General features: G+C 45.1%; 2 protein-coding genes across 5 annotated transcripts; both read left to right on the top strand.

Moving 5' to 3' along the window:
- The first annotated feature begins 16,798 nt into the window (after nt 1–16,798).
- LOC115129413 (phosphatidylinositol 3,4,5-trisphosphate 5-phosphatase 2B-like) lies at nt 16,799–48,005 on the top strand. Of its 2 annotated transcripts, XM_029659725.2 has the most exons (27): nt 16,799–18,094; nt 18,208–18,388; nt 23,247–23,310; nt 29,383–29,663; nt 29,817–29,957; nt 30,081–30,168; nt 31,176–31,265; nt 31,534–31,728; nt 31,917–32,031; nt 32,116–32,216; nt 32,712–32,814; nt 33,032–33,228; nt 34,798–34,915; nt 35,102–35,198; nt 35,388–35,526; nt 35,682–35,781; nt 36,348–36,436; nt 36,869–36,950; nt 38,746–38,829; nt 38,931–39,044; nt 39,133–39,221; nt 40,680–40,767; nt 41,242–41,394; nt 45,513–45,594; nt 45,734–46,526; nt 46,692–46,801; nt 46,893–48,005. In XM_029659725.2, the coding sequence occupies exons 2-27, from the start codon at nt 18,252–18,254 to the stop codon at nt 46,990–46,992; spliced, it is 3,750 nt and encodes a 1,249-aa protein (XP_029515585.2). In that variant the 5' UTR covers nt 16,799–18,094; nt 18,208–18,251; the 3' UTR covers nt 46,993–48,005. The 2 variants fall into 2 exon arrangements, with proteins under 2 accessions (XP_029515585.2, XP_064874675.1); XM_065018603.1 differs by having other exon boundaries at nt 16,799–18,388.
- A 13,257-nt stretch (nt 48,006–61,262) lies between these two features.
- On the top strand, nt 61,263–65,283 carry LOC115129412 (P2Y purinoceptor 4-like). Of its 3 annotated transcripts, none has more exons than XM_029659724.2 (2): nt 61,263–61,354; nt 62,705–65,283. In XM_029659724.2, the coding sequence occupies exon 2, from the start codon at nt 62,748–62,750 to the stop codon at nt 63,849–63,851; it is 1,104 nt and encodes a 367-aa protein (XP_029515584.2). In that variant the 5' UTR covers nt 61,263–61,354; nt 62,705–62,747; the 3' UTR covers nt 63,852–65,283. The 3 variants fall into 3 exon arrangements, with proteins under 3 accessions (XP_029515584.2, XP_029515581.2, XP_029515582.2); XM_029659721.2 differs by having other exon boundaries at nt 61,263–61,562; XM_029659722.2 differs by lacking the exon at nt 61,263–61,354 and adding an exon at nt 61,926–62,166.
- The last annotated feature ends 6,350 nt before the right edge of the window (nt 65,284–71,633 follow it).

Below are 71,633 nucleotides of genomic sequence, written 5' to 3'. Positions count from 1 at the left end.
GGTGAACAGGGAGTACAGGAGAGGCCTCAGAATGCACACTTGTGGGGCCCCAATGTTGAGGATCAGCGGGGTGGAGATCTTGTTACCTACCCTCACCACCTGGGGGTGGCCCGTCAGGAAGTCCAGTACCCAGTTGCACAGGGCGGGGTCGAGACCCAGGGTCTGGAGGGTACTATGGCATTAAATGCTGAGCTGTAGTCAATGAACAGCATTCTCACGTAGTAGTCTGTCTGGGAGCAAGACATCCTGGTCCGCGATGGGGCTGGTTTTCTTTATGTAATCCGTGATTACCTGTAGACCCTGCCACATACCTCTTGTGTCTGAACCGTTGAATTGCAACTCTACTTCGTCTCTATGCTGACGCTTAGCTTGCTTGATTGCCTTGCGGAGGGAATAGCTACACTGTTTGTATTCGGTTATGTTTCCGGTCACCTTGCCCTGGTTAATTAAAAGCAGTGGTTCACACTTTCAGTTTCACGCAAATGCTGCCATCAATCCACGGTTTCTGGTTTGGGAATGTTTTAATCGGTGCTGTGGGTATAACATCGCCAATGCACTTTCTAATGAACTCGCTCACTGAATCAGCGTATTCGTCAATGTTGTTGTTTTACGCAGTGCGGAACATACCCCAATCCACGTGATCGAAGCAGTCTTGAAGCATGGAATCAGATTGGTTGGACCAGCGTTGAACAGGCCTGAGCGCGGGAGCTTCTTGTTTTAGTCTCTGTCTGTAGGCTGGAAGCAACTAAATGGAGTCGTGGTCAGCTTTTCCGAAAGGAGGGCGGGGGAGGGACTTATATGCATCGCGGAAGTTAGAATAACAATGATCCAGGGTTTTACCAGCCCTGGTTGCGCAATCAATATGCTGATAGAATTTAGGGAGTCTTGTTTTCAGATCAGCCTTGTTAAAATCCCCAGCTACAATGAATGCAGCCTCAGGATATGTGGTTTCCAGTTTACATAGAGTCAAATAAAGTTTGTTCAGGGCCATCGATGTGTCTGCTTGGGGGGGAATATATACGGCTGTGATTATAATCGAAGAGAATTCCCTTGGTAGATAATGCGGTCGACATTTGATTGTGAGGAATTCTACGTCAGGTGAACAGAAGGACTTGAGTTCCTGTATGTTGTTATGATCACACCATGTCTCGTTAATCATAAGGCATACCCCCCCGCCCCTCTTCTTACCAGAAAGATGCTTGTTTCTGTCTGCGCGATGCGTGAAGAAACCAGTTGGCTGCACCGACTCCGTTAGCGTCTCTCGAGTGAGCCATGTTTCCGTGAAGCAAAGACCGTTACAGTCTCTGATGTCTCGCTCTGGATAAGAGCGTCTGCTAAATTACTTAAATGTAAAATGTAATGTCTCTCTGGAATGCTACCCTTGCTCGGATTTCATCAACCTTGTTGTCAAGAGACTGGACATTGGCGAGTAGTATGCTAGGGAGTGGTGCGCGATGTGCCCGTCTCCGGAGCCTGACCAGAAGACCGCTTCGCTTGTTTTGGGTCACCAGCTGGGATCCGATCCATTGTCCTGGGTGGAAGGCAAAACACAGGATCCGCTTCGGGAAAGTCATATTCCTGGTCGTAATGATGGTGAGTTGAAGTTGCTCTTATATTCAGTAGTTCCTCCCGACTGTATGTAATGAAACCTAAGATTACCTGGGGTAAGAAATAACACGTAGAATAACAAAATACTGCATAGTTTCTTAGGAACGTGAAGCGAGGCGGCCATCTCTGTCGGCGCCGGAAGTGAACTGATTTGTCAGAGGACAAACCATCCACAGAGACGAACTGATATCCTTCCATCAGATAAGATCTAAACCAGGCCAGAATTTATCCGTCTAGACCAATTAGGGTTTCCAATCTCTCCAAAAGAATGTGGTGATCAATGGTGGCAAAAGCAGCACTAAGGTCTAGGAGCACGAGGACAGATGGAGAGCCTTTGTCTGATGCCATTAAAAGGTCATTTACCACCTTTAAGAGGGCAGTCTCGGTGCTATGATGGCGTCTAAAACCAGACTGAAGCATGTTGTATACATTGTTTGTCTAAAGGAAGTTAATGAGTTGCTACGCAACAGTTGTTGTTTTATTGAGAGAAATGGGATATTCGATATAGGCCAATCTTTTTTTACATTTTCTGGGTCAAGGTTTGGCTCTTTCAAGAGAGGCTTTATTACTGCCTTTTAGTGAGTTCAGTACACATCCAGTGGATAGAGAGCCGTTTATTATGTTCAACATAGGAAGGCCAAGCACAGGAAGCAGCTCTTTCAATAGTTTAGTTGGAATAAGGTCCAGTATGCAGCTTGAAGGTTTAGAGGCCATGACTATTTTCATTAATGTGTCAAGAGGTATAGGATTACAAAACTTGATTTTCTCCATTGATCCTAGGTCCTGGCAGTGTTGTGCAGACTCAGGACAATAGAGCTTAGGACAAATACGCAGATTCAAAGAGGGGTCCGTAATTTGCTTTCTAACGATCATGATCTTTTCATTAAAGAAGTTCACGAATTCATCACTGCTGAAAGCCATCCACTCTTGGGGAATGCTGCTATTTAGTTTGCTTTGTGACAGTATCAAAAATAAATGTAGAATCGTTCTTATTCTCCTCTCTGGAAAAATAGGATGATCAAGTAGCAGAGAGGGCTCTTCAACATTACACGGTACAGTCATTCCAAGCTAGTCGGAAGACTTTCAGTTTGATGGAGTGCCATTTCCGTTCCAATTTTCTGGAAGCTTGTTTTATGGCTCGGGTATTTTCTGTATACCAGGGAGCTAGTTTCTTAGGTGTGTCGACTGAATCTAGTGGTTTTTAGGGATGAAACTGCATCTAGGGTATTACGCAAAGTTACATTTAGTTCCTCAGGTAGGTGGTTAACCAATTTATGTTCTCTGACGTCCTTGGGTAGGCGAAGGGAGTCTGGAAAGGCATCTAGCAATCTTTGGGTTGTCAAGAATTTGTAACACGGCTTTTTGATGATCCTTGGCTGGGGTCTAAGCAGATTATTTGTTGCGATTGCAAACGTAATAAGATGGTGGTTATGAGGAAAATGTTAAGATCCACAATATTTATTCCTTTGGACAAAACTAGGTCCAGGGTATGACTATGGCAGTGAGTAGAGTCATGTTGCACAAAACCCACTGAGTCGATGATGGCTCCGAAAGCCTTTTGGAGTGTGTCTGTGGACTTTTCCATGTGAATATTAAAGTCACCAAAAATGTGAATATTAACTGCCATGACTACAAGGTCCGATAGGAATTCAGGAAACTCAGTGTGGAATGCTGTATACGGCCCAGGAGACCACGTGTGCTCCCTCTAAGGCCACTAGGTCACCAGGCTGCTCGATATGGCGCACATATGTCACCATCGTTATACGCGTGTTTGCATAATGACACTCACCTGGACTCCATCACCTCCTTGACCTCCTTCCCCAGTCATCATTGTTTCTGTTCCTGGGACATGTCTGTGCATTGTTTGTGTTACATGTTTTGTTTAATTTATTTATTAAAGCACTCACTCCCTGAACTTGCGTACATCGTTACACTATATAAATTGATTGAGTAGGCTGCATAGATTTTATGACTAAAAGCTCAAAAGGTGACCTGGCCTCCACAATCACCTGACCTCAACCCAATTGAGATGGTTTGGGATGAGTTTGACCGCAAGATGCAGGAAAAGCAGGAAACAAGTGCTCAGCATATGTGGGAACTCCTTCAAGACTGTTGCAAAAGCATTCCAGGTGAAGCTGGTTGAGAGAATGCCAAGAGTGTGCAAAGCTGTCATCATGGAAGAATTTAAAATATATTTAGATTTGTTTAACACTGTTTTGCTTACTGCATGATTCCATGTGTTTTATTTCATAGTTCTGATGTCTTCACTATTATACTACAATGTAGAAAAAAGTTAAAATAAAGAAAAATCCTTGAATGAGTAGGTGTGTCCCAACTTTTGACTGGTATTGTATATATTTATTTTTTTCTAAGCAGGTAGAGCTCAAAATAGGTGGGGTCGCCACTGGTCCATCTGTAGATGCTATACAGACTATCAATAACATTTAAACTATCTACAAGCCCTAGCCTTAACCTTAACCCTTATCCGAACCCTAAACTTAACCCTTACCCGAAATAACTTCTTTGCTCGCTTTAAGGACAATACAGTGCCACCGACACAGCCCAATACCAAAACCTGCGGGCTCTCCTTCACCGCAGCCAACGTGAGCAAAACATTTAAACGTGTTAACCCTCGCAGGGCTGCCGGCCCAGACGGCATCCCTAGCCGCGTCCTCAGAATATGCGCAGACCAGCTGGATGGTGTGTTTATGGACATATTCAATCAATCCCTATCCTAGTCTGCTGTCCCCACATGCTTCAAGAGGGACACTATTGTTCCAGTTCACAAGAAAGCTAAGATAACTGAGCGAAATGACTATCACTCACGTAGCACTCACTTCCGTCATCATGAAGTGCTTTGAGAGATTTGTCAAGGATCATATCACCCCCACCCTACCTGACACCCTAGACACACTCCAATTTGCTTACCGCCACAATAGGTCCACAGACGACGCAATCTCAATCACACTGCACACTGCCCTAACCCATCTGGACAAGAGGAATACCTATGTGAGAATGCTGTTCATCGACTACAGCTCAGCATTTAACACCATAGTACCCTCCAAACTCGTGACTAAGCTCGAGACCCTGGGTCTCGACCCCGCCTTGTGCAACTGAAGTCCTGGACTTCCTGGCGTGCTGCCCCCAGGTGGTGAGGGTAGGAAACAACATCTCCACCCCACTGATCCTCAACACTGGGGCCCCACAAGGGTGCGTTCTCAGCCCTCTGCTGTACTCTCTGTTCACCCATGACTGAGTGGCCATGCACGCCTCCAACTCAATCATCAAATTTGCAGACTACACTACGGTGGTAGGCTTGATTACCAACAATGGCGAGGCAGTCTACAGGGAGGAGGTGAGGGCCCTCGGAGCGTGGTGTCAGGAAAATAACCTCTCACTCAACGTCTACAAAACAAAGGAGATGATCATGGACTTCAGGAAACAGCAGAGGGAGCACCCCCCCCAATCCACATCGACAGGACAGTAGTGGAGAAGGTGGAAAGTTTTAAGTTCCCTCGGCATATACATCACGGACAAACTGAAATGGTCCACCCACACAGACAGCCCAGTGAAGAAGGACCTCAGGAGGCTGAAGAAATTTGGCTTGTCACCAAAATCACTCACAAACTTTTACAGATGCACAACCGAGAGCATCCGGTCGGGTTGTATCACCGCCTGGTACGGCAATTGCTCCGCCCACAACCGTAAGGCTCTCCAGAGGGTAATGAGGTCTGCACAACGCATCACCGGGGGCAAACTACCTGCCCTCCAGGACACCTACACCACCCGATGTCACAGGAACGCCAAAAAGATCATCAAGGACAACAACCACCCGAGGCACTGCCTGTTCACCCTGCTATCATCCAGAAGGCGAGGTCAGTACAGGTGCATCAAAGCTGGGGCCGAGAGACTGAAAAACAGCTTCAATCTCAAGGCCATCAAACTGTTAAACAGCCATCACTAACATTGAGTGGCTGTTGCCAACATACTGACTCAAATATCGAGCCACTTTAATAATTAGAAATTGGATGTTATAAATGTATCACTAGTCACTTTAAACAATGCCACTTAATATAATGTTTACATACCCTACATTACTCATCTCATATGTACAGTGCCTTGCGAAAGTATTCGGCCCCCTTGAACTTTGCGACCTTTTGCCACATTTCAGGCTTCAAACATAAAGATATAAAACTGTATTTTTTGTGAAGAATCAACAACAAGTGGGACACAATCATGAAGTGGAACGACATTTATTGGATATTTCAAACTTTTTTAACAAATCAAAAACTGAAAAATTGGGCGTGCAAAATTATTCAGTCCCCTTAAGTTAATACTTTGTAGCGCCACCTTTTGCTGCGATTACAGCTGTAAGTCGCTTGGGGTATGTCTCTATCAGTTTTGCACATCGAGAGACTGAATTTTTTTCCCATTCGTCCTTGCAAAACAGCTCGAGCTCAGTGAGGTTGGATGGAGAGCATTTGTGAACAGCAGTTTTCAGTTCTTTCCACAGATTCTCGATTGGATTCAGGTCTGGACTTTGACTTGGCCATTCTAACACCTGGATATGTTTATTTTTGAACCATTCCATTGTAGATTTTGCTTTATGTTTTGGATCATTGTCTTGTTGGAAGACAAATCTCCGTCACAGTCTCAGGTTTTTTGCAGACTCCATCAGGTTTTCTTCCAGAATGGTCCTGTATTTGGCTCCATCCATCTTCCCATTAATTTTAACCATCTTCCCTGTCCCTGCTGAAGAAAAGCAGGCCCAAACCATGATGCTGCCACCACCATGTTTGACAGTGGGGATGGTGTGTTCAGGGTGATGAGCTGTGTTGCTTTTACGCCAAACATAACATTTTGCATTGTTGCCAAAAAGTTCAATTTTGGTTTCATCTGACCAGAGCACCTTCTTCCACATGTTTGGTGTGTCTCCCAGGTGGCTTGTGGCAAACTTTAAACGACACTTTTTATGTATATCTTTAAGAAATGGCTTTCTTCTTGCCACTCTTCCATAAAGGCCAGATTTGTGCAATATACGACTGATTGTTGTCCTATGGACAGAGTCTCCCACCTCAGCTGTAGATCTCTGCAGTTCATCCAGAGTGATCATGGGCCTCTTGGCTACATCTCTGATCAGTCTTCTCCTTGTATGAGCTGAAAGTTTAGAGTGACGGCCAGGTCTTGGTAGATTTGCAGTGGTCTGATACTCCTCCCATTTCAATATTATCGCTTGCACAGTGCTCCTTGGGATGTTTAAAGCTTGGGAAATATTTTTGTATCCAAATCCGGCTTTAAACTTCTTCACAACAGTATCTCGGACCTGCCTGGTGTGTTCCTTGTTCTTCATGATGCTCTCTGCGCTTTTAACGGACCTCTGAGACTATCACAGTGCAGGTGCATTTATACGGAGACTTGATTACACACAGGTGGATTGTATTTATCATCATTAGTCATTTAGGTCAACATTGGATCATTCAGAGATCCTCACTGAACTTCTGGAGAGAGTTTGCTGCACTGAAAGTAAAGGGGCTGAATAATTTTGCACGCCCAATTTTTCAGTTTTTGATTTGTTAAAAAAGTTTGAAATATCCAATAAATGTCGTTCCACTTTATGATTGTGTCCCACTTGTTGTTGATTCTTCACAAAAAAATACAGTTTTATATCTTTATGTTTGAAGCCTGAAATGTGGCAAAAGGTCGCAAAGTTCAAGGGGGCCGAATACTTTCGCAAGGCACTGTATATACTGTACTCTTTACCATCTACCTCATCTTGCCTATGCCGTTTGGCCATCGCTCATCCATATATTTATATGTACATATTCTTATTCATTCCTTTGCACTTGTGTGTAAAAGGTAGTTGTGAAATTGTTAGATTACTTGTTAGATATTACTGCATGGTCAGAACTAGAAGCACAAGCATTTTGCTACACTCACATTAACATCTGCTAACCATGTGTATGTGACCAATACATTTTGATTTTGATTTGATTTGAACCCTAGCCCAAACCTTAACCCTTACCATGACCCTTATTCTAAACCTAAACCTAACCCTAACTTGAGAAAGAAGTTGCTTGTCAACAGATGGCCCGGTCCTGCCTGCTGCCATTCATGGGCCAGAAAGGCTGGGATTTCCTTAAATGTAACCAGGCAGAAGGACACCTGCTGGGGATTACGTCGCCGGATCATGAGGGCAGGTTGAGATGATCAAGAGCAGGCCGGCCGAAGAAGGGTAACTGGGAATACCTGTAAATACGTTAATACCTGTGACCTGTACTCCTCCTCAGTGGCCTCAGTACCCCTTCTACTACTGAACATATTACTGTAGCAAAGAATAGAATGATTTTATTTATATGTACTGTACAGCTCTTTGAAAGACACCTGGCACTCCAGGAAAGACACTGCGGCAGAAAATGCAACAGCTATATCTTGAGTTTCAATTGGGTATGAATTCAAGCCACGCAACACAAAAAGGAAAGCTTATTCCACTAAAACAGTTCATTTTGGGTTCTACCGGGCCTTCAGTAAGCATGATTATGTTATTGTCTCCATTGATTTCAGTATGACTCTCCATATGAGGGTGATGCAATAGATACAGTGAAGAGGTAAATGGAATTCGAACAAAACAACGGAAAGGCCATGGAAACGTGTGGGGGAAAGATGCCATGGGGGAAAGAGATGCCTCATTGCCCCCCAGCAAAATCTGCCTACATTTTGACTACTGTTTATACAATGTGTGTATTTCACACTATGTTGAGGTAATCGTCACCTATCAACTGCATTACAGTTAAAAATGACTTTGACTCCCATCACTGATTTCTCTAAGCTAGCTATGCTATCCGTTTATATATGAACGGAGGTTAGCATTTAACAGTCACTTCTTCTAAACCTGAAAAGGGACTACTTCTAAATGTTAGGCAGTGAAAACAGTCAAATACATCCACATCGTAACCACATTGTGGGCCTGTTACAATGCATCTGCAGTATATAGTCAATCATTCAATGATGACGAAGAACAATGAACACAAAACATGAGGGGTTCAAACAAGGGTTCTCCTAAGGTCCTTAAGGTTCTTTGAAGAACATTAGGGTTATTGACACTGAAAAATGCCCCTAAAAGGTACTTCCAAGAACCCCATAGGAATTAGGGTTAGTCGAGGAACCTTCTTAGTTCTTGGGGGTTCTTGCAGGAACCTAACTGCCAAACTGAAAAAACAGCAGGTGCAGGCACTTAACTGAACATGTTTAATATCTCCTCAATTTAAGGTAAGGTTTCCAGGAACCTTTTTCTTTTTCGAGTGCATCTGCTCTGTGTGCACTAACTAAAAGGAACAAACGCTTCCTCATTCCTGTATTTTAGTGTCTATTGGTCAGGTCTGTGGCAAAGTGAATGCGTACCTTAGGAAATATATTTATTTTATTGATGTTGATATCATAATACATTTTTAGAAAAAATGGTTCCAAAGGAAGGGGTTCTTCAGCTGTCCCCATAAGATAACCCTTTTTGTTCCAGGTAGAACCATTTTGGGTTCCATGTAGAACCACATGGAACCCAAAAGGGTTCTAACTGGAACCAAAAAGGGTTATTCAAAGGGTTCTCCTATTTCGACAGCCGATTAGCCCTTTTAGGTTCTAGATAGCACCTTTCTTTCTAAGTGTATGAATCTAAACCAGTGTAGCTAATCACTGGGAGTTGAGATTACCAGAACAATGCATTGGTCCCTTAATCTGAGTTGAGTTCAGATTAAGACATTTCACTTCTGAATCCATCCTCTTCCCCATGGCTGTCCTAACAAATTCAAGACAACTTCATGTACATAGACACACTTAAAGATCCCTCCCGTTTTGTCTGAAGTATACTCCATAAGTGGCATTAACCAAGGAGTAAAGCTACTCTAGGAGATTTTGCTAATGCCTAAATGAAATTGGTTAGCGCAATGTTAATATGTTAAAATCTGCTTAAAATGAGCTCGTTCTGAGTTAACTCTGTGCAATGTCTAGATCTGACTGAGGCTGCTATTTTAAACATTCTACAACCACTGCCAATACAGGTGACAGATTCATATATTTCAAATGGGCACCACATGTCCTGTACAGTCGTGGCCAAAAGTTTTGAGAATGACACATATATTAATTTCCACAAAGTGTGCTGCTTCAGTGTCTTTAGATATTTTTGTCAGATGTTACTATGGAATAAGTATAATTACAAGCATTTCATAAGTGTCAAAGGCTTTTATTGACAATTACATGAAGTTGATGCAAAGAGTAAATTTTTGCAGTGTTGTTACCCTTCTTTTTCAAGACCTCTGCAATCCGCCCTGGCATGCTGTCAATTAACTTCTGGGCCACATCCTGACTGATGGCAGCCCATTCTTACACAATCAATGCTTGGAGTTTGTCAGAATTTGTGGGTTTTTGTTTGTCCACCCGCCTCTTGAGGATTGACCACAAGTTCTCAATGGGATTAAGGTCTGGGGAGTTTCCTGGCCATGGACCCAAAATATCGATGTTTTGTTCCCCGAGCCACTTAGCTATCGCTTTTGCCTTATGGCAAGGTGCCCCATCATGCTGGAAAAGGCATTGTTCATCACCAAACTGTTCCTGGATGGTTGGGAGAAGTTGCTCTCGGAGGATGTGTTGGTACCATTCTTTATTCATGGCTGTGTTCTTAGGCAAAATTGTGAGTGAGCCCATTCCCTTGGCTGAGAAGCAACCCCACACATGAATGGTCTCAGGATGCTTTACTGTTGGCATGGCACAGGACTGATGGTAGCGCTCACCTTGTCTTCTCCGGACAAGCTTTTTTTCCGGATGCCCCAAACAATGGGAAAGGGGATTCATCAGAGAAAACAACTTGACCCCAGTCCTCAGCAGTCCAATCCCTGAACCTTTTGCAGAATATCAGTCTGTCACTGATGTTTTTACTGGAAAGAAGTGGCTTCTTTGCTGCCCTTCTTGACACCAGGCCATCCTCCAAAAGACTTCCTCTCACTGTGTGTGCAGATGCACTCACACCTTCCTGCTGCCATTCCTGAGCAAGCTCTGTACTGGTGGTGCCCTAATTCCGCCATTGAATCAACTTTAGGAGACGGTCCTGGCGCTTGCTGGACTTTCTTGGGTGCCCTGATGCCTTCTTCCCAACAATTGATCTTGATGATCCAATAAATGGTTGATTTAGGTGCAATCTTACTGGCAGCAATATCCTTGCCTGTGAAGCCCTTTTTGTGCAAGCAATGATGACGGAACATGCTTCCTTGCAGATAACCATGTTTTTTGTGGGATTCAGTTCATTTGCATGGCAAAGAGGGACTTTGCAATTAATTGCAATTCATCCGATCACTCTTCATAACATTCTGGAGTATATGCAAATTGCCATCATACAAACTAAGGCAGCAGACTTTGTGAAAATTAATATTTGTGTCATTCTCAAAACTTTTGGCCACGACTGTTCATTCAAAGAAGTTGATCAAATCCACCCTATTCCACAACAGTTTTTTGATAATACCCTGTGCCTACTGTCAGTCTAAAGACCCTTGCTAAATTATATATGTAACGAAAGGTTAAGACAAATGTTCCTTCCATTCCATTCCAATAAGTCAAGGTGGGCAAGTCCAGATATTGATATCGTAATATCCACTGTGTGTGATTTCTTTATCGATGAGAGATATCGTTTGGACTTGAGATGACAGAATAGCAATGTTAGTGTGAAATCATTGGCTGCGTCTTATTGATAAGCCTCTTACGCCTCGCACTTCTGGCAGCTTGATTCTCCACTTCTCAAGGAAAGCCTAAGTTGCTATAAGTGTGTAGAAAATCGCCTATCCTCATTCACACTGGGCTTAACTGGACTCAGTGCTGCTTTTAGACACCGTTAATTGAAGTGCACTAAATGGGTGGACTAGGATGCCATCACAATGTGTTGTTGGTACAGTATGGTCCATACTTTGCATTGTAAGCATGCATTACAAGAATTGTATAATGAAATCAATATGTATTTCCTATTTATCTCCTATTTTTAGCTGGTGCCAAAAAAAGATGTAGAGGGATTAAGGTACACAGAAAAAAGCTTTGTCCAGGAACATCCAACACCATAGTTGTATTTTCAGGCCTCTCCCTTGGTTATATAATGAGTTTTCGCAGTATTCGCCTGCCAATTTCAGCTGAAGGAAGGAGATCACAATGTATGTCTTCATCTAATCCCCTTACAGCTAAACTCGCTCCCATTTGCGCTCCATGTGGTTGAAAACGGTTGATATAGACAACAAGTAACTTAATCAATGTTCCAGACCGCTGGAGAGACCAGTTATAACACAGAAAATCACCACACCCTGCAGGATTATAAAAGCCACAACAAGTGACATGGAGAGCAGTGGAGGCTGCTGAGGGAAGGACGGCTCATAATAATGTCTGGAACAGAGCAAACGGAATGGCATCAATTAAGGTGCCACCAACCTCCTGTGATGGAGAGTGAAGGACAGGGCACTGATCGATATGCAAGGAGTCTAATGTGTATGGATAAAACAGAAATGTGTACATTTTTTAAATGTTTATCACATTTATCAAAATGACCAATTCAAACAGTTGTGGTGTAGGACTCTGTATTGACTTTATATTGCACTATACTCATCTATATCAATACAATGTGTAGTCAGGCCCCCAACTAAAGCACCAGTACTGAGCAACGTACGTCAGCCATGAGGTCCACCTGTTTCTGTGTCCTCCCATGCTTTCTCAGTGGTGATGGACAGGCAGGTATTAGCTATGAGATATATAGGGTCACTAAATTGTCAGATTAGGATTACCAGGCTTGGAGAAATTCCAGGGTAAAAGAGTGATGTCCCTATCTTTATGTAGAACAGTGCCAAGAGATCTACTAGGACATACGCATATCCAAAGACCACATTTCTTTGGAAATACCATGGGTATTAACATAACCATTGGATCCAGAAACACTTGGTTGGTAACCAAGGTTCCCCTTCTATCTCCCTCACTCTCTCTCTCCCCCTTTCTCTTTCCGACCTTTCCTCTGCCCTGCTTCCTCTTTTTTTCTTTTTTTCTTTCTTTTTGTATTTCCAACAGATTAAGTCTGACTTTGGGACAGATCAGCACGTGGTGATGCAGCAGTGTCATCATGAATCCATGTTTTTGTCACTTCTAGATTAGACTACTGCAATGCTCTACTCTCCGGCTACCTGGATAAAGCACAAAATAAACTTCAGTTAGTGCTAAACACGGCTGCTAGAACCCCCCCCCCAAAACATTTGATAATATTACTCCAGTGCTAGCCTCTCTACATTGGCTTCCTGTTAAGGCTAAGGCTGATTTCAAGGGTTTTACTGCTAACCTACAAAGCATTACATGGACTTGCTGCTACCTATCGCTCCAATTTCGCAATGCCCTACATACCTACGATATGGTCACAAGACGCAGGACTCCTTATTGTCCCTAGAATTTTGAAGCAAACAGCTGGCGGCAGGGCTTTCTCCTATAGAGCTCCATTTCTATGGAATGGTCTGCCTATCCATGTGAGAGACGCAGACTCGTTCTCGACCTTTAAGTCTTTACTGAACTATGATTGAGTGTAGTCTGGCCCAGGAGTGCGAAGGTGAATGGCAGTGACGAACCGCCCTTGCTGTCTCTGCCTGGCCAGCTCCCCTCTTTCCCCTGGGATTCTCTGCCTCTGACCATATTACAGTGGCTGAGTGACTGGCTTACTAGTGCTCTTCCATGCCGTCTCCCTAGGAGGGGTGTGTCACTTGAGTGGGTTGAGTCACTGACGTGATCTTCCTGTCCGGATTGGCGCCCCCTCGGGTTCGTGCTATGGGGGAGATCTTCGTGGGCTATGCTCAGCCTTGTCTCTGGATAGTAAGTTGGTGGTCTGTTGATGGTCTGTTAATATCCCTCTAGTGGTGTGGGGGCTGTGCTTTGGCAAAGTGGGTGGGGTTATATCCTGCCTGTTTGGCCCTGTCCGGGGATATCGTTGGACGGGGCCGCAGTAGTCTATGTTCCAGGGTGCTAGGGTCAGTCTGTTATATCTGGTTTAATTCTCCCGTCTTATCTGGTGTCCTCTGTGAATTTAAGTATGCTCCCTCTAATTCTCTCTCTCTTTCTCTATCCATCCCTCCCCTCCCGGAGGACCTGAGCCCTAGGATCATGCCTCAGGACTACCTGGTCTGATGACTCGTGGCTGTCCCCTGTCCACCTGGTTGTGCTGTTGCTCCTGTTCTGCCTGCGGCTAGGGAACCCTGACATGTTCACCGGACATGCTACCTTGTCCCAGACCTGCTGTTTTCGACTCTCTCTCCCTCTGTACTGCACCTGCTGTCTCGACCTCTGAATGCACAGATATGAAAAGCCAGCTGACATTTACTCCTGAGGTACTGACCAGTTGCACCCTCTACAACCACTGTGATTATTATTTGACCCTGCTGGTCAAACATCTTGGCCATGTTCTGTTATAATCTCCACCCGGCACAGCCAGAAGAGGACTGGGCACACCTCAGAGCCTGGTTCCTCTCTAGGTTTCTTCCTAGATTCCTGCTTTTCTAGGGAGTGTTTCCTAGCCAATGTGCTTCTACATCTGCATTGCTTGCAGTTTTGGGTTTTAGGCTGGGTTTCTGTGTAGCACTTTGTGACATCTGCTGATGTGAAATGGGCTTTATAAATACATTTGATTGATTGCTAGATTGATTGAAATGATTACTTACGGGCCCTTTTCCAACAATGCAGAGTTAAAGAAAAATATGTAAAAAAATGATCAAAAAAATAGAAATAGTGACATGAGGAATAAATACACAGCGAATAACAATAACAAGTAAAAATAACATGGCTGTATACAGGGAGTACCAGTACCGAGTTGATGTGCAGTGGTACGAGCTAATTGAGGTAGCTAAATGCAAATAGCAGGGGTAACTAGGCAACAGGATAGATGCAGTAGCAGCAGCGCATGTTGTGAGTGTGAAAATGTGTGTGTGTGTGTGTGTGTGTGTGTGTGTGTGGTGTCAGTATGTTATGTGTGTGTGGGTATGTAACGTGGGGGATTTTACACAGAAATGTCTAATACACCAAATGTAACCACCACAGGTTTTAGGATAAGGCAGGATCAATAGACACTTGAACTGGGTACCGGTATAGAAACGCAACACAGAATTATCAATAATATCCTTTTATTACAAAGATATCAGGTGAAAATGTACAAACGGGGCTGTACTGGTTGGGCTTGGAATCAGACCAAAAAGGCAAGTTACAGTGTGTCTCAGTCTTCAGTACAAAATGGCTACAGCAATAATTGAGTAGTTGCATGCAATGTCAGAGGAAGTATCTTAGTCAGCGCACAGCAAACAGGTGGAAAACACAGCAAACCAGATCCTAGTGTAACACAGCAAAGCTCGCAGTATTCAATCAGGATTAAATATCAAAAGGTCTTCACAGACTAAAGCACCCATGCAATAAACAGGCAAGACCTTAAATGTAGCAATAGACACAATATATTAAAAACACAAGAGTCTTTTTGGGGGGGCCTTCTTCTGACACCGCCTGGTATAGAGGTCCTGGATGGCAGGAAGCTCGGCCCCAGTGACGTACTGGGCCGTACTCACCACCGTCTGTGCCTTGCAGTTGCGGTACCAAGTAGTGATGCAACCAGTCAAGATTCTCTTAATGGTACAGCTGTAGATCTTTTTGAGGATCATTTGAGGGAGGCGTTCAGTCCCAGGATCCTGTGCTTGGTGATGAGCTTGAAGGGGATTATGGTGTTGAATGGTGAGCTGAGGTCAATAAACAGCATTCTTACATAGCTATTCCTTTTGTCCAGGTGGGTGAGGGCAGTGTGGAGTACAAGAGATACTCATCTGTGGATCTGTTGGGGCGGTATGCAAATTGGAGTGGGTCTAGGGTTTCTGGGATCATGGCCATATATGTGAGTGCTACGGGGCGATACTCATTTAGGCAGGTTACCTTGGCATTCTTGGGCACGGGTACAGTGGTGGTCTGCTTAAAACAAGTTGGTATTACAGATAGGTTGAAAATGTCAGTGAAGACACTTGCCAGCTGGTCAGCCCATGCTCGGTATTCCGTCTGGTCCTGGGGCCTTACGAATGTTAACCTGTTTACATTCGCAAGAGCGAGATCACAAGGTCGTCTGGAATAGCTGGTGCTCTCACGCAAGGTTCATTGTTGCTTGCCTCGAAGCGAGCATAGAAGGCATTTAGTTTGTCTGGGTAGCTTGCATCTGGATTTCCCTCTGTAATATGTGATAGTTTGCTAGCGCTGATACATCCGTCGAGCTGATATGGTAGACAGGCTTCCTCCATCAGTGCAGAACTTAGAGCCATTATAGAAAGTGAAAGTAGATAACTAAATTACAAGAAAGGGCAGGTTGGTTGTTATAGATTCCTGTGTAATCCAGTGTTTCCCTAAACATATTAGCCCTGGTAATTGAACGGACAGCGACAGGTGATGGATGAGCCCAGGGTAATAATAAGACAGGGTCAGACAGGACCAGACAGGACCAGAAAGGACAGGACCGAGTTAGGATGGGTGGGCAGAGTGGTGTGGGGCTCAGCAGTCACTGTCCAATAAGGGGCAGCAAGTAGCCTAGTGGTTAGAGCATTGGGCCAGTAACCGAAAGGTTGCTGGATCGAAGCCCGCGATGACAAGTAAAAAATCTGTTGTTCTGCCCCTGAACAAGGCAGTTAACCCACTGTTCCTAGGCCGTCATTGTAAATAAGAATTTGTTCTTAACTGACTTGCCTAGTTAAATAAATGTTATAAAAATAAGACGCAGCCACATGGAGGCACAACAATGACTGGTTTATGACCTTCAGAAAGTGGTGAGATGTCATTGGGCCTGTAATAAACAGAGGAGTTGGGAGGGTGGGCAATGGTGTGTGTGATGGATTTCTGCTGAGTAGTAAGAGGCAGCACAGCTGGAGACAAAAAAAACTGACCACAATACCCTGGGAGAAGAGGAGGGGCATTGTTGTGGAGGACAAAAATATGATTCAGAAAGTAAGGGATGATCAAATTCATATGGAGGCTGCTTTTCTGCTGAGAAAGGAGGGAGAGAAGGCAGGGAAGTTAGGGAGAGTGACATGGAGAAGGGGCAGGGGAAAGAGAGAGGGGGAGGTGAAAGAGAGAGTTGAGAAAGAGAGAGGGGAAGAGAAGGAGACGGTTGGAGGGATAAAGAGAGAGGGGTGAAGCTAGCCAGCACAGTGGAAAAAAGTCTGGAAAAGAGGACTAGAACGCACAAGTGAGACAGACAGTGGCTGTGCCAAGCAACCCACCTGAGTGTGCACGGCGTTGCTGTGTTTGGTCTTTGAAAATTCAGGGAAAAGATGGAAGAGAATGAGGGGGGAGGAGGAGGACAAGGGAAAGGAGTCTGCTGGCAGTGTTGGTTAATGAAGTATAGTCACTCGCTGGAATTATTTTGGCTGCTCCGTCAGTTTTTTTTTCTCTCTCTTCCTTCTTACTCACATCTGGAGTGGGGAGTCACTTCCTCTGTCTGTGCTGCCCGCGTTGTGCTTTAACAGGGCTAGTCCTCTCGACCTCTACTACCCCTTCCCCCCCTCCTCTGACGATACTCCAAAGAGATACGGAACACATTACCCCAGGGGGACGGGACCTCCCCAAAACACTCTCAGCACAGGACCGACCAGGGACCCTGGACATCCCCCACCAACACCCCCCATCCACCCTCTGGAATCTACGTCTGAAAACAGAGAGGGAGAGAGAGAGACTGATATCCAGAGAGAACTGCAACCATCAGATGAACTCTCTGTAGGGTGTTCCCCCTTTCCCTTATATGGCAAAACAACTGGGAAATGATTTGAATTTGTCTGGTTTCTCTTGCACGGCTGCCTGGGCGCTGACTTCTATCCACCACAGCAGGCTGTGCAGCAGGGTTTGTTTGTGTGGCTGAATGACTGCTTTTGGTTCTTCTTTTCTGTGTTGTTTGCATGCAGGGCTTTTGAGGGGACAGCAGGCAGGAGCATTGCTGGTGTTTGTGGTGAGGCTACAGGCACTGCTGTCAGTGCCCCCAGGGGTGGTTGGCTTTACGCACCATTGCTCCTCTCTCTCTCTCTCTCTCTCTCTCTCTCTCTCTCTCTCTCTCTCTCTCTCTCTCTCTCTCTCTCTCTCTGTCTCTCTCCTCCACGATGGGCTCTGTCTGCCTGAGACGAACTGAGCCTGCACACTGAGACGGTGTCTTTCTGAGGGGGAACTAACAGCAAGGTGGGCCAAAGTTCATCTAGAGGAAGCAACTGTAGTTCTGGAATCTGGACACACACAGAAATCTGTGGGAGGGTTATTCACTCTGACTCTACAACGGCAACAATCCTCAACCACAACAGGACGCGTAACCCAGTAAGACCCCGGAGGGGGTGCCTGTAGTAAATGAGGAGGGCTGCTGTTGATGTTCCTGGGTTGACCTTATTAATTAGGACCAGAATGCTGGAGAAGCTGTGAACACTCAAGAGGACAGCACAACGTGAGTTCCTGATTGGAGGGTCCCATGGTGCCATGACACAGGTGTCTGAGACAGACTGTGTGTGTCGCCTCTGACCTTCTACCTTACTGTGGTTTACTCTGTTGGAAAGACAGACACTCCACTGACTAACAGGTGGACAACAACACCGTCGGATGTCATGGCGATGGCGGCGTGGTACCACCGTGACATCAGCCGTGTGCATGCAGAGGACCTGTTGGCCCGGGCTGGGAGGGACGGCAGCTTCCTTGTCAGGGACAGTGAGTCCGTGCCTGGAGCCTATGCCCTCTGTCTGCTGTGAGTACACACACACACACACACACACACACACACACACACACACACACACACACACACACACACACACACACACACACACACACACACGCATACACACTTCTTTTCCATCTCTGAGTGTGTATGGTCATTATGAACCCAGTGGTGCTCGCAGTCAGACACCCACACCTGCTCACGGGACACTGGTAACTTTCCCCTACATGTCAGTGGAAGGGGAACTAACCTCATATTCACAAGTTTTATAGACTGTCTCAATGACTGTCTCAATGTCTGTATTGTATTCAGCAGCCTGTCTCTCTGTCATCTCCATCAGTCTCACCCAGAGCTGGGTCGGTGGGCAGGGAGAAGGCTGTGGCTCAGCCCAAGAACAGTCAGGCTGCCCTGTCCTGATACAGCCCAACCCAGCCTGGCCAGTGTGTGTGTGTAACCCTGGTTAGGGCTCCCTGCCCCCCTCTCCTCTCGTCTCCTCTCTCCTTCATTCGGTCTTCCTTGGGGCCCCTGGAAGAGGGAGGGAGCTGCTGTGACCACATGGCTCTCTGTGCAAAGCGGCCCTGAGCCAGACACATTCCTGAAAGCTGAGCCCCACTGCTGCTCTTGCTGCTCGCTCGCTCACTCCCTCTCTCTTTCTCACTCCCTCTCTCTCTCTTTCTCACTTCCTCTCTCTTTCTCACTCCCTCTCTCTTACTCACTCCCTCGCTCTTTCTCACTCCCTCTCTCTTTCTCACTCCCTCTCTCTTTCTCACTCCCTCTCTCTTTCTCACTCCCTCTCTCTTTCTCACTCCCTCTCTCTTTCTCACTTCCTCTCTCTTTCTCACTCCCTCTCTCTTTCTCACTCCCTCTCTCTTTCTCACTCCCTCTCTCTTTCTCACTTCCTCTCTCTTTCTCACTCCCTCTCTCTTTCTCACTCCCTCTCTCTTTCTCACTCCCTCTCTCTTTTCACTCCCTCTCTCTTTCTCACTCCCTCTCTCTTTCTCACTCCCTCTCTCTTTCTCACTCCCTCTCTCTTACTCACTCCCTCGCTCTTTCTCACTCCCTCTCTCTTTCTCACTCCCTCTCTCTTTCTCACTCCCTCTCTCTTTCTCACTCTCTCTCTTTTTCTCACTCCCTCTCTCTTTCTCACTCCCTCTCTCTTTCTCCCTCCCTCTCTCTTTCTCACTCCCTCTCTCTTTCTCACTTCCTCTCTCTTTCTCACTCCCTCTCTCTTACTCACTCCCTCTCTCTTTCTCACTCCCTCTCTCTTTCTCACTCCCTCTCTCTTACTCACTCCCTCTCTCTTTCTCACTCCCTCTCTCGTTCTCACTCCCTCTCTCTTTCTCACTCCCTCTCTCTTTCTCCCTCCCTCTCTCTTTCTCACTCCCTCTCTCTTTCTCACTTCCTCTCTCTTTCTCACTCCTCTCTCTTACTCACTCCCTCTCTCTTTCTCACTCCCTCTCTCTTTCTCACTCCCTCTCTCTTTCACTCCCTCTCTCTTTCTCCTCCCTCTCTCTTTCTCACTTCCTCTCTCTTTCTCACTCCCTCTCTCTTTCTCACTCCCTCTCTCTTTCTCACTCCCTCTCTCTTTCTCACTTCCTCTCTCTTTCTCACTCCCTCTCTCTTTCTCACTCCCTCTCTCTTTCTCACTCCCTCTCTCTTTCTCACTCCCTCTCTCTTTCTCACTCCCTCTCTCTTACTCACTCCCTCGCTCTTTCTCACTCCCTCTCTCTTTCTCACTCCCTCTCTCTTTCTCACTCCCTCTCTCTTTCTCACTCTCTCTCTTTTTCTCACTCCCTCGCTCTTTCTCACTCCCTCTCTCTTTCTCCCTCCCTCTCTCTTTCTCACTCCCTCTCTCTTTCTCACTTCCTCTCTCTTTCTCACTCCCTCTCTCTTACTCACTCCCTCTCTCTTTCTCACTCCCTCTCTCTTTCTCACTCCCTCTCTCTTACTCACTCCCTCTCTCTTTCTCACTCCCTCTCTCGTTCTCACTCCCTCTCTCTTTCTCACTCCCTCTCTCTTTCTCCCTCCCTCTCTCTTTCTCACTCCCTCTCTCTTTCTCACTTCCTCTCTCTTTCTCACTCCCTCTCTCTTACTCACTCCCTCTCTCTTTCTCACTCCCTCTCTCTTTCTCACTCCCTCTCTCTTACTCACTCCCTCTCTCTTTCTCACTCCCTCTCTCGTTCTCACTCCCTCTCTCTACCTCGCTCGCTCGTTTGCTCCCTCTCTCTCAATTAAATTAAATTCAAGGGCTTTGTTGGCATGGGAAACATATGTTAGCATTGCCAAAGCAAGTGAACTAGATAATGAATAAAGTGAAATAAACAATAAAAATGTACAGTAAAAGTTACACTCCAAAAGACTAAAGACATTTAAAATGTCATATTATGTCTATATACAGTGTTGTTACAACGTGGAAATGGTTAAAGTACAAAAGGGAAAATAAATAAACATAAATGTGGGTTGTATTTACAATGGTGTTTGTTCTTCACTGGTTGCCTTTTTCTTGTGGCAACAGGTCACAAATCTTATTGCTGTGATGGCACACTGTGGTATTTCACCCAGTAGATATGGGTCTGCCAGGTCTGCCTACGGCGGCCTTTCTCAATAGCAAGGTCATGCTCATTGAGTCTGTACATAGTCAACGTTTGGGTCAGTCACACTGGTCAGGTATTCTGCCACTGTGCACTCTCTGTTTAGGGCCAAATAGCATTCTAGTTTGCTCTGCTTTTTTGTTGATTCTTTCAAATGTGTCAAGTAATTATCATTTTGTTTTCTCATGATTTGGTTGGGTCTAATAGGCGGTCATTGTAAATAAGAATTTGTTCTTAACTGATTTGCCTTGGTAAATATAAAAAAAATATATATTGTGTTGCTGTCCTGGGGCTCTGTGGGGTGTGTTTGTGTTTGTGAACAGAGCCCCAGGACCAGCTTGCTTAGGGGACACTTCTCCAGGTTCATCTATCTGTAGGTGATGGCTTTGTTATGGAAGGTTTGGGAATCACTCCCTTTTAGGTGGTTGTAGAATTTAATGGCTCTTTTCTGGATTTTGATAATTAGCGGGTATCGGCCTAATTCCGCTCTGCAAGCATTATTTGTTATTTTACGTTGTACACAGAGAATATTTTTGCAGAATTCTGCATGCGTCTGCAAGAGTCTCAATTTGGTGTTTGTCCCATTTTGTGAGTTCTTGGTTGGGGAGCAGACCCCAGACCTCACAACCATAAAGGGCAGTGGGTTCTAGAACTGAAAAATATTTTTTGCCAGATCCTAATTGGTATGTCGAATTTGATGCCCCCCCGTCTCCCACACTCTCCACATTAATACAGGCCTACTGTACACTAATGATGTTTGATGCTCCTTTTGATGGCATAAAAGGCCCTTCTTGCCTTGTCTCTCAGATCGTTCACAGCTTTGTGGCAGTTAGGTGTGACGTTGATGTTTAGGACGAGGTATATATTGGGTTTTGTGTTCTCTAAGCCAACGGTGTCTAGATGTAATTTAGACACCGTCTAAATCTAATCTAATCTCCACATCAATACAGGTCTACTGATTCTTTGCATATTCTCTAACTTCATTACTGGAAAATATGCATTCCTTTTAGATGAATTGTACATGTGCTTTTCTACCAGGCATCACAAGGTCAAGCTTTCAACAAGGGGCTTTCAACAAGGGGCTTTCAACAAGGGGCTTTCAACAAGGGGCTTTCAACAGGGGGCTTTCAACAAGGGGCTTTCAACAGGGGGCTTTCAACAAGGGGCTTTCAACAAGGGGCTTTCAACAGGGGGCTTTCAACAGGGGGCTTTCAACAGGGGGCTTTCAACAAGGGGCTTTCAACAAGGGGCTTTCAAAAAGGGGCTTTCAACAGGGGGCTTTCAACAGGGGGCTTTCAACAAGGGGACTTTTTATGCCAGCAGCATACCACCCTGCATACCACTGCTGGCTTGCTTCTGAAGCTAAGCAGGGTTTGTCTCGGTCAGTCCCTGGATGGGTGACCAGATGCTGCTGGAAGTGGTGTTGGAGGGCCAGTAGGAGGCACTCTTTCCTTTGGTCTAAAAAATATCCCAAGGCAGTGATTGGGGACACTGCCCTGTGTAGGGTGCTGTCTTTCGGATGGGATGTTAAACGGGTGTCCTGACACTCTGAGGTCATTAAAGATCCCATGGCACTTATTGTAAGAGTAGGGGTGTTAACCCCGGTGTCCTGTCTAAATTCCCAATCTGGCCCTCAAACCATCACGGTCAGCTAATAATCAATTGGTCAGCTAATTACAATTAGCTCATTCATTCCCCTCTAACTATTCCCCAGGTCATTGCTGCAAATGAGAACGTGTTCTCAGTGAACTTACCTGGTGAAATACTGGATAAATAAAATTCAACAAGGGGCTTTCAACAGAAGGCTTTCAACAGGGGGCTATTAACAGAGGGGGAGTTACAGGCATTTACTGTACTGTGTCTCAAGGTCATGTGAGGTAGTAGAGATAAAAGTTAGCTCTCCTTTGTGTACTTGACAAAGACTAGTGGTATGATTTTACTACCAAGTGATTATTATGGAACATGAAGCCCACATGTTTCAGGCGAGTGACACCCCTCAGGACGGTTTGTGTAGCTGTGGCTTGTGTAAACAGTGGTGCGTAAAAACAGTAGGTCTGTGGGTAGTCATGTAGTCTCATGCTACCGCACTGGACTGTGAAGTTGCTCAAATAACCACTTAAATGAGTCACACCATCAACAAATTGGCATCTTGTTTATAAAGTTGCAGTGTTTTTTAACAAGGGCAGCACATCTGCTCTTCCTCAGTTTATTTCTGTCCCACGGCAGTGGTATAGTGCTGTTGTGATGTCTTGGAGTTCATAGTACCTTCATAAATGTTATTTTCCCCTTTTCAGGTTCCAACGGCACGTTCACACTTATCGTATTCTTCCTGATGTAGATGGCCTATTAGCGGTTCAGGTGAGTGACCATCGTTAAAGTTCATGTTGTTAAAGTTCATGTTCGAGTTTCCATACCCCACTCACATTGGAAGTCGGGGCAATCCTCGTTCGACAGGGAAACATTGTTTTTATAGTTACAAAATATATATATTTGAGCTTAAAACATATTTATGATAATTTTATAAGGGAAAGCTCTGTTTTGGGAATTTTCTAAATACTTTCTATGTTAGTCATTTCCATGTCAGCTCTATAGTATGGAAATGCCTTTGTCTGGAGCGAAGGATCCCAATTTGAAACCCTTCAAAAAGGTGTTTCGAATTCTATAAACTGCCAATGATAGATATTAACTGAACAATTATCTTATGTAGTTTCTTACAATAACCCTCTGGGACTTTAAAGAACATTTCTCTCAAAACTCAGATTCCTAAACGATGTGCCCGGAGATTTGGTCAATATGTCTAAAATCCTAAAGGAATCAGGAATAAGCAGGAGCAGCTATACCATAAGGACCCCTTGTTGTAGTGTCACAAGACTTCTCATGGTCTGTAAACTTCTCTCCTTTTGATAGATTTAAACAAACAATATTGAAATCACCATGGTCACAACCATAAACTGTCAACTCCATCTGCCTGATAGATCAAGATATAATATGAATTCTGGTTCAAATATGTTAGATTTAAGAAGGTTTTAGAATCATAAAGCAACTGAGGAAAAATTAAATTGCTACTGTGTATATGACTTGAATGAGCTGTCAACTCTGTCAGATTTATTTATGTTGAATGATCTGATAGAATGGTCATGTTTTTATTGTAGATTTTCAAATGAATAATTATCCATGTTTTAGAAATGTTTGTATTGAACTTTAATTTTTAGGGGTGAAAATGTTTTTAGTATCGTTGTCAACTCCGTCAGTGGCTTGTTAAATCCATCACTGATGGCTAACTCCCTCAAAATATTGTTTTGGGGTCAATATTCATAAAAAATCGCTGTTCTGCAACAATGTTCGCACTTTTGTGATAATGTTTGCTTTATGAATGTCTTTTTATTTTTTATTTGTATTTATTTATTTTAAAAAAGTTTGCCTTTTTCTCCCCAACTTCGTGGTATCCAATTGGTAGTAACCGTTTTGTCTCATCGTTGCAACTCCCGCACTCAGGAGAGGCGAAGGTTGAGAGCCGTGCGTCCTCCAAAACACAACCCAACCAAGCTGCAGTGCTTCTTGACACAATGCCCAATTAACCCAGAATCCAGCCGCACCAATGTGTCGGAGGAAACACTGTAAACCTGGCAACCACAGTAGTCGCTAGTGCGCAATCGGACAACAACATCCCTGCTGGCCAAACCCTCCCCTAACTTGGACGACGCTGGGCCAATTGTCCACCTCCCCATTGGTCTCCCAGTCTCGGCCGGCTGCAACAGAGCCTGGACTCGAGCCCAGAATCTCTAGTTGCACAGCTAGTACTGCGACGCAGTGCCTTAGACCACTGCGCCACTCGGGAGGCATGATTGTTGTTTTATGTAAAAACAAAAACGTGCTAAAATGCTAACGAAATTAGCCTTTTTGTCTGACAAAGTTGACATGAATCCAGTTAGTTGCAAATTTCGGAGAAAATAAATAGCTGATACTTTGGTCTATCAAAATATTTATTTCAAACTGTGTTAATATTAACACAATTACTATTAAGACAAATATTTGTGGGAAAAAGTTGAGATTGTCCCGTCTTTAAAGAATCCCTGAACTAATAGGGCTGTGCACAGACCTGTCAGGGGGCAGGTACTCAAAATGAATGAGGGCACCCACCGGCACCCCCCTGATGAATTTCATCATTCATATCTCAAAATTCATAACATAATAACCGCTTCTGTTGTGATTTTGTTATTTACATTTTGAGCATTGGCCTATTTATTTCCGCAGCAGCACACCTCATCGCAAATTATAAGCAAGGAAGTTACAGTGCCTCCTAAAGACATGATTGACATTGAGAAAAGAGGTTGGGCTATCTACTGATCATTGATCAAAATCAAATCAAATTTGATTGGTCACATACACATGTTTAGCAGATGTTAATGCGGGTATAGCGAAATGCTTGTTGATGAAAAATCAGATTTTTTTTTTTACTGATTGTGATTGATCTGCAATCCTCTTAACTAATAATTAACTTCATAATCTTCTAACTCATGATTTATGGCTGGCTGTGGAGATTTTAGTATATGGTGGTTAGCTAGAGTATAGAGGTGTTTCCCCACCCTGGCCTTGTGTACGCTCAATGGTACATATTGTTATTATAACCCTGGACAAGTACACCTGATTCAACTTGTCAACTAATCATCAAGCCCTCAATGAGCTGAATGAGGTGTGTTTGTCCACGGCTGTAATGAAAAATGTATACTGTTTGGTGTACTCGAAGACCAGGGTTAGGAAACTCTCTAGATCAGGATGTCCCAGATGTGGTCCTACATTGTAGAATCATAGTGAAGACATCAAAACAATGAAATAACACTTATGGAATCATGTAGTAACCAAAAATGTGTTAAACAAATCAATGTATTTTTTATATTTGAGATTTGTCGAAGTAGCCACCCTTTGCCTTGACAGATTTGCACACTCTTGGCATTCTCTCAACCAGATGCACGCGGTAGTCACCTGGAATGCATTTCAATTAACAGGTGTGCCTTGTTAAAAGTTCATTTGTGGAATTTCTTTCCTTAATGCATTTCAGCCAATCAGTAGTGTTGTGACAAGGTAGGGGTGGTATACAGAAGATAGCCTTATTTGGTAAAAGTACATATTATGGCAAGAACAGCTCAAATAAGCAAAGAGAATCAAGAGGCCTGGTAAATAAGCTAATATACTGTAACCTACATGTACATGTACAACAGTATCCTCTTGTAGCAACCACTAACGAGAAAGAATGTGGGAGGTACATGTACAACAGTATCCTCTTGTAGCAACCACTAACGAGAAAGAATGTGTAGTACAATACTGTAGTTGTTATCGTTACTCTACGACAACAGAGTTGTGCTGTCTGTTTCAATGGAAACAGGAAGCGTCTTGTGTTCACACACTGGGCTCATTCTGCTACAGACCTTGGTGTTTGAACGGCATCTCTTTCTGCCATGTTGCCACATGCTCCGAGCGTGACCTCAGCTGCACAGAGGACAAATTGTGTGTGTGTGTGTGTGTCACAGATTCCTGCGCTACCCATGCACTGGGTCGTTGACCAGTGCTCCAAAGGGGGTTGGGTCTGTTTGTGCTTTGAGTGTGTGTGTGTGTGTGTGTGTGTCATGGACAGGGATGTGTGTGTTGAGGGTTAGCCGGGCAGAGGATAGGGGTGGCTGGGATTGGTTGGTGTGTGGCGGTTATATGTGTGTGTATTAGACACAGTAACTATTGGGGATGACTCAATTCAAGAGCCGCAGTGTCTGGTCCTAATTATTATCAGGACCAAAACACACAAAAACTAAAAGGTTTTAGGCAGCCTGTACATTCCTTCACCGTGACTAGGTGCGCAAGTCCAAAGACAACAGCTCAAATACTTTATTGTCAGATCAGGGCTTTTATCCACATGCTGTATCTCAGCTTAATTTGTTTTCCCCTGAAGTCACTAAAGTCTCCAATAAGCAGATTGTCTCGTTGGCTTTGAAGCCATTACCACGTAGGGATTAGGGGGGTTGCTTCCTAGTTTTTCGGAGAGAGTTATTTTAAAGAGAGGGATATTTTGAGCAAAAAGAGAGGCCATTTTTGTCTCCTTGTGTCATTCTGTCCTTATTTGCTTTATAATCACTTTTCAAGAGCTCCTTGAAAAAAATGCATCAATCATTTGAAGTCCCTGGCAGCTGGGGCAGGTAATGTCTTCCCCCCACCCAAAAAATCTAACCACACGAGAAAAAGAAACATTTCTAAAACGAAGGACATGTTTTTTCTGTTTTGCGGTGTTGCAGTGAGTGCCCCGTGGGCTTTGATGTCCATGACATCTAATAGGTCTGTGCCTGCAGCGCTGTGGGTATTATGAGTGCATTTAGTGTAAACACTCTTTGTGTCTTTGACTGGCACCTTAATGTGTTTGTCTATGGCTGGTGAACGTTTGTTTCCCCCTTCGTGTTTACTGTACATGTCTGAGGCGTCTGTCTGTTGGAGTGTTGTTTATGTCGGGCAGCGGGTGTGTACGGTAGACTGGCTCAGGACACAGAGGTCGGCTAGTAAACTGCTGGAACACTGTGACTCATGGCAGCCAACCTTGGCAGTGACCAGGACGTGGGTGGTTGGTTGTGATACCATCTCCTGGCCTGTGGGGATAGTAGGGGTGGTGTGTGTTTGATGTGGTTCTTGCACTGGCCATTCAAACAGAGGTGAGGGGCCGTGGCTTCTGTTTGGCACCTCCAGGATCTAGGAGATTAAGCACCTCTTTTCCAAATGTCCCTTCTGAGTATATCCAGGTCATTTAGGCTTCCAGACACGAGGAGCTCTGGAGACATGCAGTCACATTCAAAACATCAACAGCCATTTTTCTTTTGTGGATAATGTTAGAACAACATATGCTGACTCTGAACAGATGCACTGCATATCTGAGACAGTCTTCCAAGCTTTAGGAGCTTTTACGAACAGTTTAAGAACATGATGATCACCTGTGTTGTGTAGGTTCTATATATATATATATATATTTATAAACTGGGTGGTTCGAGCCCTGAATGCTGATTGGCTGACAGCCGTGGTATATCAGACCGTATACCACAGGTATGACAAAACACTTATTTTTAGTGTTATAATTACATTGGTAACCAGTTTATAATAGCAATAAGGCACCTCAGGGGTTTGTGATAGATGACCAATGTACCACAGCTAAGGGCTGTGTCCAGGCACTCTGCTTTGCGTCGTGCTTAAGAACAGCCCTTAGTCGTGGTATATTGGCTATATACCACACCCCCCGGGCCTTAATGCTTAAATATATATATAAATATATAAATGTCCTTGTTTTGTCCCACATTTTTTGTCAGTAACATCAAATTGATCAGAAATACAGTGCAGACATTGTTAATGTTGTAAATGACTATTGTAGCTGGAAACAACAGATTTTTTGATGGAATATCTACATAGGCGTACAGAGGCCCATTATCAGCAACTATCAACTGTTTTCCAATGCCACGTTGTGTTAGCTAATCAAAGGTTATCATTTTAAAAGGCGAATTGATCATTAGAAAACACTTTAGAAATTATGTTATCACCGCTGAAAACTGTTGTTCTGATTAAATAAGCCATAAAATTGGCCTTCTTTAGTTGAGTATCTGGAGCATCAGCATTTGTGTGTTCGATTACAGGCTCAAAATGACCAGAAACAAATAACTTTCTTCTGAAACTCATCAGTCTATTCTTGTTCTGAGAAATGAAGGCTATTCCATGCGAGAAATTGCCAAGAAACTGAATATCTCGTACAACGCTGTGTACTACTCCCTTCACAGAACAGTGCAAACTGGCTCTAACCAGAATAGAAAGAGGAGTGGGAGGCCCCGGTGCACAACTGAGCAAGAAGACAAGTACATTAGAGTGTCTAGTTTGAGAAACAGATGCCTCACAAGTCCTCAACTGGCAGCTTCTAGGCATATTTGCAAAGAAAAGGCCATATCTCAGACTGGCCAATATAAAGAAAATATTAAGATGGGAAAAAGAACACAGACATTGGACAGAGGAACTCTGCCTAGAAGGCCAGCATCCTGGAGTTGCCTCTTCACTGTTGATGTTGAGACTGGTGTTTTGTGGGTACTATTTATTGAAGCTGTCAGTTGAGGATTTGTGAGGCATCTCTTTGTGTCAAGAACTGCAATGCTGCTGGGGCTTTCACACTCAACAGTTTCCAGTGTGTATCAAGAATGGTCCACCCCCCAAAGGACATCCATCCAACTTGACACAACTGTGGGATGCATTGGAGTCAACATGGGCCAGCATCCCTGTGGAACGCTTGCGACACCTTGTAGAGTCCATGCCCTGACGAATTGAGGCTGTTCTGAGGGCAAAAGGGGGTGAAACTCAATATTAGGAAGGTGTTCCTAATGCTTTGTACACCCAGTGTATGTCTGTGTGTATGTTTCCCCACAGACTTCTCAGGGGGTGCAGGTGAACTGTTTCCGTACACTGGGGGACCTGGTGTTGGGGTACCAGCACCCCCATAAAGGTCTGGTCACCCCTCTGCTGTACCCTGTGGGGAGGGACATGGAGCCTGGGGATGAGAGCTCAGGTGATGATGAGAAGCCAGGGCTGGTGTGGAGTCCCAGCCCATTCCCAGTCTCGGTCAGTATAGCTCCCCCCGCTGGACTCCCAGTGACCCCGTCCCCACACCTCCTCTTCCTCCACAGGCTACAGGAGCTCAACACATCCAGGTACAGAAGTCCCCATCACACACCATGAGTTTATAGATGTACAAAATGTGTAATATTGGTCTGGGGATTTAGAGATGAAAGTACTTTAGCACTTTCCTGTGGTGTCTCTCTTCAACTTGCTTGAGTGGTGTTTGTGGTCCCCTGGTTTCACAGCATGGCAGGTGAGGTGGTTGGGCTGCTCAGTGAGTATCTGCGCAGTGAGCTGCCTCTGGATGTGGAGGGTCTACGTAGAGGAGCAACAGGCCTACGCCATCTACACCAAACCCTGGGCACCGCATGCCAGGGGCTCAACAGGTGGGTTTCACCATGTTATTACTGCTATTACAGTTCAAGTGATCTGTGTCATTTGGTGTTTGGGATGTGATGGCTTTGTTGGTTATCATGAGGAGAAAATGAAATGGATTCTCTGATCCACAGTGAGATTGACCTGATCATGTCCAGTTTGGAGACGCTGGCCAAAGTGTTTGACCATCCTATCTGCCCTTTAACCTCCACCAAGCCACAGGTACATCCCTTCTGTGATATATCCTGTTTGACCTGTCCTGTCTGTCCTGTCCTGTCTGTCCTGTCCTGTCTGTCCTGTGAGTTCTGTCTGTCCTGTCTGTCCTGTCCTGTCCTGTCTGTCCTATCTGTCCTGTCCTGTCCTGTCTGTCCTGTCCTGTCCTGTCTTGTCCTGTCTTGTCTGTCCTGTCTGTCCTGTCTGTCCTGTCCTGTCCTGTCTGCCCTGTCTTGTCTGTCCTGTCCTGTCTGTCCTGTCCTGTCCTGTCCTGTCCTGTCTGTCCTGTCCTGTCCTGTCTGTCCTGTCTGTCCTGTCCTGTCCTGTCTGCCCTGTCTTGTCTGTCCTCTCCTGTCCTGTCTGTCCTATCCTGTCTGTCCTGTCTGTCCTGTCCTGTCCTGTCCTGTCCTATCTGTCCTGTCTTGTCATGTCCTGTCTGTCTGTCTGTCCTGTCCTGTCTTGTCTGTCCTGTCTGTCCTGTCTGTCCTGCCCTGTCTGTCTGTCCCGTCCTGTCTGTCCTGACTGTCCTACCTTGTCTGTCCTTATATGTCTGTCCTGCCCTGTCTATCTTTACTTGTCCTGTCTGTCCTGTCATGTCATGTCTGTCCTACCCTGTCTGTCCTGTCTGTCCTGTCCTGTCTGTCCTGCCCGTCAGTCATACCTTGTCTGTAACCCTCTGTCTACTCTACTATGGTCCACAGGGGACCTGCAAACTAAAAAGACAAAAAATAATGGACATCTGCTTTGTTACGCCCTCTAGTGCACCAATTGAAAATATAAATGCTCTATGTTCCCTTCATGGGAAGCATTGGAGTCAACATGGGCCAGCATCCCTGTGGAACGCTTTTGATACCTTGTAGAGTCCATGCCCCGACGAATTGAGGCTGTTCTGAGGGCAAAAGGGGGTGAAACTCAATATTAGGAAGTTGTTCCTAATGCTTTGTACACTCAGTGTATGTCCATCTGTATTCCACATAGCACACAGCAACTTACTATATTAATGTACCTCCTTTCAGAACACGGGTAGAGGTCCAGACATGGAGTTGGACAGCCTGCTGTGTAAGATCTCTGTCCTGGTCAGCCTGCTCTCCTCCCTGGAGAAGAGGGTATGTACCCACATACTCACACACTACCGCCCACTACAATTCAGTCTTAGTTTCATGGTCTAGACCAGTGGTTCCCAAGGACCCCTGGGTGTACTTGGCTTATTAATAGAGGATACTTGAGAAGACTCACGATTGGCAAAATGCACATGAGGTGGTACTTCAGGGGTACTCAGGGCAGAGGAAAATTCAGTTGGCGGTACAGGAACCGAAACAGGTTGGGGACCACTGGTCTATACAGTCTGACACTCTCTATGCTCTGACTGTGCAGGTGCTGAAAGCTCTTCAAGATGCTGTGACCAATCACAACCTGGCTGTGCAGCCTGCCCCTCCACCTGAGCCCGCTCTTGCTCCAGCTCCAGCCCCTGGACCAGCTCCAGCTCCAGCTCCTGCTCCAGCTCCTGTCCCTGCCCCAGTCCCTGTAGCCAAGAACCATTCTAGGCCCATACCTGTCCACTCCTTTCAGGTGAAAGAGAGCGACAAGGGCCACTTTTAAGGGGGCATATTTTGATCATCTTTGAGGTACAGTGATTCCTATTTTTCATCATCTGTGTGTGTGTGTTTCTGTCTGTCTGTGTGTGTGTGTTTATGTGTGTGTGTGTGTGTGTGTGCTTCTGTCTGTGTGTGTGCTTCTCTGTGTCTGTGTGTGTCTAGATTAAGATGGTGCGTTACGGCAGACAGACAGTGTCATTGGATGTGGACACAGGAGTGCTGCTGTTTGACAGGAAGGCCGGGTCATTTGGAGTGGAGACGGTCTCACATGAGCAGAGTAGGAGCACGACAACGACATCTGATGTTACTTGACTGAGTTTGATCAGGTTCAGTGATATTAAATGCTTCACCTATTTTTCAGTTCTGCAGCTAGTCAAGTTCCAGAGTAGCCCAGCCAAGCTGCGCATGGTCGTGGACAGTCATCACAACAACCCACTGGAGCTCATGTTTGAGAGTGCGAGGGTACATCAAGTTCTACATTCAGCTGTATGCAGGGGCCCCCCTCAAATTTGTCCTGTCCAAAAAATATGTACTTTAATGTGTTGTTGTTGTAGTTGTTTCTCTGTCATACTTCTAGCCACCTAGCAATTTTATGAAGTTGTCTTCAGCCCAGATAGGTTCCCAATCTCCCAACCTCATAACTAGCTGCCAAGATGCCATTTCAGGCTATCAATCAAGTTAGAGTAGCCTAGCTGGCATGGCTGTTGGACTTCAGAAAAGCAAGCAATGTATTGAATAAGACTCACATTCCTTTAAGCAAAGTGATTATGGCTCTAGATTGCAGGAAAAAGCTGTTTGAAACATTTAAAATTCTCCAAATTACAGTCAAGGGGGTGGGGGGCATCTATCCCAGCCATCCCCATGTACTTTGTGCCCCCTCTGATTTGTATGTGTTTCTATCCATTGGATTCCATTGTAGTCTTTACATTGACTGAGAACACTCTCTCTTCCCTCCAGAAACGGGAGGCGTTCTGCCAGCTGCTACAGCTGATGAAGACCAGGCACTCCCGTCTGAGTGAACCTGACCTCATTTCTGTGTTTGTGGGCAGCTGGAACATGGGTAACTAAGACACCTTTGGCACCTCACTGTCCTAGAGCAGTGTCTTTCACTATTACTGTCTGACATCAATACTATCACTGGTAGCGCTAGCTACGGCTAGCTAAGTTATTACAGGGTTATTACACTGGAGAGACATAATTATCTTATTGGAAACATGAGCACTAGATGTTGGTCTATGTTAGCCCCTCACAAATGATCTTGATGCCTGTGTGTTCAGGTGGCTCCCCTCCCCCTCGCAGTCTGCAGTCCTGGGTGACGTGCTGTGGTCTGGGTCGAACCCCTGATGAGTCCACAGCTCTGCTGCCTCATGACATCTATGCCCTGGGTACCCAGGAGAACTCTCAGGGGGAGAAGGAGTGGACCGAGCACGTCAAGGCTACCCTACACAGCTACACTCACATAGAGTACAAACAGGTGAGCATCAGTTTTCCCTCTCTTGGTCTCCATTTATCGCCATCTCTCTCAGTTTTTCTCTCTCTCTCTCTCTCTCTCTCTCTCTCTCGCTCTCTACTGTATGTGCAGCTCTGTCGCCGTCTCTCTCTCTCTCTACCTTGTTTTCCCTTTCTCCCAGTTTTCAGTCACTCTGAATGTCTGTAGTATATCCTTGCTCACCTTATGACAGGGATTATGAACTAGATTCAGCCTCGGGTATTTTCTTTTCTTGAGCGGATGGTCGGGGGGCCGGAACACAACTACTAATAATTTGTAGACTGCAAAGTGACCACAAGAAGCCCAAACAGATATAATGTTGGACTAAAACATAATCATTTCAAACCTTGCCGACATTGGTGTACGATAACTCGTCTCTCTATTATGGGTGGGAATACTTGGAAATAGATGTCTTAAATAAAAATCACTTGGAGCTGATTTCCTGGTGTTTTTCCAGTCATATAAAACCACCCATGGGACAAATAAAACCACCCGTGGGCCAAATAAAACCACCAGTGGGCCAAATAAAACCACCCGTGTGCCAAATAAAACCACCCGTGGGCCAAATAAAACCACCGTGGCCAAATAAAACCACCCGTGGGCCAAATAAAACCACCCGTGGGCCAAATAAAACCACCCGTGGGCCAAATAAAACCACTCGTGTGCCAAATAAAACCACCCGTGGGCCAAATAAAACCACCCGTGGGCCAAATAAAACCACCCGTGGGCCAAATAAAACCACTCGTGTGCCAAATAAAACCACCCGTGGGCCAAATTGGGGAACCCTGCCTTATGGGATATTTGTTTGATGTACGTTTTCTTTCACCCATTCATCCTGCAATAATGATTGGTGTTAATTTACTGTACATGGTGCTTGACTTGGACTGAAATAGGTGCCTGTACTCATTTTGGGTACTGTTTATATTTAGGTGCAGAAGCTGCACAATATATTTGAGCTAACATTCTGTAAGAGGAACAGGAGCTCAAGCAGTAGAACATTTGTGGTGCCGGTACTCAGCTCCGGTGATCTCCTGTTCCAAGTCAAGTACTGCTTGCCATTGCTCTCTGTATGTGCACGTTGTCGACCAGAGGTACATAACACAGGGTGTATAAACTGTATGTCTATAAAATAACAAAATAACATGTTGACGTTGAGTTCTCATTCTTTTACCAGATTCTTCCTGGAGTTTGACAAGAGAACTTGTAAAAAACAAATGTCTGTGATTACGATACTTTCATGAAAAATCAAGACACCGTATATGTTATTATTATTTTAGTCTTGTTTACACAGCAGTACTGTCGACATATGTCTATGCCTATGTCTTGATTGGGGCGGCAGGTAGCCTAGATGTTAGAGCATTGGGACAGTAATCGAAAGGTTGCTAGATTGAATCCCTGAGCTGATAAGGTAAAAATCTGCAGTTCTGCCCCTGTTAAAGGCAGTTAAACCACTGTTCCTAGGTCGTCATTGTAAATAAGAATTTGTTCTGAACTGACTTAAAGGAAAAACTCAAATTGCTCTGTTATAGTGTACTGTGGTGATGTGTCCTGCAGGTGGCAGTACAGTCCCTGTGGAACATGAGGCTGGCAGTGTTTGTGAAGCCAGAGCACGAGAGTCGTATCAGCCATGTGAACACAGCCAGTGTGAAGACTGGCCTGGGGAACACACTGGGTATGATGCCAGGCCTCTACTTGGGTTGTTTATGGGTCGGCTACCCATAACACCACACCCTCCTTCTCCTTCTCTCAGAAAACCACACGGTGGCCAACTTCCAAAGACAACAGAGCATCATGATTAAGAGGAATGAAATGTGTTTTTAATTACTCAGTTTAACCTTTCAAATGGATCTGCTTCCAGGAAACAAGGGTGCTGTTGGGGTCTCCTTCCTCTTCAACAGTACCTCTTTTGGGTTTGTCAACTGCCATCTGACCTCTGGCAGTGAGAAAGTAGTCAGGTATGCACAGCAATTTCCTATGTCCAGCTGGTTGACTGGTAGAACATTTGACTGTTCAACACAGATGTCATCAGATTGATGTGTATGGTGTGACATGCCAGGGCTGCACAGTGTGTGAATGTTTCTACTGTATGCGTGCAGCATATCTATGTGTGCCCCTAAATGTCCCTGTGCTTGTTGTCCTGTCAGGAGGAACCAGAACTTTGCCGACATCGTCAGGCTGTTGTCCCTGGGTGACCGGCAGCTCAGTGCCTTTGACGTGAGCCTGCGCTTCACACATCTCTTCTGGTGTGGAGACCTCAACTACAGGCTGGACCTGGACGTACAGGTCAGACACACCCGCCTCCTCTTTCATTGTGCCCCCAGAAAATAGATCCCATGTCGTGTAACCCGGAAAACAAGCATCTCCATAGACCCAGAGCCTTGCCTTGCTTTCTCTTACACTGAATCTGAGTTCCCCTCATGGCCGTTCCCGTTTTACAGGACATTCTGAAACATGTGTCCAACCGGGAGTTTGATGAGCTCATGTGTGCTGATCAGCTAACACAAGAACGACACAAGAGAAAGGCCTTTCACCATTTCAGTGAGTAGCATCCTACTGCTCCTCGTCCTCCTCCCAGTTGATGTCAAGCTGTTTGTTAATGTGTGGGTGAAAATAGCTGTGTTATTGATTCTGCTCAGTCAATTCTCCTCTTCATTGCTTTTGTCTCATAATCTACCCCCTCTCTCTGCCATCTCTCTCTCTCCACTTCAATTTCAATTGAAGGGCTTTATTGGCATGGGAAACATATGTTTACATTGCCAAAGCAAGTGAAATAGATAATAAACACAAGTGAAATTGACAATGCAAAATGAACAGTAAACATTTCACTCAAAAAGGTTTCTAAAGAATAAAGACATTTCAAATGTCAAATGTCATATTATGTACAAATAGTTAAAGTACAAAAGGGAAGATAAATAAACATGGGTTGTATTTACAATGGTGTTTGTTCTTCACTGGTTGCCCTTTTCTTGTGGTAACAGGTCACAAATCTTGCCTCTGTGATGGCACACTGTGGTATCTCTCCTATCTCTCTCTCTCTCTCTCTCTCCTATCTCTCTATATCCTATATCTCTCTCTCCATTTCTCTCCCTTTGTCCTGGTTTAAGAGGAAGAGAAGATTGTGTTTCCGCCCACCTATCGGTACGAGAGGGGGTCCAGGGACAGCTACCTGTGGCAGAAGTACAAGACCTCTGGCGTGAGTCTACCTCCCTGTGACACTCTCTGACACAACCTCTCAGAGCTGCATCATGTCCCACGTCACGCTGTTGTCTGAATGACGTTAAATCCCAAAGTGATGAGTAATCCACACCAAGCATTACCTGTGAGTCTTGTGAAGCAGTCGACAAATAAGTACATTTCATAATGCTACCATACACCCCGAAATAGACTAAACAGAGACTTATAGCTCCCTACCGGACTTCCTTTATGTGTAACCCAATCGGTTTTAATGGTGGTCACAGGGGTCACAGGGCTAATAATACCTCACAGGCTGAAATGGCTGGTAGGATTGGAGTGCAGGGTTCCTTTCGCTGTATAATTACATTTTGAATCAATTCTATTTTCACATACCCCACATCTAACAAAAACAGACTTTACATATAGTCATTATTCTGTTCTGTGTCAACAGGTGCGTGTCAATGTGCCGTCATGGTGTGACCGGATTCTGTGGAAGTCCTACTCAGAGACACATATCACCTGCAACTCCTATGGTGGGTTTAAGTTTAGGACATTTTTTTTTTTAGGTTCATAACATTATCCTCAGACATAACAGCATTGTGGTTTAGCATTTAGACACAGCAAATTGGATATCATAGTATTATTTCCTGTGGCATTCCAAAATGAGACATTTCGTGGCCATTTCTTTCATTGTTTTCCTGTAAAATGTGAGAGGCCCTGTTAAGGTATGATTGGCAACTCCTACGTCCTCTGGTCTGTGGTCCTCAGACGAACAGTCATTTCCTCACCGCGGCTCTGACTCCAGGGCCATGCTTTTGACTTCCATCAGCAAACACAGTACACTCACCATACACCATCACAGTCATTAAAGGATGGTTAGTTTAGTCTATACCACAGGTTTTTGATGATAATGTCGAACAACATAGAGTACTGAAGTCATCATCAGTGACATAAGAGTGCTCATTTGATGGTACACTTAACAGTATAATGATAACGGACAGGTCTGTATCATTATGACAGGTCTGTATCATTATGACAGGTCTGTATCATTATGACAGGTTGGTATCATTATGACAGGTCGGTATCATTATGACAGGTCTGTATCATTATGACAGGTTGGTATCATTATGACAGGTCGGTATCATTATGACAGGTCTGTATCATTATGACAGGTCTGTATCATTATGACAGGTCTGTATCATTATGACAGGTCTGTATCATTATGACAGGGCTGTATCATTATGACAGGTTGGTATCATTATGACAGGTCTGTATCATTATGACAGGGCTGTATCATTATGACAGGTCTGTATCATTATGACAGGTCTGTATCATTATGACAGGTTGGTATCATTATGACAGGTCTGTATCATTATGACAGGGCTGTATCATTATGACAGGGCTGTATCTTTATGACTGGGCTGTATCATTATGACTGTTCTGTATCATTATGACTGTTCTGTATCTTTATGACTGGGCTGTATCATTATGACTGTTCTGTATCATTATGACAGGTCTGTATCATTATGACAGGTCTGTATCATTATGACAGGTCTGTATCATTATGACAGGGCTGTATCATTATGACAGGTTGGTATCATTATGACAGGTCTGTATCATTATGACAGGGCTGTATCATTATGACAGGTCTGTATCATTATGACAGGTCTGTATCATTATGACAGGTTGGTATCATTATGACAGGTCTGTATCATTATGACAGGTCTGTATCATTATGACAGGGCTGTATCATTATGACAGGGCTGTATCATTATGACAGGGCTGTATCATGACTGTTCTGTATCTTTATGACTGGGCTGTATCATTATGACTGTTCTGTATCATTATGACAGGTCTGTATCTTTATGACTGTTATGTATCATTATGACAGGTCTGTATCATTATGACAGGGCTGTATCATTATGACAGGTCTGTATCATTATGACAGGGCTGTATCATTATGACAGGGCTGTATCATTATGACAGGGCTGTATCATTATGACAGGGCTGTATCATGACTGTTCTGTATCTTTATGACTGGGCTGTATCATTATGACTGTTCTGTATCATTATGACAGGTCTGTATCATTATGACTGTTCTGTATCTTTATGACTGGGCTGTATCATTATGACTGTTCTGTATCATTATGACAGGTCTGTATCATTATGACAGGTCTGTATCATTATGACTGTTCTGTATCTTTATGACTGGGCTGTATCATTATGACTGTTCTGTATCATTATGACAGGTCTGTATCTTTATGACTGGTATGTATCATTATGACAGGGCTGTATCATTATGACTGAGATCTCTGTGTCTGTCTCCAGGTTGTACAGATGACATCTTCACCAGTGACCACTCGCCTGTTTTCGCCACGTTCCATATAGGGGTGACATCAAAGTTCAAAATAGGTGGAGTCATTGTAGTTATTTTGGCATAATCATTTTAATTAATACACGTAAGATAATATAACGTTTATGCTAGCTTGTGGCCCTTTAATGTCTCCAAACAGAGCCAAGCTTGAGCATGGAGAGGGCCTGGATAGAGTTAGAGGGCATCGAGGCTATTGTGAAGACAGCCGGCAAAGCCAAGTTCTTCATTGAGTTTCACTCATCCTGCCTTGACGGTGCTTTGTCCTTCATAATATTTTCTCAGATAGTTAATCTGAAGTTCTATAATATAATGATGTGATGAATGACTTTGTTTTCTTGCAGAGATCCGCCGTTCCATAGAGAATGACTCACAGAGCTGTGACGTGCCTTGCTTCCTCAAACTGGGCTGGTCTTCCAAGCAGCTGCCCAAGGTAAATAAATCAATCTGGAGATAGATCACCAGACCCATCCCAAAGACACATACAATGCATTAGGAAAGTATACATACCCCTTCACTTTTTCCACATATTCGTCATAAAGCTACACACAATACCTGATAATGACAAAGCAAAAACAGCTTTTTAGACATTTTTGCTAATTTATGAACAATAAAAAACAGAAATACCTTATTTACATAAGTATTCAGAACCTTTGCTATGAGACTCGAAATTGAGCTCAGGTGCATCCTGTTTCCATTGATCATCCTTGAGATGTTTTTCACTGCTGTCCACCTGTGGTAAATTCAATTGAATCGACATGATTTGGAAAGGCACACACCTGTCTATATACAGGTCCCACAGTTGACATGTGCATGTCAGAGCAAAACCAAGCCATGAGGTCAAAGGAATTGTCCATAGAGCTCCGAGACAGGATTCTGTCGAGGCACAGATCTGGGGAAGGGTACCAAAAAATATCTGCAGCATTGAAGGTCCCCAAAATCACAGTCGCCTCCATCATTCTTAACTGGAAGAAGTTTGAACCACCAAGACTTCCTAGAGCTGGCCGCCCGGCCAAACTGAGCAATCCGGGGAGAACGGCTTTGGTCAGGGAGGTGACCTAGAACCCGTTGGTCACTCTGACAGAGCTCCAGATTTCCTCTGTGGAAATGGGAGAACCTCCCAGAAAGACAACCATCTCTGCAGCACTCCACCAATCAGGCCTTTATGGTAGAGTGGCCAGACGGAAGCCACTTCTCAGTAAATGGCACATGACAGCCCTCTTCGAGTTTGCCAAAGGCACCTAAAGGGCTCTCAGACCATGAGAAACAAGATTCTCTGGTCTGAATGGCAAGCATCACGTCTGGAGGAAACCTGGCACCATCCCTACAGTAAAGCATGGTGGTGGCAGCATCATGCTGTGGGGATGTTTTTCAGCAACAGGGACTGGGAGACTAGTCAGGATCGAGGGAAAGATGAACAGAGCAAAGTACAGAGAGATCCTTGATGAAAACCTGCTCCAGAGCTCTCTGGACCCTAGACTTGGGCTACGATTCACCTTCCAACAGGACAACAAACCTAAGCACACAGCCAAGTCAACACAAGAGTTGCTTCGGGACAGGTCTCAGACTTGAACCTGATCGAACATCTCTGGAGAGACCTGAAAATAGCTGTGCAGCGACGCTCCCCATCCAACCTGACAGAGCTTGAGAGGATCTGCAGAGAACAATGGGAGAAACTCCCCAAATACAGGTGTGATAAGCTTGTAGCATCATACCCAAGAAGACTTGAGGCTGTAATTGCTGCCAAAGGTGCTTCAACAAAGTACTGAGTAAAGGGTATGAATACTTATGTAAATGTGATATTGCAAAAAATGTAGATTGATGAGGAGAAAAAACTAAAAAAGTTTAGAATGCACTGTAGCTAACCTTTGTGTGTGTCTACATATCATAGCTTCTCCCGATCGTCTCTGACATGGAGTTCCTTCAGGATCAGCACCTCCTGCTGTGCGTCAAGTCATGCGATGGGTTTGAGTCATACGGTTGGTCATGAGTCTTTTATTTCACCTTTATTTAACTTGGCAAGTCAGTTAAGAACAAATTCTTATTTACAAAGACGGCCTACACCGGCCAAACCCTAACCAGGACGACGCTGGGCCAATTGTGCTCCGCCCTATAGGACTTCCGATCACTGCCGGTTGTGATACAGCCCGGGATCGAACCAGGAGCTGTAGTGATGCCGCTAGCACTGTGATGCAGTGCCTTAGAACACTGCCCCACTCCAGAGCCCATAAGTCCTTCCCTTCATGTTCATAACCACCACCATTCACTTCTTTGCCTCTCATCAGTCATTTTGCAAGAAGTCAATCAACGCCCCCTTGAAACCTATTCATTGACAAGTGTATTTTAGGGACAGATCAATGACCAGTTTACCTTCTCCAAGTCTTAATCTTAACCATTACGGGAGAAAGAAGCTTCATCCCACTTCACTGTTGATCCTACTGTTGGTCCTGTAGGTGAGTGCTGTGTGGCGCTGCGCTCCCTCACCGGCGCGGCGGAGCAGTTTGAGATGTTTCTGACCCACCGGGGCGAGGAGATGGGCTCCATACGTGGGCGGGTCAGGGTCCACGTGCCCAAAGACCGGCGAGGTACACGTGAGAAGATCTACGGTAGGTTAGCCTGCTGCCATCCTGCCAACCTCTCCTCTCTTCACTCTGCTCTGCTCTCGTTTAGTCTCCTCTCTTCACTCTGCTCTCCTCTCTTCACTCTGCTCTCCTCTCTTCACTCTGCTCTCCTCTCTTCACTCTGCTCTCCTCTCTTCACTCTGCTCTCCTCTCGTTTAGTCTCCCCTCTTCACTCTGCTCTCCTCTCTTCACTCTGCTCTCCTCTCGTTTAGTCTCCTCTCTTCACTCTGCTCTCCTCTCTTCACTCTGCTCTACTCTCGTTTAGTCTCCTCTCTTCACTCTGCTCTCCTCTCTTCACTCTGCTCTCCTCTCGTTTAGTCTCCTCTCTTCACTCTGCTCTCCTCTCTTCACTCTGCTCTCCTCTCTTCACTCTGCTCTCCTCTCGTTTAGTCTCCTCTCTTCACTCTGCTCTCCTCTCTTCACTCTGCTCTCCTCTCGTTTAGTCTCCTCTCTTCACTCTGCTCTCCTCTCTTCACTCTGCTCTCCTCTCGTTTAGTCTCTCTCTTCACTCTGCTCTCCTCTCTTCACTCTGCTCTCCTCTCGTTTAGTCTCCTCTCTTCACTCTGCTCTCCTCTCTTCACTCTGCTCTCCTCTCGTTTAGTCTCTCCTCTCTCACTCTGCTCTCCTCTCTCTTCACTCTGCTCTCCTCTCTTTTGTCTCCTCTCTTCACTCTGCTCTCGTTTAGTCTCTCTTCACTCTGCTCTCCTCTCTTCACTCTGCTCTCACTCTGCTCCTCACTCGTTTAGTCTCCTCTCTTCACTCTGCTCTCCTCTCTTCACTCTGCTCTCCTCTCTTCACTCTGCTCTCCTCTCTGCTAGTCTCCTCTCTTCACTCTGCTCTCCTCTCTTCACTCTGCTCTCCTCTCGTTTAGTCTCCTCTCTTCACTCTGCTCTCCTCTCTTCACTCTGCTCTCCTCTCGTTTAGTCTCCTCTCTTCACTCTGCTCTCCTCTCTTCACTCTGCTCTCCTCTCGTTTAGTCTCCTCTCTTCACTCTGCTCTCCTCTCGTTTAGTCTCCTCTCTTCACTCTGCTCTCCTCTCTTCACTCTGCTCTCCTCTCTTCACTCTGCTCTCCTCTCGTTTAGTCTCCTCTCTTCACTCTGCTCTCCTCTCTTCACTCTGCTCTCCTCTCTTCACTCTGCTCTCCTCTCGTTTAGTCTCCTCTCTTCACTCTGCTCTCCTCTCTTCACTCTGCTCTCCTCTCGTTTAGTCTCCTCTCTTCACTCTGCTCTCCTCTCGTTTAGTCTCCTCTCTTCACTCTGCTCTCCTCTCTTCACTCTGCTCTCCTCTCGTTTAGTCTCCTCTCTTCACTCTGCTCTCCTCTCTTCACTCTGCTCTCCTCTCGTTTAGTCTCCGCTCTTCACTCTGCTCTCCTCTCTTCACTCTGCTCTCTCCTCTCGTTTAGTCTCCTCTCTTCACTCTGCTCTCCTCTCTTCACTCTGCTCTCCTCTCGTTTAGTCTCCTCTCTTCACTCTGCTCTCCTCTCTTCACTCTGCTCTCCTCTCGTTTAGTCTCCCTCTTCACTCTGCTCTCCTCTCTTCACTCTGCTCTCCTCTCTTCACTCTGCTCTCCTCTCGTTTAGTCTCCTCTCTTCACTCTGCTCTCCTCTCTTCACTCTGCTCTCCTCTCGTTTAGTCTCCTCTCTTCACTCTGCTCTCCTCTCTTCACTCTGCTCTCCTCTCGTTTAGTCTCCTCTCTTCACTCTGCTCTCCTCTCTTCACTCTGCTCTCCTCTCGTTTAGTGTCCTCTCTTCACTCTGCTCTCCTCACTTCACTCTGCTCTCCTCTCGTTTAGTCTCCTCTCTTCACTCTGCTCTCCTCTCGTTTAGTCTCCTCTCTTCACTCTGCTCGTACTATTGCTTCTCGCTGGGTTTCCATCGTGACAGTCCATGTGCCCTCTGGTTCTCCTGTGTATCTTTCAATGCTTCCTCTATTTGGTTCCTCAATGATCCACATCTTGGCATTCTCTCTCTCTGGTCTCTGCCCTGACTTCCTCTTTTTGGCTCTTCAATGATCCAAGGATTTCTCTCTCCATCTGGTCTCTGCCCCGACTTCCTGTTTTTGGCTCCTCAATAACCCAAGGCTTTCTCTCCCTCTGGTCTCTGCCCTGACTTCCTCTATTTGGCTCCTCAACAATCCAAGACATTCTCTCTCTCTGGTCTCTGCCCCGACTTCCTCTATTTGGCTCCTCAACAATCCAAGGCTTTCTCTCTCTCTGGTCTCTGCCCCGACTTCCTCTATTTGGCTCCTCAACAATCCAAGGCTTTCTCTCTGGTCTGGTCTCTGCCCCGACTTCCTCTATTTGGCTCCTCAACAATCCAAGGCTTTCTCTCCCTCTGGTCTCTGCCCCGACTTCCTCTATTTGGCTCCTCAACAATCCAAGGCTTTCTCTCTCTCTGGTCTCTGCCCCGACTTCCTCTATTTGGCTCCTCAACAATCCAAGGCTTTCTCTCCCTCTGGTCTCTGCCCTGACTTCCTCTATTTGGCTCCTCAACAATCCAAGGCATTCTCACTCTCTGGTCTCTGCCCCGACTTCCTCTATTTGGCTCCTCAACAATCCAAGGCTTTCTCTCTCTCTGGTCTCTGCCCCGACTTCCTCTATTTGGCTCCTCAACAATCCAAGGCTTTCTCTCTCTCTGGTCTCTGCCCCGACTTCCTCTATTTGGCTCCTCAACAATCCAAGGCTTTCTCTCTCTCTGGTCTCTGCCCGACTTCCTCTATTTGGCTCCTCAACAATCCAAGGCTTTTCTCTCTCTGGTCTCTGCCCCGACTTCCTCTATTTGGCTCCTCAACAATCCAAGGCTTTTTTCTCTGGTCTCTGGTCTCTGCCCCAAGACTTCCTGTCTCTGCCCCGACTTCCTGTTTTTGGCTCCTCAATAACCCAAGGCTTTCTCTCCCTCTGGTCTCTGACCTCACTTCCTCTATTTGGCTCCTCAACAATCCAAGGCATTCTCTCTCTCTGGTCTCTGCCCCGACTTCCTCTATTTGGCTCCTCAACAATCCAAGGCTTTCTCTCTCTCTGGTCTCTGCCCCGACTTCCTCTATTTGGCTCCTCAACAATCCAAGGCTTTCTCTCCCTCTGGTCTCTGCCCGACTTCCTCTATTTGGCTCCTCAACAATCCAAGGCTTTCTCTCTCTCTGGTCTCTGCCCCGACTTCCTCTATTTGGCTCCTCAACAATCCAAGGCTTTTCTCTCTCTGGTCTCTGCCCCGACTTCCTCTATTTGGCTCCTCAACAATCCAAGGCTTTCTCTCCTCTGGTCTCTGCCCCTGACTTCCTCTATTTGGCTCCTCAACAATCCAAGGCTTTTCTCTCTCTGGTCTCTGCCCCGACTTCCTCTATTTGGCTCCTCAACAATCCAAGGCTTTCTCTCCTCTGGTCTCTGCCCTGACTTCCTCTATTTGGCTCCTCAACAATCCAAGGCATTCTCTCTCTCTGGTCTCTGCCCCGACTTCCTCTATTTGGCTCCTCAACAATCCAAGGCTTTCTCTCTCTCTGGTCTCTGCCCCGACTTCCTCTATTTGGCTCCTCAACAATCCAAGGCTTTCTCTCTCTCTGGTCTCTGCCCCGACTTCCTCTATTTGGCTCCTCAACAATCCAAGGCTTTCTCTCTCTCTGGTCTCTGCCCCGACTTCCTCTATTTGGCTCCTCAACAATCCAAGGCTTTCTCTCTCTCTGGTCTCTGCCCCGACTTCCTCTATTTGGCTCCTCAACAATCCAAGGCTTTCTCTCTCTCTGGTCTCTGCCCCGACTTCCTCTATTTGGCTCCTCAACAATCCAAGGCTTTCTCTCTCTCTGGTCTCTGCCCCGACTTCCTCTATTTGGCTCCTCAACAATCCAAGGCTTTCTCTCTCTCTGGTCTCTGCCCTTGCATCCTCTTTTGGCTCCTCCCTGGCTGAGCCTGACCAGATGCATCCTGACACATTCAAAGGACACAGTGTGAGTGGGTGCCCTTAACCCTGTAGGTCAAGCCTCACACATTGCCATGGCAACACGCAAACACTGCCACCACATGCTAGTCTGGGTCTTAGCCCCAGACAACACAGAACATATGAAGAAGACATGAGTTAGAGCATGTCCAGTAAACACCTGTTTGGCTTTTTCAGAGTGGTTCTGCTTCGAGAAGGATGAGAAGGGTCTGGTGAGGGGACGCTTGACTCCTCAGTCCACTCAGGCACCTATCAGCCGGTGAGGATATTTTGGAGTTTTTCAAGACGCTCACAGTGAAACTAACATACATTGTCAACATTTGATTAAAGATGTAGTTGGTTAGTGATGGGCAAATAGTTATGGTTTAGTCTCATTATGATTTGTCCATTCATTTCAGATCCTCACCCCCTCCACCCAAGCCAGCCCCTAGCAGTTACACAAACCCCGCTTACTTCATATTTGAAGGTGTGTCTGTCCTGCGCAGGGTGGAGGAGGCTCCACCCCCTCGTAGGGACCCCCAGGTGGTCTGGGCCGGCGACTCAGCGCTGCAGCTCCCAAAGCTCTCTGGGGGGCGTGGCTATGACAGGAAGTCCGCTCGCAGGTCGGACTTCACTGAAATCGAGATTCCAGGCATCCTGCCCCACTACTCCTCCTCCAATGACCATCATCCTCCCCAGGCCAACTCCTCCTATCAGCTCTTCCCAGCAAAAAAACCATTGCCAATCCCCCCTGCCCCAAACCCCACCACCACGTCACACTATCATGAACAGCCCATACAACCACAACCAAGCAAAAACAATGTTGTCCAGAACGCCATCCTGTCTGCCAAGTACCTGAGGAACATGTACACGGACCACTCCGCTGTCATTAGAGAGACCCCCAGGAGAGAACAGCCTAGGGTGCACCAACAGGAACGAGCCAGCCCTGTAAGGAGCAGGAAACCCACCTCACTCTACCCCTATGTATCCACCCATGTGCCCCACGTCCAGGCCTCAGCCCCCTGGGTGGCGGAGCAGCCAGTTGAGCCCCTAGGGGACCACTCCCTCACAGCCCTGCAGATTGCCAAGTCACTAAGTGAGGTGGACTTCTTCCCTGTAGACATCAGGGCTCCATCAACACCAGTCCAGAGACCGGCCCAGAGGAATGACCTGGCCATGTCTACCGAGAGAGGCTACTGCTGGGAGAAAGAGGTGGGTGACTAGACACAATATGTAGAGTGGGACTAGTCATGGGCCAAAGGTTTTTCTTAAAGTTCACGTAATCAGGATAAACTCCTAGCCTCAATAATATGGCAACAAACACTTTGGTTTGGGCTCATTTTGAGAGGGATGTTTTGGGGGGGATGTCTAATGCAGGTCCTCCGTGGGGCTCCAGAGACAGTGCGGGAGCTACTCAGCACCCTGGGTCTGCAGAATTACACCCTGGAACTCAGCCTCAATGGCTGGGACGACCTGGACTACTTCAGGTGAGAGGAAGAATAATAGTCAATGGAAACTTTTGGTCTCAGTGGTCTAAGTCAGTTATGGATACCTTTATGACCTTTGCCCTCTCCACAGTGGCATCACAGAGGAGGACCTGCGTGCAGCCGGAGTGTCAAACCCCTCGCATCGCCGGAGGATCCTGGAGAACCTACCCAGGATCTGGGATTCACTATAGACCTACTTACGTTGTTTGACTTTTCAAACTGAAGCCGAAGGACATCAGTGACAGATGCTTGCCCTAATGGAATACAAGTCTCCACGCCATCATTTCATTTACAGTAACAACGAGTTGCTTCTATGCAAACATACAAAAGACGCAATGCAATGTCCCATGAAATCCTCATCTCACATCCCTTACCATTCACGGGTACACCTTCAAATGAGAGATGTGGATTCAAGCCACTGTCAAAAATGTTTATATCCAATTTAGATCCACATAGCTAAATATTGATTATGTGTCTCCTCAGCAGTCACCAGAATGTAGTTTTTTACTGAGCATTCACACCCATGACCTCTTCCCCTGCTCTTTCCACTCCTCTACCGACATAGAGAACAGCACGGAGCTTGTTAAAGCACTCAATAAGGGCCACGGAGGGGGAAATGTATAGCTGTGCATATTTGCCAGTACACTTTTAAACATGGCCTGTAAAGTTAATATGAAAAAAGTGCCTAGCTTTCTGTTTGCTGTCTGATGGTAGCATTATGTTGTAACCGGGGTGTAGTTGTTCTTAGTGATAAGAGGAGAATCCATTGGGAGGAATTAGTGAACCCTGGGCTAGTTTATTTACATTTTGTCCTTTACTCCTACATTCTATATCCTGTTTCTCTATCTGGTTATCTCCCTCTTAGACCATAACTCTTGTGCGCTCTTCAAGGGCCACACACCCATTTAACATGTTTTTCTGTGCACTGTTCCAGATTTTTTTTTACTGCCTTTTCAAACAGAATTGTATAAAACGAACTGTTGACTGAGTGACAGATAGTGTGGGTTCTTGGACATTGCTATTGCGTTAAACCTGTTCCCGATGCCTGTGGTTATTTGTCAGTGGTGCCACTTAACTGTGGATCTTGGCACTTTACAACTTTATTCTCTGAAGGTTGTTGAAGGAAGTTCATCAGTTTTACATGTATATTACATTCATTCAACCCAATGGGAGACGATATGAATAAAACAATATTGTGACAACATTATGAAATGGACTGCACATATTTATCAGGACAGTTGGGACTGAAACGCCCTGACCTTAGAGATCCCTGTTTATTCTCTATATTCTGGTTAGGTCAGGGTGTGACTAGGGTGGGTACTCTAGTTTTTGTATATCTGAGTTTTCTATTTCTTTGTTGGCCTGGTATGGTTCCCAATCAGAGGCAGCTGTCTATCGTTGTCTCTGATTGGGGATCATACTTAGGCAGCCCTTTTTCCCACCTTCAGTTGTGGGATCTTGTCTTTGTTTGGTTGCATGGATTTTTGCATGAAGAAGCTTTTCGTTCGTTGTATTGTTTTTTATTTTTTATTTCGCTGGTTCACATTTCAATAAAAAATGAACTCAAATCACGCTGCTCCTTGGTCTGCCCTTAACGACGAACGTTACAGAAGATCCCACCACCAACGGACCAAGCAGCGTGGTCAGGAGGACTGGACCTGGGAGGAAATCCTGGAGGGAGCAGGACCCTGGACAAGGGCCGGGGAGTATCGCCGTCCGAACGAGGAGATAGAGGCAGCGAAAGCGGAGCGGCGACAATACGAGGAGTTAGCTCAACGAAGCAAGCACGAGAGGCAGTCCCAAACATTTTTTGGGGGGGAGCACACAGGGAGATTGTCGGAGTCAGGGTTCAGACCTGAGCCAACTCCCCGTGCTTACCGTGGGGAGCGAGTGACCGGTCAAGCACCATGTTATCCGGTTTTGCGCACCATGCCTTCAGTGCGCATCCACGGCCCGGTGCGCTCTGTGCAAGCTCCCCACAGTTGCCATGCTAGAGTGGCCATTCAGCCAGGACGGATTGTGTCGGCTCAGCGGTCCTGGCCTCCGGTGCGTCTCTTCTGTCCAGGATATCCTACGCCAGCTCTACGCACTGTATCCCCAGTTCGCCAGCACAGCCCAGTGCGGCCTGTTCCAGCACCCCGCACTTGCCGTGCTACAGAGGGGATTCAGCCAGGATGTGTTGTGCCAGCTCTACAGTCCATACCTGCAGTGTGCCTCCACGGCCCAGCATATCCTGCGCCGGCTCTATGCACTATGCTTCCAGTGCGCCTTCATAGCCCAGTGCGTCCCGTCCCGAAGCCTCCAGTGATGATCCATGGCACGAAGCATCCAGTGATGATCCATGGCACAAAGCCTCCAGTGATAATCCATGGCCCGGAGCCTCTAGTGGTAATCCATGGCAGGAAGCCTCCAGTGATGATCCATGGCCCGGAGCCTGTAGTGATGATCCATGACAAGGAGCCTGCAGCGACGGTCCCCAGTCCGGAGCCTCCAGCGACGGTCCCAAGTCCAGAGCCTCCAACGACGGTCCCCAGTCCAGAGCTTCCAGCGACGGTCCCCAGTCCGGAGCCTCCAGCGACGGTCCCCAGTCCGGAGCCTCCAGCGACGGTCTCCAGTCCGGAGCCTCCAGCGGTGGTTCCCAGTTCAGAGCCTCCGGCGAAGATCCGCGGTCCGGTTCCTCCGGCAACGATTCACAGTCCAAAGTCTCCGGGGACGATCCACAGCCGGTTCCAAAGAAGCGGAGGGATCAGTGTAGGGAGTGGGGGCTACGTCCCGAACTGGAGCCGCCACTGAGAGTAGATGCCCACCCGGACCCTCATATATAGGTTCAGGTCCGCACCTTTTTTTTGGGGGGGGTACTGTCACGCCCTGACCTTAGAGATTCCTGTTTATTCACTATATTTTAGTTAGGTCAGGGTGTGACTAGGGTGGGTACTCTAGTTTTTGTATATCTATGTTTTCTTTTTCTTTGTTGGCCTAGTATGGTTCCAAATCAGAAGCAGCTGTCTATCGTTGTCTCTAATTGGGGATCATACTTAGGCAGCCCTTTTTCCCACCTTCAGTTGTGGGATCTTGTCTTTGCCTGGTTGCATGTATTTTTGCATTACAAAGCTTTTCGTTCGTTGTATTGTTTATTGTTTTTTTTGCTGTTTACATTTCAATAAAATATGATGAACTCAAATCACGCTGCTCCTTGGTCTACCCTTAACAACGAATGTTACAGGGACCATGCAAAAGAAATGAGATTGTGCACTGGGAGGTTTGACATCACAGACTGCACTATGGCATCATGTTTGTTTTGTCTTCATAGAAAACTATAAACTATCCACACCAACTGGGCTATTCCTCTCTTTATGATAAACACCTTGCTGGTACAAACATCCAACGGTGGAAAAGCCAATCCAGAAGACCACACCTTGATATAATCGTTACGCTAGAAAGCTAGGTATAAGCACAATCACATTCCAATCATAGACTTGACCGAAACACAATTGCATAACTCCCATCACTCACTTAATTTGCAAAATCATCACAGGTTTAGTAATAATTTAGAATTGTTTAATATGCTAATCGTAACTTTTCTCAAAGTCTTTCTTCATTAGCCATCTTCTCGTTTAGACTTGAAGCAGAACTTCCTGTGTCTGTTTTCACACTATATTGTCACTTCCACCCACAAACCACACTACTTTGTCTCTGTGGTACACTCACCCGGTAGCTCAGTAGATCAAGGCCTGCATGTTTATGTAAATTGTGCCATTCCAAGAATGTAACCATTGAGCAACAGTCATTGTGTAAAAATAACAAGCATCAGTCCTTGCAGCAAATGTTCTGCCAATACAAGCACACTGTATGTGGGTTAGCTAGTTCTGTCAGTACTACTCATTCTACTTCTATAGTTATCAACAGGTAAGAGTGGATGATGTGTTTGTCTGTGTGAGATTATGAGAAATCTGTATATATTATTGGTCTCTGTGTTAGCTATCTTCTGTGGTGGTGTATACAACACGACAGGTCATTATAACACGAGCCAACACTTTCCTCTGATTCCCCTGACAGCAGGTCAGTGACCGCCTGGCTAACCGCTGAGGCAAACGTGTACTGGTCTCCTCTCCTGGATTCAGATGCCGCTGGGTGATAAGACCCCCAGTCAGACTGGCTACGGTGGAACTCTCGTGATGTCATCACAGGACGTCCTCGGGTAATTCTGGGACATTTGGCAGAATGTCAAAACAGTGATCCTGCCTGCTTCTCTATAAAAACAAACAAAACAGTGATCCTGCCTGCTTCTCTATAAAAACAAACAAAACAGTGATCCTGCCACTACAGGAGGTTGGTTCAATGACAGATTTGGAACAAAGATGTCTTATACAGTGTGACTGTGATTCAGTGTGACTGTGATTCAGTGTGACTGTGATTCAGTGTGACTGTGATTCAGTGCGCTTGTGATAAGGTGTGACTGTGATTCAGTGTGACTGTGATTCAGTGCACTTGTGATAAGGTGTGACTGTGATTCAGTGTGACTGTGATACAGTGTGACTGTGATTCTGTGTGGCTGTGATTCAGCGAGACTGTCTGAATGCTCACCTGCTGCTAACTCATTCCCAAGGTAGTCTACTAAACAATGTATTAGATGTTGATCTAAAGGGAAATACAGTACACTGACAGTCTGTCTGTGAATGCTATATAAAGCCAGTCAGCCTGTCCTTTGACTGGTACTGAGTGGGTTTCAGTAGTATGTGTCACTGGCCCACTCAAATTACACACACACACACACACACACACACACACACACACACACACACACACACACACACACAGTAGTACTGACTTATCCAAGGGTCAGGGGTCAGGCTCTAAAGGGGAAGGGAGAGGAGGGGCAGGAGGGCAACTTGAATGGGTTTCTCTAGTGTGCTGTGTCAGCGGCCCACTCGCATTCCAGACTTATGAGCCATTAACCGGCCATCACATACACACACGTTGGAACACGCGGACACACACACACACACACACACACACACACACACACACACACACACACACACACACACACACGTAGGGCTAAATTATATTCAATAATATGCATATAATATATTTCACTCCATTAGATATTAGGATTAAACAATGTGCAATCAAGTATTAATAGTTTAGCTGACTAAGATCAAGAAATGGTCATTAGATGTGAATATAAAATGCAACTATTTAATAACATTATAAAGGGAATTAATTACATTATACAAGGCAAAACCATAAGTTACAAGACATTACTGTCAACAAGGCATTAGTTTAGGCATATGTTGTACATCGTAAAGTTACAAGACAAAGCATGAACAAATCGGTCCTACATAAGACTAGTAGCCTAGAAAAGAGAGCATTCCTCAGAAGACTTTTTCTCCAAGGACAGGATGCAAGAAGAAGCAGGACAGAACAATGTATTCCTATGACGGTGTGACTTTTTCAAACCAAAACTGACCACCATAGACCAATCAGACCATTTCAAGGTACACTGACATTAAACTAGCTAGCCCAACCTCCACACAGGAGGTCACAGCATCCAAAGGTTTGTCTGGGGGATCGGTCCAATGCAGATGAGGCAACATTCCTAAGAAGGGCAATAAAACCTCTTGCATACAGAACAAGTTGTTAGAGTTCACGCTGAAAAAAATAAAAGGACCGCAGAGATATTTTAAACATCATACATCCATATAGATGTCATCAAAGTTCTCCTCAGAGAACAAGGTTCATATAGACCAAACATGGATGCAGTAATATTATTCATGACTGCGTGGCCGTGCACGTCTCCAACTCAATCAACAACTTTGCTGATGACACAACGGTGGTAGGCCTGATTACCAACAACAATGAGACAGCCTACAGGGAGGTGATGGCCCTGGCGGAGTGGTGCCAGGAGAATAACCTCTACCTCAACGTCAACAAAACAAAGGACATACTTGTGGACTTCAGGAGACAGCAGAGAGAGCAGTTTTCTTGTTTTTGTAATTTATGGACAGCCAGGGGCACATTCCAAAACTCAGATATTAGAGATGACAACTCGTAATATAAACTGGAGGTTTTCCAATGCCTCGCAACTTAGAGTGTTGGACTAGTAACCGGAAGGTTGCAAGTTCAAACCCCCGAGCTGTACAAATCTGTCGTTCTGCCCCTGAACAAGCAGTTAACCCACTGTTCCTAGGCCGTCATTGAAAATAAGAATTTGTTCTTAACTGACTTGCCTTGGTTAAATAAAGGTTAAATCAAATTTTTAAAAAGACCCTGTCTTTCAAAGATAATTTGTAAAAATCCAAATAACTTCACAGATCTTCATTGTAAAGGGTTTAAACACTGTTTCTCGTGCTTGTTCAATGAACCATAAACAATTAATGAACATGCACCTGTGGAACGGTCGTTAAGACACTAACAGCTTACAGATAGTAGGCAATTAAGGTCACAGTTATGAAAACTTAGGACACTAAAGAGGCCTTTCTACTGACTCTGAAAAACACCAAAAGAAAGATGCCCAGGGTCCCTGCTCATCTGCGTGAACATGCCTTAGGAGTGCTGCAAGGAGGCATGAGGACTGCAGATGTGGCCAGGGCAACCTTTCAGGTTATGTCTATATAGGACTTGTTTTACTGTGGATATAGATACTTTTGTACCTGTTTCCTCCAGCATCTTCACAAGGTCCTTTGCTGTTGTTCTGGGATTGATTTGCACTTTTCGCACTAACGTACGTTCATCTCTACAAGAAAGAACGCGTCTTCTTCCTGAGCGATATGGCGGCTGCGTAGCCCCTTAGTGTTTATACTTGCGTACTATTGTTTGTACAAATGAATGTGGTACCTTCAGGCGTTTGTAAATTGCTCCCAAGGATGAACCAGACTTGTGGAGGTCTACAATTTTTTTCCTGAGGTCTTGGCTGATTTCTTTTGATTTTCCCATGATGACAAGCAAAGAGGCACTGAATTTGAAGGTAGGTCTTGAAATACATCCACAGGTAAAGCTCCAATTGACTCACATGATGTCAATTAGCCTATCAGATGCTTCTAAAGCCATCACACAACTTTCTGGAAATTTCCAAGCTGTTTAAAGGCACAGTGATCTTGATGTATACAATCTTCTGACCCACTGGAATTGTGATAGAGTGAATTATAAGTGAAATAATCTGTCTGCAAACAATTGTTGGAAAAATTACTTGTGTCTTACACAAAGTAGATGTCTTAACCGACTTGCCAAAACTATTGTTTGTTCACAAGAAATTTGTGGAGTGGTTGAAAATGAGTTTTAATGATTCCAACCTAAGTGTATGTAAACTTCCGACTTCAACTGTAGATGGTATCAAAGTTCTGCTCAGAGAACAAGATTCATATAGACCAAACATGGATTCAGTAATATTATTCATGACTGCGTGGCTGTGCACGTCTCCAACTCAATCAACAACTTTGCTGATGACACAACAGTGGTAGGCCTGATTACCAACAACAATGAGGGGGGTGAGGGCCCTGACGGAGGCCCTTTCTATCGGCATGTTAAATGTGCAACCAGAGAGGATAAAAACTCTAGACCACCTTTACTCCACACACAGAGACACATACCAAGCTCTCCCTCGCCCTCCATTTGGCAAATCTGACCATAATTATATCCTTCTCATTCCTGCTTACAAGCCAAAATTTAAGCAGGAAGCACCCGTGACTCGGTCTATAAAAAAGTGGTCAGATGAAACAGATGCTAAGCTACAGGACTGTTTTGCTAGCACAGACTGGAATATGTTCCGGGATTCTTCCAATGGCATTGAGGAGTACACCAAATCAGTCACTGGCTTCATCAGTAAGGGTATCGATGACGACGTCCCCACAGTGACTGTACGTACATACCCCAACCAGAAGCCATTGATTACAGGCAACATTCACGCTGAGCTAAAGCGTTTTCAAGGAGCGGAACTCTAATCCGGGAGCTTATAAGAAATCCTGCTTTATCCTCAGACGAAAACATCAAACAAGCAAAGCATCAATACAGGACTAAGATCTAATCGTACTACACCAGGTTTGACACTCTTTGAACGTGGCAGGGCTTGCAAACTATTACAGACTACAAAGGGAAGCACAGCCGAGAGCTGTTAGCGACATGAGCCTACCAGATGAGCTAAACTACTTCTATGCTCGCTTTGAGGAAAGTAACACAAACATGCATGAGAGCATCAGCTGTTTTATTTTTTTTATTTTTTTTATTTCACCTTTATTTAAGCAGGTAGGCTAGTTGAGAACAAGTTCTCATTTGCAACTGCGACCTGGCCAAGATAAAGCATAGCAGTGTGAACAGACAACACAGAGTTACACATGGAGTAAACAATTAACAAGTCAATAACACAGTAGAAAAAAAGAGAGCCTATATACATTGTGTGCAAAAGGCATGAGGAGGTAGGCGAATAATTACAATTTTGCAGATTAACACTGGAGTGATAAATGATCATATGGTCATGTACAGGTAGAGATATTGGTGTGCAAAAGAGCAGAAAAGTAAATAAATAAAAACAGTATGGGGATGAGATTGGGTGGGCTATTTACCGATAGACTATGTACAGCTGCAGCGATTGGTTAGCTGCTCAGATAGCAGATGTTTGAAATTGGTGAGGGAGATAAAAGTCTCCATCTTCAGCGATTTTTGCAATTCGTTCCAGTCACAGGCAGCAGAGAACTGGAACGAAAGGCGGCCTAATGAGGTGTTGGCTTTAGGGATGATCAGTGAGATACACCTGCTTGGAGCGCGTGCTACGGGTGGGTGTTGCCATCGTGACCAGTGAACTGAGATAAGGCGGAGCGTTACCTAGCATGGACTTGTAGATGACCTGGAGCCAGTGGGTTTGGCGACGAATATGTAGCGAGGGCCAGCCGACTAGAGCATACAGGTCGCAGTGGTTGGTGGTATAAGGTGCTTTAGTAACAAAACGGATGGCACTGTGATAAACTGCATCCAGTTTGCTGAGTAGAGTGTTGGAAGCTATTTTGTAGATGACATCGCCGAAGTCGAGGATCGGTAGGATAGTCAGTTTTACTAGGGTAAGTTTGGCGGCGTGAGTGAAGGAGGCATTGTTGCGGAATAGAAAGCCGACTCTAGATTTGATTTTAGATTGGAGATGTTTGATATGAGTCTGGAAGGAGAGTTTACAGTCTAGCCAGACACCTAGGTACTTATAGATGTCCACATATTCTAGGTCGGAACCATCCAGGATGGTGATGCTAGTCGGGCGTGCGAGTGCAGGCAGCGAACGGTTGAAAAGCATGCATTTGGTTTTACTAGCGTTTAAGAGCAGTTGGAGGCCACGGAAGGAGTGTTGTATGGCATTGAAGCTCGTTTGGAGGTTAGATAGCACAGTGTCCAAGGACGGGCCGGAAGTATACAGAATGGTGTCGTCTGTGTAGAGGTGGATCAGGGAATCACCCGCAGCAAGAGCAACATCATTGATATATACAGAGAAAAGAGTCGGCCCGAGAATTGAACCCTGTGGCACCCCCATAGAGACTGCCAGAGGACCGGACAGCATGCCCTCCGATTTGACACACTGAACTCTGTCTGCAAAGTAGATGGTGAACCAGGCAAGGCAGTCATCAGAAAAACCGAGGCTACTGAGTCTGCCGATAAGAATATGGTGATTGACAGAGTCGAAAGCCTTGGCAAGGAAACCAGATTTTACAGCGGAGAAGGTACGGTGGGATTCGAGATGGTCAGTGACCTGTTTGTTGACTTGGCTTTTGAAGACCTTAGATAGGCAGGGCAGGATGGATATAGGTCTGTAACAGTTTGTGTCCAGGGTGTCTCCCCCTTTGAAGAGGGGGATGACTGCGGCAGCTTTCCAATCCTTGGGGATCTCAGACGATATGAAAGAGAGGTTGAACAGGCTGGTAATAGGGGTTGCGACAATGGCGGCGGATAGTTTCAGAAATAGAGGGTCCAGATTGTCAAGCCCAGCTGATTTGTACGGGTCCAGGTTTTGCAGCTCTTTCAGAACATCTGCTATCTGGATTTGGGTAAAGGAGAACCTGGAGAGGCTTGGGCGAGTAGCTGCGGGGGGGGCGGAGCTGTTGACCGAGGTTGGAGTAGCCAGGAGGAAGGCATGGCCAGCCGTTCCGGATGACTGTGTGATCACGCTCTCCGCAGCCGATTTGAGTAATTCACAAGGACGCAGGGCCAGATAGATTACCAGGACGTGTACTCCGAGCATGCACTGACCAACTGGCAAGTGTCTTCACTGACATTTTCAACCTCTCCCTGTCTGAGTCTGTAATGCCAACATGTTTCAAGTAGACCACCATAGTCCCTATGCCAACAAACACTAAGGTAACCTGCCTAAATGACTACCAACCCGTTGCACTCACGTCTGTAGCCATGAAGTGCTTTGAAAGGCAGGTCATGGCTCACATCAACACCATTATCCCAGAAACTGTAGACCTACTCCAATTTGCATACCACCTCTACAAATCCACAGATGATGCAATCTCTATTACACTCCACACTGCCCTTTCACACCTGGACTAAAGGAAAACCTATTTGAGAATGCTATTCATTGACTACAGCTCAGCGTTCAATACCATAGGGCCCTAAAAGCTCATCAATAAGCTAAGGACCCTAGGACTAAGCACCTCCCTCTGCAACTGGATCCTGGACTTCCTGACAGGCCACCCCCAGGAGGTAAGGGTAGGTAACAACACATCCGCCACGCTGATCCTCAACACGGGGGCCCCTCAGGGGTGCATGCTCAGTCCCCTCCTGTACTCCCTGTTCACTCATGATTGAACGACCAGGCACAACTCCAACACCATCATTAAGTTTGCGGATGACACAACAGTGGTAGGCCTGATCACCGACAACAATGAGACAGCCAATAGGGAGGAGGTCAGAGACCTGACGGTGTGGTTCAAGGACATCAACCTCTCCCTCAACGTGATCAAGACAAAGGAGATTATTATGGACTACAGAAAAAGGAGGACCAAGCACATCCCCAGTCTCATCGACCGGGCTGTAGTGGAGCAGGTTGAGAGCTTCAAGTTCCTTGGCGTCCACATCACCGACAAACTAACATGGTACAAGCACACCATGACAGTCGTGAAGAAGGCACGACAAAACCTATTCCCCCTCAGGAGACTGAAAAGATTTGGCATGGGTCCTCAGATCCTCAAAAGGTTTTACAGCTGCAACAACGAGAGAGAATCCTGACGGGTTGCATCACTGCCTGGTATGACAATTGCTCATCCTCCCCCCACAAGGCACTATAGAGGGTAGTGCGTACGGCCCAGTACATCACCGGGGCCAAGCTTCTTGTCATCCAGGACCTCTATACCAGGCGGCGTCAGAGGAAGGCCCTAAAAAGGCCCTTGTCAGACTCCAGCCACACTAGTGATAGACTGTTCTCTCTGCTAACGCATGGCAAAAGGTATCGGAGCACCCAGTCTAGGACCAAGAGGCTTCTAACCAGCTTCTACCTCCAAGCCATAAGCCTCCTAAATTTAAATTTTGCCCTTTTTCTCACCAATTTCGTGGTATACAATTGGTTGTTACAGTCCTGTCCCAACGCCGCAATTCCCGTATGGACTCGGGAGAGGCGAAGGTTGTAAGCTGTGCGTCCTCCGAAACACAACCCAGCCAAGCCGCACGGCTTCTTTACACAATGCCCGCTTAACCCGGAAGCCAGCCGCACCAATGTGTTGGAGGACGCACCGTACACCTGGCGACCATGTCAGTGTGCATTGCGCCCATTCCGCCACAGGAGCCATTGGTTCGCGATGGGACAGGAATATCCCTGCCAGCTAAACCCTCCCCTAACCCTGACGACACTGGGCCAATCGTGCCCCATCCCATTGGTCTCCTGGTCGCGGCCGGCTGCGACAGAGCCTGGACTCTAACCAGGTTATCTCGTGGCATAGCTAGCACTGCGATGCAGTGCCTTAGACTCCCCCCCTTCTACATTGCTGCTACTCTCTGTTATTATCTATGCATAGTCACTTTAATAACTCTACTTACATGTACATATTACCTCAATTAACTCGACACCGTTTTCCCCGCACATTGACTCTCTACCGGTACCCCCTGTGTATAGCCTCCCTCTTGTTAGGTTCTAAATAGCAGCATAAGAACTTGACGGACACTATGAAAGCTCCAACCAAGGTTATTCACCCATTGGGTCAATACAGCTGCATAAGACAAAATACATATTCACAGAAGCACTGATGTTTAACCCTTGATCCTATGCTGAGTCTCCTCCTACACATCTGAACAGCAAATGCATCTCTGTTGCTAGACAGAACCTTAGTGATATCTGTTCTTCCTCACTTCATCTGACCTGACCTCTGCCCCAACTCACGGCTGTCATGTTTACTCGTATCAGACGGTGTCTTTTTTCCTCCCATCGGATCCCTGATGGCTAACAATAACATATCCGGACAGAATAAGTATATTTCATATTTTCAGAACCCAACACCCTCATAGACTTCACAACCGCAGGTCTCTCCAGAGGGTGGTGCGGTCAGTCCAACGCATCACTGGGGACATACTGCCTGCCCTCCTGGAGAGGCGGGGCAGGAGGGCAAATTGTTTTTTTTTGTTTTTTTCATCTCCCATCAGCTTTGAAATGCAAGAGAAAGACCATAATGTATTATTCCAGCCCAGGCGCAATTTAGATTTTGTCCACTAGATGGCAGCAGTGTATGTGCCATGTTTTAAACTGATCCAATGAACCATTGCATATCTGTTAAAAATGTTGTATCAAGACTGCCCAAATGTGCCTAATTGGTTTATCAATACATTTTTAAGTTCATAATTTAAGTTCTCCTCAAGCAATAGCATGGTATTCTTTCAATGCAATAGCTACTGTAAATTGGACAGTGCAGTTAGGTTAACAAGAATTTAAGCTTTCTACCCATACCAGATATGTCTATGTCCTGGGAAATGTTCTTGTTACTTACAACCTCATGCTAATCACATTAGCCTCCGTTAGCTCAAACATCCCGCAGGGGGACACCGATCCCATAGAGGTTTTAACACAATGCACGTTGCAAAATGTTCAGCGTTAGCATCCTGTTATTGGTGATCACAATGATGTATAGGGATCTCTCTTCCTGCAGAGGTGTGTCCCTATGTTATTTTACTGTATGAGTCAGTACATTGTTTTAGATATCCTGCAGGAATTCATCCACTTAGATAAACACACTTGAGGCGCAATAAATCAAATCTATATTTTCCTACAGGGCCAGCCCTATGGCTTTGTAGACACAGTGTCTACATATCACTGTCTATTGTACAGTAACGGAATCTGAACCCGTATTCACATAGCGTCTCGGAGTAGGAGTGCTGATCTATAGGGTCAGGTCCTCCCTGTCAATACAATCTTAGTCATTGTGATCTAAAATGCAAAACTGATTCTAGATCAGCACTCATACTCTAAAACACTTGGTAATTATGACCCTTGGTCTAATGTATATCTCTAGGAGAATACATATTGTGGTTTCTGGTGGGCCCGTTTCGAGTCATGAGAAAACTGACATTCCCAGCCAGATAAGAACTGTACTATGTATCTCCTCCAACACTAGGTTACTGCTCATGCTGCCCACATTTATTTCTTTATGATCATGTTTATAATTTTATCACTCAAATCTCGAGGCAAAATCGGGCAGGTGATGTGGAAAGTTGTCCAGAGACAATATTCTATTTCTCCTATCATGCCAGGATCAAACGCTGTGTAAATGTGGTACTTTGCGACAAACATTTACAGAACTGTGTAAATATTAACTTCATAAAAACAAAACTGGAGCAATGTGTCACCCAGGGTGAGACGTACTGTTTAGTAAGCTGCCAGTCTGGAAGGCTTGGGTGGCAGTAGAGAAGCATGATTATGAGGACAAGTGGGACAGAGGTGGACTAGGTGGAGAGACATAGTAGACTACTTTCTGGTAGAATACACAGTCTGATGAATCACTTTCACCTTATACTAACCTTATCAGTCATTTGGAAAATCAAATACATCACCAACAACCAATGGTTATTTAAATGGGAACAAACTGATGCTTTATTCTCAATATTGAGACAGCTGCTCTGGTCAATTATTAGTAAGCGAGTGCAATTAGGTGGCTAGTGGAAGTCTAGGTCTGTAATGAACACGATGGGAGATAGAGAGCAGGTTTCAAGGAGAGGGCGCAGCAGGTGTTTACTGTAAAGGACCACAGGTGGAGGCAGGTAGCTGGGTCCAGAGGCAGGCAGAAGGTCATACACAGGGGGTCCAAAAAGGCAGCAGTACAGGCAGGGAAAAGGCTAGTAATGTTGTCTGGGAGATCAGGCAATAGGTTGATAACAGGAAATCCGATAGGCTAAAGTACAGGCAGGGAATAGGCAAAAGGCGTTGTCAGTGAGGCAGGCAACAGCTATCATACATGGGAGGAGTAAATTACGGGGGGGGGTTCAGGTGATTGAGACGTGGAGAGTGAGCCGCATTCAGGGGATCTGTGTTTGAGTGTGAGCTGGAATGTGGGCTGGAAAGTGAGCTGCGTTCAGGGGATCTACGTGTTTGAGAGTGTGAGTTGGAAACAGACGTTACAAGATCATTATACAGCTAATCGCAGTTCGTTGTATTTCCACTCTGATTTATTACAGTGTGTATGCAATTAAATACACAGTGCTTCGCCATAATATTTCAGGGGGTTTGGTTATGTGCCAGTTCTCATGAAATTGGTAGGATTAATTCCCCTGCTATTGAAAGGAAGTTACATACTTTTGAGATCAGGTATGTAGTATCATCTCATCAATATCCTAATTTGGTCCCTGACACCACTTCTCAATGTGCCGTATGTCTTTATGTATCTGGTTTATAGGCTAAGCACGTAATTTTCAGCTAATCTACTGATTTGCTTTATAGAGTGGTTGCGGTTCTCTGTGAACAATTTGTTTCCGAGTAGGCTTAATCACAATTTCCTGTGAACATATGGCACATTTACAAAAAAAAAGTCGTAGCAATCTAAACGTTGAAAGTCAATGTTTGAAATCAATGTTATTTTATGAATAACATAAAATCAATGTTATTATAAAAATGTTAAATAATAAAAGAAATGCTATTAATCAATGTCAAAATGTTTTTTAAATCGGTGTTATTATAATGAATAAACATTGATTGAATATCGGCTTTGAAACGAATAGGCCTAACCTACCTCAGTGATCGCCTATAGGAGTTGGATTTCAGGGGGACGGACGAGGAGAGGGGGGTCTATTTCCTTTATTTGCCGGACTGTCCAACCCAACCCAGAGTCAGTCAGGCGTATATCCTATATCTATCCAAACTGTTTGCAAAGATAGTGCACTCACTGCAGCGGTCACATTGGGATCTTAACTGGGTAAGTTGTACACCAATATCTCGGACTTAAATTACACTTTTAAGTTATATATACCTTATGTCAGGTTAATTCGCGATAGTACTATTATTACGGTTACTAGGTTTTCTAGAAGTCCGCATCGTCGTCAGTTTTTTTCTATGGAATGAAATAGTGCATTTGCGCGTTTCTCTGTAAACTATGTACCCACCGGGCTAGTTGGATAAGAGATTTAGATACAACACCAATGTTGTCAGTTCATAGTTATAGCTCGGGGAGGTGGGGTGCATTTCAGGGTAGGCTATGTGGGAAGATACAACTATTGTTTAGGTTAGGCTATGTCTGTACGCAGTGCAGTGAACTTTAATTGGCAACGAACATCAGTTAATTCATCAAAGATGCCAACAAGACGTTTTGTATTTTTAACACAACATGCTGTTATATTTTGTCCTGAAGAAAATAATCGGGGACTGCTTCAAAATTCAAATTCATGTTTTTGAGCGAAACCAGTATTTTCACAGTGATGCCATGTGGATACATAATTTGTTACATTTCTCCACAGATATTACAAGACAAGTTTTGGCTCTCTGCTGAAAAGACAGAAGATGGACTCGGCTATCCACAGCCACCTTGTGCGGAACCAGTCCAGTCTGATTCTGCACACTGGGTATTCCAACGACACCTGTCGCTTCAATGAGGAGTTTAAGTACATCCTACTGCCTGTGTCCTACAGCCTGGTGTGTGTTATGGGTCTGGTGCTGAACTCAGTGGCTCTGTGGATGTTCCTGACCAAGATGCGACCGTGGAACCCCAGCACCGTCTACATGTTTCACCTGGCCCTGTCAGACTTCCTGTACGTTCTCTCCCTGCCCACCCTCATCTACTACTACGCTAACCGCAGCCACTGGCCCTTCGGCGTGGCCGCCTGCAAGATCGTCCGCTTCTTGTTCTACGCCAACCTCTACTGCAGCATCCTTTTCCTCACCTGCACCAGCGTCCACCGCTACCTGGGCATCTGCCACCCCATCAAGGCCCTGACCATGGTGAAGCCGCACCATGCCCATGCCGTGTGTGGCATGGTGTGGGCTGCCGTCACGGCGTGTCTGGTGCCCAACCTCATCTTCGTCACCACCAGTCAGAGGGACAACGACACGTTGTGTCACGATACGACCAGTCCGGAGCAGTTTGAGGAGTATGTGGACTACAGCTCTACAGTCATGGTCCTGTTGTTCGGCATTCCCTTCGTGGTCATCATGGTCTGTTACTGTCTGATGGCGAGGACTCTGTGTCGGCCCAGACGGGGGCTTTCACCCAGCCAGCGGAGCTCACCTTCACGCACCAAGTCCATCAAGCTGATTGTGGTGGTGCTGGTGGTGTTCGCCGTGTGTTTTGTACCTTTCCACATCACACGCACCCTCTACTATACCTACCGTGTACTGAATGCCAAATGTGAATTCCTGAACATCGTTAACTTTGCCTATAAGATCACCAGGCCCCTGGCCAGTGTGAACAGTTGTATTGATCCCCTCCTGTATTTCCTGGCTGGGGATCACTACCGCGCTAAGCTGGTCAAAGCTCTCACTGGTAAGAGACAGACAACCACCAGTCGCTCTGCTGCCTACCTGCAAAACCGCTCCAGTAACAACCATGAGATCGCCCTGGTCTATAAGAACTCAGACTCGAAAGCCAGCGGTGAACCTGAGAGATAGTGGGTCATTCATATGGACATCTATGGGGTATCATATATAGATATGCCTAACCTCCGTCATATAAACCTGGAGGAAACGGTTAACAGTCCTGGGCTGGCCACCACACAGCTGCACTTCCTTTGGATGCTGTCCTGTCATTTCGGACACCGGATGACTACATGCTGATCGGTAGGGCCTCATTACAGAGCCCAGATCTGTGAGAGGTTCAGTTCCTATAAGGTTGTTGGGGCAAAGCCTTTCCTTAAAGGGGAATGAAGAAGTGGGCTTGGGATTGGTCAGAAAACAGGCCCCTTAACACCAACAACATTTTGCAGCAGTGTTGGGTGCAGTACCGTTAAATCCTATCTACATTCCCCCTTGTTAGCAAGAATCTATGTGAAAACCAAGTCTGTTTTATACATTTACATACAGTCTCTAGTTCCTACTCTGAATGCTTTTCCGTTAGTTTCCCTCATTTTCATTGTGGCGGTTGTAGTGTTTGGAAGACAGAGTTCAAATCCTTTCAACCAGGGAAACAAAACAGTCTCTGTGTCTCTGTCTGAGCCAGACTGTAGTTTCCTACTGTTACCACCGACTGAGGAACTACAGGAACAAAGCCTGTTTTGTACAATTAGCTACAGAACTCTGAAGAGAAGAAGGAAAAACAATGTATGCAATCTGTCATCTAAATGCTTGGACTTGTGTTATTATGGCAGCACGTACTCAGAGAGAAGATTTGTGAATGGATATGACAGATGTTAAAAACAGTGTGTTATTGTGATCATCAAGAGAGAAGGTCAAAATCCTAGAAAACATTCTTTAGACATATGATCGAAGGGTTTTCGCTGGCTTCCAGTAAGAGCGGAGGTGACGTCATATTTAGCAACATGCTCAGATATTGTGAGGCAATCTGAAAGAGTTTAACAGAAACAGTGCATGTACCAGGAGACTCATTCTGGTAGATATTGGAGCTTTATCCCTCTCCCAGCTGTTTTTGTCCTTCAGCGCAGAGCCTCCACAGCTGTCTCTCTATCTGTCTCTGCTGTGAGGAAACCAGGGGAGGGGTGGCGTGGGGGAGTAGAGAGACTGAATGAGTGTGTAGGCCGGAGTATCAACTCCATCCAACAACCCGCACTACGGATAAAGGGGGGATTTTCCTTCATTATCCAATTGGGACGTAGACCTGCACACAACATGGCTATTTTCACACTGATGTTGGTTGTTGTTGTAGTGGACAGTCTGTCCATGGCAAAGCAGATGTCTCTGTAAAGTAGATTGCAAGTCAGAGGTCCGTTCCTAAGGGTACTTAAAGTACTATACTGCTGTCATGTTTAAGCTACTAGTAATGTTTATAAAGGGCATTATAACCTAGGTTCAAGGTATGATAGGAAAACCCTTGGTTCTATAGGTCTATAACATTATAATGACATTAAATATATGTTTTATATATCTACTTTTTTTTGTTTGCTTACTGGTTATCATGTTATTGTTGCACCAACTATTACCAAGTAATAACAATATCCCTATTATGCAATGTCAATAACCATCCATGACATCGGTTGATTAACCACAATCTCAGTTTGTGTGTGTGTGTATCAAATTGAACTCCATGCCGCAGTGTCTTGCAGACTTGAATGGGGTTATGGTAGAGGGGGTGTGTGGGAAAGTGATGAGCGGTTGCGTGTCTCACCGAAACATGAGGCGTTACTGGGTGTAGGTCCTCCATTAATCAGACAGGGGCGACTTGAGGAAGCGGGAGGACAGAACTGGGCAGCACAGAGAAATAGGACCAGGAAGTGAGCTGGTCATGGTACTGTACTGTTTGGGTTTGTCCCTGCCTGGGCCGTGCCAAGAAAACAAAGCTGGTCCCACCAACACACCATGGAAAAGAGCTTGTGTTTCCTCTTTCCAGACAAGGCTCTGTCTTGATTGTCCATTGTAATCATCCATAAAATATCTGACATTGAGATCTGAAAGAGAGGAAGACCAGCTCTCCATAAAGGAATAGATAATGTTATGTTCTCCGCAGTACACAGCAGGTGTATTCTCCATCTTTCTCCATCTTTGGGCATTACTAGTCGATACTCTCCTTTCCAAAAGGCTGCATCAACGGGCATATTGAAATACACCTATTTATGCTCAAAGAGACCAGTTGATACAGTCGTCCAGTGATGTGAATGCAAGCCCCAGGAAGAATATGTGTTACATGTATCTGAACATTTGTCCTCTGGGTCAGCGATTTGGAATGCCATGAGCACTGGCGCCTCTCTGTGGGCTGAGTGAGACAAGACGGATTAGTGGTGTGCATTGGTGCCTTTGAAGATGGAATAGAAATGGAGCAATGGAATAAAAATGTTACCTAGGCCTAAATGGTTTAGTGCTAATCACTATATCTTTCTCAAAAAATGTTTACATTTCATTTCAAGGCCTTTTAAAAAACCTTTTTTTTTTCAAAATAAGTCTTAGGCCTAACAAAATATATGATCAACTCTGTGGTTAGGATATATAATATTGTGTAAACCAACCACATAAAATGCCATTACCAATAGTGCTATATACTATATCACTGCACCTCTTCACAGCAGCTTGGTTGCATGTAGGATGTTCTCAGCTTGGTCAGTAGGTGTCCCCATTGGCTTCTTTACTGAAGCATGAGCATCGTGAAACCATATCAGTTATTTAGGTATGAGCTTATCACTCTTATTGGGATATAGGCTGATATTGTTCGGGGTGATGATGAGTTGATAATAATCTTAACCAGAAATAAAATACATAAAAGAGGAAACGTTTTACAATGAGGGGCTTCAACAATATTTTTTTCAGTCAGGATCAAACCAAATGCTTTTTTTTTTACGGAAATGGACTATATGAAGGGTCTCGATATTTCATATATTAACAAAACATGAGGAATTTATACATTTTCATTGGTATAGTGTAAACAGCCAAGTAAAAAAAAAAGCTCTGTATCGCTTGCTACAGGAGGAGGCTTAATGGAGAAACCATCACGTTTATCATAAAGCACGTTTATACAGCCTAGTCTCTGTAATTCATTTACCACAAACGATATTTCAATGCTAGAAGTTGGTATAAAATTAAATAAAATGCAAACATACTTATTTGAAACCTCTATTTTGTAAATATCTGTGAATATTGTCCCTTTATATTTTGTAAGGACTACGCACACGCAGAACATGTATTAATGCAATAAGTTCTCTGATATTTTTATACATTTATGAAGGCTGCAATGGACGTGTACAATAACCTTTGTAATTTGCGAATAGCATATTTTGATAGATGTAAATTAAAGTATTATGTAAATATGTGAATACATCCACATGCATATGGAAACCATGCGTTGTTATAGCCTACAACTTTCAGAATATTACGCGAAACATATTTTAATAGAACTTATATAATGTTTTTATTGAGTTATTTCATGTTTAAAGCGTAATCATCTCTAAACATCTCGGCTATTTTGCAGGATATGGGGTTATACATTTCAAAAGCTTGATGGGCTCCATAAAAACGTATCAGCTGTCTATTATATATACTTTCCACCAAGAACGTAAAATATATTGATTTAATTGAAATATATATACTTAAATAAACACAGAAAATATTTTTTCTGCATGTTTTCATTCGGCCCCATATTTTTGTTGCTTTTTTAATTCGAATATTTTTGTTTTGATATTAGGCTTGCTGACATGCAGTGTTTTAATGTATTGCATGAGATAAACCGCTGCATTTAATTCTATATTGAATTGCATGTATTATTTTTCATCCGATCAGTTATAATCTCATCACAAGAGAAGGATCCGCGCGGGTGGAGTGGAGGTTCGCGGGGATCCTTTTCTTGTGATGGGATCATTACCCTCCAAGGCCATCCGGCGCTGCACAGGTGAGAGGGAAATCTGTGTTGAATGCTCATGGTCACAGTATTGTAGACACCAGACTATGCGAAAAATAACAGATAATACGTTTCTAATCATAGACTATTATATCAAGTGTGAAAGGAAGAAGACGCAGTAAATCGACTTCTCCAGGCGAAGCAAACAATATTCTCCATCATGTTTGTTAGATACATAAAATAAAATAAAATTACCCAATTTTTAAGGAGTCTTTCCCACTCTCTTCGTGTGAGACTACCTATTTTAAATGTAATCTTCAATTGAGGTGGGACATCCCAGGGAGTTTGGCATACGAAACCTATTTCACGTTGGTTCAACGTAATTTCATTGAAAGGACGAGGAAACAACGTTGATTCAACTAAGTGTGCGTCCAGTGGGTCAGGCCTACCGAGGCAATAAAATGATTGAGTTCTGCTAGGGAATCTGCAATAGAGGCGATCTATTGAACTCCATCGACAGTGGACCATCCAAATAATATGTTTAGAATGGTCAGAAATGTTTTTGTAAAACAGACAGGATATCGAGATATGAACGAGGGGGCCTGAGGAAATAATTAATGCATTTGGCAAGTGCCGAAAATAATGTCTGTATTCTCTAGAAAGGAGAAAATACAGTTAGGCCTATCTTAATTCATCTCCCCAATTGAGTCCTACTGAAAAAAATGCGCCAAAACAGCAGGTGCTCGAAGTCAATTGAACTCACCCATTTTCGTTGGCCTTGTTGACACAATTTGTTCAATCATTCCACCAGTGAATTTCATACTTTTGGATTCATAAATGTTTCATGTTTATCAGTTAGACCCACAACGAATGTACTTATAACTTGGTGTAGGGCAAGTGTCAGAGAAATGACACAAGTCATGAGCGTTGGAGAAGATAAGAAAACCATTGCATTGCTGAACAGAGGTCAGTCTTGGAGGTCAGTGTTTTGCCTAATATGACTGTTTGTTAGCCTACTAGCATAGAATGAACAGTGTAGGGTACCTACCCTCTTTCATTTAATGTATTTAAAAATAAACTAGTTTTGAGTTTTATTTATGCAAATACACTTGAGTTTATGTTTATATTTCTAGAGTCAATATCCTATGATATATCCTGTGATATGGTATTTGTTGAGCTTCTAGGTTCTCTCTTTGTCTGTAGGCAATTTCTGTAAAGGGCCAAATTATGTGGAAGAAATGTAGGATTTCAAGGATGTGTGGATTTGAATTGAACTGTAGAGGCTGAGAGTGGAGGGGAAGAGTGACATAAAGAGGAGAGAAGTTCCTTATCCAGGTGAAAAGGAAACCAACGGCTTTTACAGTCTCCATGGGAACCAGCCTTTCTTTTGCTTTCAGACCTATGATAAGGTACTTCACAGCATTAAGCACAATTATTGCAAGGTAAAAAGAGGAAATATTGCTTTCCAATGCTAATAGATGTTAGATATTGATTGGCATGGCGATTCATGTAGAGCTGTGCCCTAAATGTTTCACCTGGCACTCTCCAGCCTGTTAAATGGTGACTTTGGACATGAGTGGCTCGGAGGTTAACCCTGATGGCTCTGCGATGCACTGAGGACCTAGACTCATTCAACTCTCTCTCACTGTCATTTGGTAGTGGAAAAACACACATTAGACACTAGAACAGGGATGTGCAACTTTGATGGTGGAGGGGGCCACAAGTAATTGGAACTCATCAGATTCCCACTGGCCGTCAGTTTCCCATCCCTGACACACTAAACTAACTGGAAAAGACAAGAGAGTGGAAGTGCGTGCATAGGTGTGGATATTGAATTTGCGCTGAAATTCATAAACCAACGGTGATATCTGTTTTTCCATTTGTTTTACTTGGTATGATTTGTTATTTTCAAACAGTAATGTTTGCTCTTTCATCACTAACATTATGTAGACAGTAATTGGACAAGTTAAGAGGCAGATATTCAGCGTCAACCCTCCCTCCCCCTCAACCCCTGGTAGAAATCCCATAAATCCCATTTATGTAAAATCCCATAAATCCCAAACACAGGCTGCTTCATGTCATCAGCATGTCATCATGCCTCAGAGTGGCCTTCAGTGAGCTCCGCAACACAATGGTGTTCATGGCCCCGAGAGCAGCAAGGTCATGCCGAAGCACAAGGACAGGCCGTGGGGTGTGATGGAGGCCTAGTTAGTGGGGACCAGGCATTAGCATAGTGTAGAGGCAGGGAGACACGGGCGGGCTCACTCTGTGGGCGGGTGGGCAAGATGGGGCTGTGGCACTCCTGGCAAATAGTTTTAACCCCTATTACAGCAGAGGCATGGCGCCTGGTCTTATCTGGGCCGCTGCAGCCACTCATTAATATTCCGGACATATGACAGTGCTTTCTGTATCATTGTCTGTTAATGGGAGGGATAATCGCTCATTCAATTATCAGACAGTCAACGAAAGACCAATCGCGCCTGCCTACCCCTAGTTCTCACCAGCGCCGGGGCCACAACAGAGATGCACCAGTGAGAAAGGGAGAGAGATAGTGGGGATTACACCATATTAGCAACTTTAATAAGACAGATGGGGGGCACCCTGTGAACCAATAGGGGTCTGACTCTGACGGTGAACAAGAAGATGCACTACTGGAATCATTATCAACAAAGAAAGCTATATGAAATGAAAAAGTGCACTATCTTAAAACAAAGTGCTTTTTTGTGTTCATCTTGAAAGTCAGTGATAGAGCCGATCAATGTATCATTTTACGGTTATTGAGACAGCTTTGCGGTCAGCTTGAAAAGCATCAAAGTAAGTCCGATCCTGGCTTGACCTGTGGTCAGAAATGGGTACTGATAGTTCTGCGATAGACTCTGAATTGCTTCCACCGTCTGCAGCTTGAACCTGGTCAATGTAGGCCAAAGGTCTGTGAAGTGATCAAGTGCATCATTTATCCCTGTTGATCTGGTCTTTGTGGCCCCGGACCCTGCTCTGTCTGTCATCATGTTGTGGGGCCGTGGCCTGGATATGAAGGGGCTTCTGAGGGTCTACGACTAGGATGACCTCTGGCCTGCTACTGGCCTCTGGAGGGACTCTGTTGCCTTTATCCACACAGGCATGCACTTAAACACACAAGAGGGCAAACACACACGCACACACACACACACACACACACAAACACACGCGTGCACTCTGTCTCTGTCTCTCTCTCTCTCTCTCTCTCTCTCTCTCTCTCTCTCTCTCTTTCACACACACAATCACACATTATAATAGTGAGTTTATTTAGTTATCCTGTGTGCACCTCTTCCTTTCAGGAGGTGGGTCATAAGATTCGGGTTACAGGGCAGATGCAAGGAGGGGAGTTGTAGGTTAAAAAAAGACGTGAAATATTAACTAAATCTTATCAAATCCAGAGTTTGATAAATTCTCCCATTTTAAATGAACAGAGGCGTCTGTGGCTGTGGAAGGCCTTTGTTAGAGGACCATTTTCTCCAGCGGAGCCGCACGCCCACAGGGTCAGCGAAGTTACGAAAGTAATTAAAGCTCTGTGATTCACCGCCTGCTGCAGAGAAAAGAAAGCAAGCTGTCATTCTGATTTAGAAAAATAAATTACAATTTTAATAATGGTGTAGGATGGGGGTGCAAGGATGTCTGGAGTCTTGCTTGGTTGGGAGGTTGTGGAGGAGTGCGCGTGGGGAGGTGGGGGTGTGTGTGTGTGTGTGTGTGGGGGGGTTGCTGGGAGACTACTTATCAATAGTTGCAATTTTTTTTGAAACCGCATCGGTAGTACATTGCAGAGAGCACAAGTGCCCTTCAAAAAAGAAATCCCCAGAACATTAACATACTGATTTCATGCGCGTGGCAAAGGGCCTGAGCCAATATCAGAGAGGACTCAGCACTCCTATTGTCTGCAGAGACTCTGGTCCCCTCTGATATGAAAATTCAATTATTTT

This window comes from Oncorhynchus nerka, linkage group LG5 (assembly GCF_034236695.1).
Source record: "Oncorhynchus nerka isolate Pitt River linkage group LG5, Oner_Uvic_2.0, whole genome shotgun sequence".
NCBI lineage: Eukaryota > Metazoa > Chordata > Actinopteri > Salmoniformes > Salmonidae > Oncorhynchus > Oncorhynchus nerka.
The sequence above is the reverse complement of the archived record's forward strand: the minus strand, read 5'-3'. Positions and strand labels throughout refer to the sequence as shown.

Excerpts from the sequence above, each read along its gene's own strand:
- LOC115129413 (XM_029659725.2), top strand. The coding sequence starts at position 18,252 with ATGGCGATGGCGGCGTGGTACCACCGTGACATCAGCCGTGTGCATGCA. Across the intron at positions 23,311-29,382 it reads ATGGCCTATTAGCGGTTCAG|ACTTCTCAGGGGGTGCAGGT; the intron begins GTGAGTGACCAT and ends GTTTCCCCACAG. Across the intron at positions 32,032-32,115 it reads GACGGTCTCACATGAGCAGA|TTCTGCAGCTAGTCAAGTTC; the intron begins GTAGGAGCACGA and ends CCTATTTTTCAG.
- LOC115129412 (XM_029659721.2), top strand. The coding sequence starts at position 61,438 with ATGCAATTAAATACACAGTGCTTCGCCATAATATTTCAGGGGGTTTGG. Across the intron at positions 61,563-62,704 it reads TTACATACTTTTGAGATCAG|ATATTACAAGACAAGTTTTG; the intron begins GTATGTAGTATC and ends ATTTCTCCACAG.